The sequence below is a fragment of the Pyxicephalus adspersus genome, chromosome 11 (genome assembly GCF_032062135.1).
Source record: "Pyxicephalus adspersus chromosome 11, UCB_Pads_2.0, whole genome shotgun sequence".
Classification (NCBI taxonomy): Eukaryota; Metazoa; Chordata; class Amphibia; order Anura; family Pyxicephalidae; genus Pyxicephalus; species Pyxicephalus adspersus.
Genome location: NC_092868.1, coordinates 32121727 through 32181190, shown reverse-complemented (window position 1 = coordinate 32181190; position 59464 = coordinate 32121727). Strand labels below are relative to the sequence as shown.

Here is a 59464-nt window from a genome sequence, read left to right as displayed (position 1 = left end):
CCTTCTGATCACCCTGTGCCAATTTAAATTCCCCTCTGATCACCCTGTGCCAATTTAAATTCCCCTTCTGATCACGCTGTGCCAATTTAAATTCCCCTTCTGATCACCCTGTGCCAATTTAAATTCCCCTTCTGATCACACTGTGCCAATTTAAATTCCCCTTCTGATCCCCTTCTGATTACTTACCTTTTTCTCCGAACTCCGTTAGGGCAGGGATCAGCTTGCTTCCGGGTTCCGTGCTTTGCGGGGGCGCGTGTGCCGGCTTCTTCTCGCTGTGCTCTGCAGGAAGGAGGAGACAAGCGCTGCAGCCAGCATCGAGGAGAGAAGAGGAGACGTACGCAGGATCGGGGTATCGGGTGAGTATGTTGTTTTAATTATTTTTTAAAACAGCCTTTGCCGTATAAGACGCACCCACTTTTCCCCCCCAGTTTTGGGGGAGAAAAAGTGCGTCCTATACGGCGAAAAATACGGTAACTTTGACCCTCATATCCTTTTTTCCCCTAAAACTACATGATGTGATGAATGATAAAATGATGAAAACTACATTACGTGATAAATGATGTCCCATGATGCCATGACTATGTAATCAATAATGTTACATGATGCCATGATTATGTAATCAGTGATGTCACGACTATGTGATCAGTAATTACAAATGATGTCATGATTATGTGATCAGTCATTTCACATGATGTCATGAATATGTGATCAGTGATACCTTAGTTATGTATTCAGTGATGTCACATGATGTCATGACTGCATGATCAGCTTATGCAGGTTTCTAATACATACATAAGTACATTTCCCATGCATATCAATAGGACTAGCTTTTTGGAAGACAGTTTAAGCATTTCAGGATCACTTGCAAAAAGTGGGTATTATTAAAACTAAGAGGTTAGTTTTTATCTTTTTTATTACAGGTGTCTTCTAGTAGTTTTTCAGACACTCAGTGCAGCGTCCCAGCATAGGTTTGCTGTTTGACTGCTTTCATAGATTTAAACTGAACCCACTTGCAAGTGTCTTTTTATGCAAGGATTTTCTTGACACCTGGAAATTGTCCAGAAAAAAAGGCATGTGTACATGTCTGCAGAAGTATTTGCAAATGCTGGTAAAAGCATTTTTGCCTATAAATGCTCCCAAGTGCCTAGCTGTAGACAGTAGGTGGTAGTAGGTGCCCAGGAGCAGTAAATCAGCTCTGGTCTGAACCCAGAAGCAAAATAAACAGTGGTCAGCCTGCGTATAAGTGTTCCCCCTTCTATTCTCCCCCTGCTTTTCATCTCTATCCCTCATGCCTGATGATCCTGATAAAGACTTATGAATTTTCTGATCTACACTTGTTCCTAGCCAGTGATTCTGAATATCGGAGCAAGGTGGGCAACATGACAGCCAGACAATAAACATTTTCAACTACATTTAACAGAACCAATATCCTATTGACAGATGACCGTTAGAAGGGATAGAATCTGTAACAGAAGTGTTCTCTCCAGCACCTTTTAGCTGGGCTCACCACCTGGCTGTTTTTGGGTGGTTATTGAAGAGTTGGGTCACAATACAGGGGCTGACACCTGCCTACAATTTCTTCCCATCCAGCTTAAAACATTTCTGGGTTAAATATTGAACAGGGTGTTCTTTCTTCTTACTTCTATGGCCCCCATAAGTTTAATTTTATCTTCTGTATTATCAAGTTGAGTTGGGTAAAAAAACAACAACAAAAAAAGAGAGTTTATTTTATTAGCTGTCACCAGTGGCTGTGTGCCCAATGAGGTGGGAGCAGCAAATAAGCTCAACTGGGTACTGTTTCTCCTTTCCCTGTCTATTCATGAGGTGGGGTGGGAAATTGTAGGAATGTCAGGTCATCTATCTATCATGCTAGAAAGAGCTGTGCCATGTGACTTAGCTATACAAATCTCAGGAGTGGATGGACAGAAAAGCAAACCCTACGTCATGTAAACTGCCCTCATCTGTGTATCAACTGGTCTGTTAGCATCCATTAGTCTTGTGGTTCATTTTTCTTGTTGCCAGCATACACAAACAACAATAATATATATCTACCTACAGATAATAACTGCAAGTGTCTGCATCAGAGGTGGTCAGCTTTCATGATAAATAAAGTCCCACCGGGTCCCATCATCAACATAGGGCCATGCATAATGTTCAGTCAATGTTTTAGAAGACGGGGGACACATTGAGGCTGATTTACTAATAGAATTTCACATACCAAGGTGAATTATCACCTAGCATGGGATAACTCACTTAACTTAGTGAATGTGATGAAAACTCTGTGCAAAGAAATCCAAAAAAAGACAAGATTTCTCCTTCTACATATCAGGATGGTTGAAGTCAGCAAGAGCTTCATTTTATTTACTAGGCTAAATGAGATAATCCTCCCAGGAAATAATTCACTTTGCTATGTGAATGGTCTTTTATCAGCGGTCACCAACCTTTCGGACCTCACAGAATCACTAAGTTCATCATTTTAAATCCCACTGACCATTAATTTGATTTTTTTAAAAAGATTAATACATTTGAAAAATAATGGTCTTCCTAATGGTGCCTGACAAGGACTGTCAGGCTTTATATTGGATTTATATGGCGCCAACATATTAGGCAGCGCTGTACAAAGATAGGGGTAGCAAATGACAGACAGTTACAGACAGTGACACAGGCAGAGGAGTGGACCCTGCCCTGGCGAGCTTACAATCTAGGTGGTGGGGAAAGTCTCTCACAATTGGAGGGGAGATATGGAGTGATGGGTAGTGGTGAAAGTTTTAAGAGACAGAAGAAGATGGGTAGGCAAGTCTGAAAAAGTGTGTTTTGAGTCCTCTAATATGATTAGTTGCATTATATTTGGTATTACTAAAGAATGTAAAATATTAGCTTTCTTTTTCTCACTCATTATGGGTTTATTTGATCAAATCTAAGACCAAACAAGAAATTATAGTTATCAAAGTCAAACTATGTGATGCCAATAAATATAACAGGTAAAGAAAATACATAGCTAAGGTCTTACTTACCTAAAAGAACATCCGAGAAGTAAACAAATAAAATAAAACAATCAAATGAGAATCGGTATTTATGGAGCGGAGTAACTGTTGTAATGGTGGAAACAATATTGAAGCCTACGGCTCGGCAATGGTTGCCTCATACTACCTAATACTACACTGACGTCACGCTGCGCCTCTTTTTCTGTGTCTAGTATAGTTTGTGAATTTATTGCAATATAAAGGTGACAATTGTCATTCAGAATATAAGAATTTATTGGAATAATATCTTTGTATTATTAATAATTGCAAATAATGTCCAATTTTTTTCTGTGGACCACTGGTTGGCGCCCGCTGATCTATATTGCGCCCATTATGTAAGACTGCAGAAGATCACCCATCAATGTACATTGCTGTTCACTTAAAGCGGAATTATCATGAATTTTTTTTCATTATAGGAAGGCTAACCGTTTTATATAAATGTATTTATTGCAAGGGGATGACCCCTCCCCTCCATCGTCCACCTGAGATACAAACATCACATATCCCAGGAAGCTGTTCACAAAAAATGTGCTGCACCTACATGACGTCGGCACCTCTTTGTTTTACATTTACAGGAAGGCACATTACCTGATCACGTGCAAAAGAAGGAAAAAGAAAGAAGAATATGGCAACACCTCGGTGTCCAGTCCATGATGTCGTGGTGTGGGACCAAATGGACCAGGATAGTGTAAGGACTGCAGGAATTCCACCTGTAAATGTGTCACTTTTTTTTTTTTAAATAACAGTGAATGTGATGAAAATATAAAAACCCTCCTTTTTAGCTTTGACATGATTGGAGAGTCAATGTGTCACCTTGTTTACTAAGTAAAAGTTTTCACTTTGATATAACATTCTCTATTCCTTTAGTAAATCAACCCAATGCTTCTACGGCTTATTATCTGTACATTATCATATTCTCTCTCAGCAAGATCAATAGAAGATAAACATAAAGGGATGGACAGCGCAGGAAAAGGTGATCTGGTGTGTAAAATATACAGATCAGGTATAGAAAGGACAGCGGTGTGTGCACGGGCCCCAAGGGAGCATAAGGGCCCCAAGTGACCCCCCTTCCCCCGCCACAAGCTGGGTCTAATGATGACCCAATCTGGATGTGTTATCTATGGAATGTTTACAAACAATCGGGCAATAATGGAAAATAATAATTTGATTCACACATCAATATTCACCGACACCCAGCATCATTCATCGTGCTGCATATTGTTATGTTTCTCTGATTACATTCATATGGTTACCATTCCCCATACATATGGCTGCATTCAGCATACAATGATGACACATTACACATATGTCTGACCTCCACAACACACCACATGACATACAGAGCACACACATGTACACATGGACATACATGTAGCCTGATTTCACAGATCCGGGTATACACAGTGTGCAGTACTACACATACCTCCTCCGAGCCTGTGACTCAACGTTTCCGCCTCTTTGACACTTCCGCTTCTGTCCCCGGCAGCTGCGCGTACACCGGGCATGGAGCTATACAAAATGCTGGAGCTGCAAACCCTCCGCACACAACGTTCACTTCGCCAAATCTGAGATTGTTGTTCAGTGACACGTGATCTCAATGTTTACAAAATGCCAGTGAGGACAGCTGGCAGAAATAGCAGGCCCGGGCTCCGTTCTCTGCTCGAGCTCCAGGACAGGGCGTAGCTCCATGCGTGAGGAACCTCCACGCACTATGTTCTGATGACGTCAGCGGAGAGTTGACAGCACGCCGGTCACGTGATGGACGTGTTTACCTGTCAGTGGTTGGGTTGCAATTATTATTACAGGTTCACATTCAAAAACCTGGCAACCTCCAGACCTGAGGAGTGCAGGATTTTCCAAAATTCTGGATTTTTTACAGTTATATATGCTATATATAGTAAACAGAAAATGACTACCTGTACAGTCCTTTAAATGGATGCTGAATCTATAATGGGGCTATACAGCAGAACATAAATGGGAATGAGCAGGAAAACAATGCAAGCAAGACCCAACAGCTGATTCTGGAGTACAGCGCCATCAAAACATAAACCGCGCCTCTAGATTTTGAAAATGTGCTCCAAAATTCATGCCGGAAATCTGAAGGAACCGGATTATCAATGGACAGATTTTTGAATGTCAGCCTGTATAACTTTATTATTAAACAGGATTTTTTATAGCGCCAACAAATTACAGAGTGCTGTACAATTGGGGTTACAAATACAGTGACACAGGAGGAGGAGAGGACCCTGTCCCGAAGAGCTTACAATCTAGGCAATGTGGCTTTTGCTGCGCTCTTCCCAAACTTCATACTGATATAACGGACTGATTTATCAAAGTTACCAAGGCTGTTGTGATTGAATCTGGGTGATCTAGTAAACCTGAAATTGATAAGGTCCCAGATTGAAAACAATTGTCAAATATTAGCCAATAATTTTAAAGCAGAATCAGTGTGAAAATTAAAAAAATTACTCTTACCTTTACATGCGCAGATCCATCAATCCACCTTGTTCCATATGGTCCCGCATCGTTCTAGTTCCTTAGCTTTGTCCCAGGAAATGCTGGGTGCCACCATCTTCGTTCTTCATTCTTCTGCCTACCTCACCCGTTCTTGCAGTGCCCATGTGTGGGATCTGGGGTCGTATGCCGCTGTATTTGTAAAAAAAAAAGAAAATATGCATGCGCAGGACCGGCATCTTTCTTTTTTCAATGACAGAAAAGTCCCTTCTGCACATCCTCGATATCAAAGGAGTATCCCAAGCCTCCTGAGATTCGTGACGTGCATATCACAGGAGGCTTTACACTCCCACACAGCAGTAAAGACAGATAAAAAAAAAAAAAACATTTTTCCTTTATATAGAAGGGTTATCTACATAGGTCTGCTTTCAGAAATCTATTCCAGGTTTGCTGGATCACCCAGGTTCTCATGATACTCTCTCTTCTCTAGGCCTGGTGAGCTTTGATAAAGCAGGGGGGCTTCTGGAACCCAATCCCTCTCTTCCTTAAAGTTTAGCTTTGGTTAAAAATATTCAAAAATAAACTTACCTTTACCTAAAAAAGCCCTCTATAACACCTCAATTAGTTTCCAGTAAGTCCCACACCATCCTTATTCTTTCTGGCAAGGACAGGACAGTGGGCACGGCCATCTTCTTTTTTTCCTTCTAGCTTCTGCTCATGTGATTTCTCACTGTGCAGGCGTGAGCTCGGGTGGAGTGTCTTCTTGATAGTGTAAAAAAATGTAAATGTAATATGCTGAATTTTTTTAAAAAAGTGTTGATCTCACTTCGCAAAAGGGAATGTTTGAGGGAATGTCAGATTCCCCTTCTATTGTGTGTTACTTCCCCCACCTCCTAGATTGTAAGCTCTTCGGGGTAGGGTCCTCTCCTCCTGTGTCGCTGTCTGTATCTGTCATTTGCAACCCTTTTTTAATGTACAACGCTGCGTAATATGTTGGCGCTATGTAAATCCTGTTTAATATTATGAATATTATTATTATTATTATTATTAATAATAATAATAATAATAATATTTTTTTTTTAAATAGAGCCCTGAAAGTTCTTATAAGTTCATATGAGTAAAATGCATTACATATGTATTTTGCAGTTTTGGTTACTGATTCTGAAATGCATTGTGCAGTACTTCTTCTTTTGATGCACACTAGATATAAATCTGTAGTCATGAAAATGGCCCCATTTAGGCCATGCTTCCTATACAATTTGTACATACTGCTGCAGCACATGGCACTTTCCTATCACCCCATAAACTATTCTTCCAGGTTGACATCTCTGTAGTTCATCATGGTCACCATGATCGGGAGGTAGGGAGAAGGGTCAATGCCTAAATGATTTGTACTAAGCATTCTCCCACCTTCCAGTCTAATAATGTCTGGAGGTGTATGATCCTATAAGAGGGCAGACAGAGTGTTGGTCAGATGGTGGATATTTATAATTGAAGTTAATCTTTCTGATACATACATGGCAGCATAATCTTGGATCAATATTGCCTCTTCCATTCAGTATGACCGTCAGTTCTCTAAATATCTTTTAATTCTTTTCTTTGCACTCAAAGAAAAGAAGGTAGAGTTCAACCTGTTTAAGGTAGAGTTCGACCAACATTCTCAGGCTCATTTCCAAACACCTGCCATACCCTACATGTGGATAATACATTATGCGGAGGCATCTCCAACTCCTCACTCCTCAGAGAACATGTTTTTTTCCCATTAGGTCCATGGAGATCCATCTTTATGGCTAATCTAAACATTAGTTTCATGTTAATGATGAAGGAAGCATTTAAGCCAAAATGTTTGCATATTAAAATTATACCCCAAAAGAAAAATTAGTAATAGCAGCCTCCATATTTCCCTAACACATAAGGAAAGCTCTGTGATGGTTTTGTGGTATTATTAAAGTGTACTAATATTTGTTGCATATGTTATAATAGTTAAAAATCTACAAATGAAAAAAAACTGCTCCAATGATAATTTTTCCCTATAATCATATATATTTTCAGTGCATTTCTGATATATCATAAGGGTAAGGTTTAATCTGAAATTCCTCAGGGAGGGACATCAACAGATTGCATCAAAGGTAATATGTCCTGGGAGGTGTCAGCCAGTCTCTGTAAGATAGGAATCTGTTGTTTGGCTGGTGATACATAAATAATAATTCAGTAATGTAAGGGTAGGAAAGGATTTAGAACCCTCATCAGGTTGTTATTGTCCTAGCAAGGGGACAACAAAAAAAAGCAAAAAAGCCAGCACTCAACAAACGTTATCCAAAAAATGTGGATAAATGTTATTATAACATTCAAAAATACACAGTGCCATGTGGTATGTTATTTTTCTCTTTTTTTGTATATTTGGTTGACATGACATTGTGGCAACTTTTATTGCTGGGCTGGATTTTGTCTGGAGAGGGGCTGCTAAGTACCACACCAGGACCTACTGGATCACATATTGGGCTGGTTGAGCTGCACTATATTTTGTTTTTGAACTTTAGAGCAGAATAGAGAAAAGCTTTTTTCTCATTTGATTACATTTCATCACCTGTCTGTTGATCTGGAAAATGTCATCAGTAAGGGGAAACCCTCTCAATCAGAAAGCAATAACATCAGGGAGTTCCTAATTTTTATCACACTCAATCAAAACCTTAAAAAAAGACAATAGGGTTGATTTACTAAAGAAATAGCTGTGAGCCCATATTTAGAAAATGGAATTGGCACCTTGCAAGATATATTTCAATTAGCTTAGTGAACATGGTTATAATTCAGTTTGCAACAAATACCTGATCACTTGTAACAAAATGCAAGAACAGGAATTTGCTTGCACATAATTAGATTGAATTAGGCAAAGCTTACATCAGTCCAATGCAATATCCCTTGAAGAGTAACAATTCGTTTTGCTTAGTAAACTGCCTTTATTTATTTAGTAAATCCATGGTAATGTAACCTTGTCCACATAGAGCTAAGTGATTGTGTGTTTCTGAAGGGCTCCAAACCCTAGTTATATTAACCTTAAGCTGCGTACACACTTCCAATTTTTATCGTTGGTAAACGAACGACGAACGATCCTGCACGATATCTGCGAACGATCGTATGGCACTGATCCTGTACCTACAGATAACGACAGGATCGTTCAAAGATATTGTACACACGATAGATGCGATCGTTTGAACTATACAGGAAGTGACGCGCACCACAGGAAGTGAGCGAACGTTCGTTCACCGCGCATGCTCAGACCATGGACGATCACTGAACGACCGTACACACGATAGATGGTCAACGATCATCGTCCAATCCGATCCGCCGGTCCGGTCGTTCATTTCCAACGACTATCCTCGTTCGTCGGCGTCGTTGGTTACTTTTTTTACGAACGATTTTTGGCCAATCGGTCGTTCGTCGTTCGTTCGTCGTTCATTTCCAACGATAAAAATTGGAAGTGTGTACGCAGCTTTAGAGACAAAATATTTTATTTGTGTAATTACACATACCAAGGCTTTTAATTGGCAACAACTAAAGAACAATTTGGTGAAAACAAACAATAATATTCATTAAATATCAATATTAGGAAATGATAATAGCAATACATCTTAATCCTTAAAGTGAGCCTATCACCACATATAACATTATATAAAAGGGTGGCTATGTTTTTAATACTTTTTCGGAGGGGTTCCCTCCCCTTCTGTTGTTATTGCAATAACCTGAAAGGGAAAGCCACAGCCTCCCAGGATATTTGCGTCACATTTCCCAGGAGGCTGTGGGCTGCTCCTTGTGGCATGCGTCATCACGGATCTTCCTAAAATGTAAAAAAGTGTTTTTAACATGTGCAGTGAGATTGGCACTTTTTTATATTTGCAGGAAGATCTTGGTGATATTTTCCCTTGATCTTAGTGACATGAAGAAAAACACAGAAGAAAGAAGGTGGCTGCACGCATCGTTCCATCCAATGCTGGAAAGAACAGTAAAGTTGGAGAAAATACACTTTCATTAGTGAAGCTGGGTGATCCAGCAAACCTGGAATGTATTTCTTCAAAGTCATTTGTTATCTACTAGCAAAGGTGTTTGTTTGCTGGATCACCCAGCTTCCATAATGAAAGTGTATCCTCTCCAGCCTTGGGGAGCTTTATTAAATAAGGCCCATTGTGGGACGTGCTGTGCTCAGTTTGTGGAGGAATTGAGGGCTTTTCACAGTGATAATTGTTTTTCCTCAACGTTCCACTTTAAAACAAGACAAAGATAATAAAGATAAAAAATTGCTTGTCTGTAAATATAGTGAAGTCTCTAGTAAACTTCCAAATTCTAAATCCATATCCAAACTTCCCTAAATTTTACATTTCGGTTTTTCAAAAAATTGCTTCTTCAGGATTGTATATATATAATAATAAGTAATTAATTTAGTATGTATAAAAAATATACATATATATATATATATATATATATATATATATATAAATATATATATTACAATCAGAATAGTATATATATCTATCTATTACATATTTCTTGAATCGTATGTACACATTATATAATCCCCTATTTGTGTTGGCTTTCTTTGCCTTAATTGTCCTGATGCCCTCTTAAAAATTAAAAAAAACTTTGTGTTTAATAACATTTTAATAATACTGTATGTAGTACAACACATAAGGTATAAATGTGGCCAGTATTAAAAAAAAATGACTATAACTACTCATGCCTATAACTACCAATAGGTGTCTGGTTTGTCATTTCTTTTGGTGTGCAACTTTTGGTGTGCAACAACACAGGAAGAGTGTGGTTTGGTGCAGTGAAAAAAAAACACTGAACAAAAATAACACTGAACCATATACTCTGCAGTTAGGTTCTTTACATGCATATTATAAACACATTCTCCTAAAGACCTAAATACTCATCATTCAAAAATCATGGTACGCCATGTGACTACACTTTGTTGGATTATTTTCATCTGGGGATTTACAGACATTGACGCAAAAAGTAAGTATGCACATTACAATGAAATGCATTTTTAATACCTACAATATAAATTATTGTATGCTGATTTATTATAAGATACAGAAAAGATACAAGCCCCCTCACATAAGTCTAGCCTTGATGATAAAAATAAAAGGAATGTTGATATAATTAGGATAGAAAAATTCAAAAGCTATACTAACTGTGCAGATTTACCTATGAAGTGATCTGAATAGGTCAATATTAATAATTTTTTCTGCCGTTGAGACCTTTGTAACAATGTATTTTAAAGCTAATATAGCAGCTATAAAAACATTAAGACTAAGGAAGTGCAATAAAGTAGACACATTGACAAACAAGCTAATAGTTACACGGGGGAAAAATATTACAGAGTCTATCCATAATATAGTTTATGGGTAACAAGATAAAATAAAAATAATTTTAGTAAAAAACTTTTATATGTTTGGAGGTCACGTATATAACCCTGGAGGGATGTGATATGCCTTTTGGGTTTTCATTTGTGCACCAAACTGTTAGTATTAATACTTGTATTCCTTATAACAAAAGATTTGGTATTGTTCTAATGAAAACAAAAAGAGCTTTTACAATATTTTTTTCAACATCATGATAAAGCAAATGTTAAAAAAAATAAAATCTCCATTCCCCAGCCGACTGACGACATACATTGATAGCCACCGCATCTCGGAAATCTTACTAGTAAATGTGCATTCAAATAATATCTCGTTTTTTTTCTCTTCCTTGTTTGTCTTATTTGTTGTGCTTCTCTACTTCTGTCTCCACTTTTAAAGAAGAAATAACAGGTAAGTGATTAAGTCTAAGTAAGTCTATTATTCATTTATAAGTAACTGGCAAACTATTATTAGAAATGTCAGTGTGTATGTACTAGAATAGTATGTATTATGGTTACGTTAACAATCGCCTTTTACCCTTTTACTAAACTACTGCTTGCAGAATGTGAGCTGTCATTCATGTTATATAATATTAGTTTAGAACAGTGTTTCTAAACTAGGATTCCTCCAGAGGTTGCTAGGGGTTCCTTAAGCAATGAGCAGTTTGTGCTTCTAAGGGTATTTTCATCAATGATCTTATTGGCTATCTGAAAAGTGTGACTTTCTTCCTACAGGCCATCAATGAACTGTGGATACAGTAATTATAGGAGGGGTTCCTTGAGGAAGTGAAAGATATTTTAAAAGCTCCCCCATAATAAAAAGGTCAGGAAAGACTGGTCTAGAACAATAATTCTTAACTAGGGTTCCAATAGAGTTTTCTAGGTCTTCTGTGAGCTTTGGCTTTGTGATCTCCCATTTGATAGTGACCTCTTAGTTTGTGACCAATGCCACTTGATAGGGTCAGCTAAAAAATCCCAATGCCTTTTTAAAATTTGCCATCCGTAAGGGTGGCTCTGCCACTTGTCAGGACCAGAAGAATTATATTAATATTCCTTTAAGCTTTTTTTATCTGTAAGTGTGGCATTCTGACCACCCCTGTAAGGTGGAGGACATTCTTTCCACTGACTACAAATGTAACATGTTTTTTTTTCCATTGATTCCTTATGGTTTCTACAGGGGTTCCCCTAGACCTGGAGATTATTTCTGGGGTTCCTCAAGTGAAAAAAGTTGATATTAGTGATGTATGTAGGTAAAATTAGTAGGTAAAATGTACAAATTGACAAATTGTAAATGTGCAGGGTTAATAAGTTATTCAGAAAAAAATATTTAATTTAAAAACAGTGGTATTAGTATATAAGATATATCATCTTGCTTTTAGAATTTGATTGTGTCCCATAATTCCTGCTATGGAATATATTTTAGTCTAGGGCATTAGTAGAGTTTAGTACAAAGTGCCACAGGTCACCTGAGTAGTCATTTTTATTATCCTAAAATTTGGTTCTGATTTTTTTTTCTACAATTTCATAAAAAAAGTATTTCTTATTTCACAATATTTTAGAATTATTTTGAGTGACTATATTTGACATGGTCAACTAAAAAGAGCAATGGTGAATACTAATTACTTCAAACTCAAGTTAAATACCAATCTGGTAATTGCAATACCACAGAATCAGTGAGAAATTTAGCCAATGTCCTTATTCCATAAAAATCTTAACACCTTTATTATAGTTAATACTCCTCGAAAGGGTTTTGTAAAATATTTAATTACAAAATTATGTAAGCAAGTTCAACATTTGTATGGGGCTGGATTACACTGCTATGTTAATAGATTTATCTTAAATCTACTTTTGTTTCTTTGTTTTTTTTGTGCTTTGCTTGAGGTAATCTTTATTAACAAGGAAACTTGGCAAAAATGGCATACATTTTTGATGACGGGGATAATTTATGACTTTTTTGTTCTAGCAAAGCTAGAAAAAAATTGTGTCAGTTATATCTACTATATTGTCCTTTGGCTTTCATTATTGTTTATTGATAAGGAAGCTTAATATAACTTTTATTATAGTATGGAAAGAAGCTTAATATAACTTTTTTATAGTATGGGGGGTTATTGGACCCCAAACTTTAATATGCAAAAAATGGTTGGGATTACACCATTTATTTGACAAATCCTCTAGAAGTTGTAGTTTCTTGCCCGATTTTTAAATAGTGCTGTGTTGCAATTGAAATAAAAGTATGGTAAGAATACACAGTACCAATTATGTATTCCTAAATGTAAAGACAAGTATACTGCTATAAATCATTGATAGCAAGCGTTGGTTCACAGTATGTTTTGTATGATAATAATTAATGTTTATATGAAATATAAGGGATTATAATATAATCCAAGTAAAATAAAGTAATTTCCATTTGGTTTTTACATTTAGGTGCAATATGAATGTTAAAGACAGGGAAATTCATTGATCATTTTAAACATTCTATTATGTGCGGGAGTTCCATTCTCATATATATTCTCATATTTTACCAGCACAAGACCATAGATATAAGGTCCTCAAACCACTGCCCGTCCACTATGTACAGCAACCTTTCTCAACCTTTTTACCACAGGTTAACCCTTTAAGTAACTTTTAGGTGACTAAGAGGCACAAACTGCTCATTGCTCAAGGGACCCATAGCAACCTTTGGAGGGACTGTAGGGTTCTACCAAACCTCGGTTAAGAAACAATAATATAGAGGAGCAATTGATCAGGCAACTTAGAACACCCGTCCCATTTTGTGTTGTTCCCCCTGAAATAACAATTGCATTAGTCATTGCCTTCTTCCTCCACTCTACATTCACATTAAGATGTGAGTCAAAACAAGGTCAGGCCAAAGCCAAAGGTTGGGTGCCAGATAAAGAATCTGATGATTTTGCGGGAAATCTCCTGAGTTGCCTATTTCCTGTACTCTGTGTCTGTACTGACTATTATCAACTTTACCAAATCAGCAAATCTTTCCTGGGACTAAAGCTACGTACACACTTCCAATTATTATCGTTGGAAAACGAACGACGAACGTTCCTGCACGATATATACGACCGATCGTATAGCACCGATCCTGCACATAGAGTTAACGACGCGATCGTTCGTAGATATTGTACACACAATAGATACGATCGTTTGAGCGATAGAGGAACTATGTGCACGACAGGAAAGTGAACGGACGTTCGTTCATCACGCATGCTCTGACCATGGACGATCAACGAACGACCGTACACACGAACGATGTTCAACGATCGTCGCCCAATCCAATCCGCCGGTCCGGTCGTTCGTTTCCAGCGACTTTGCTCGTTCGTCGGCGTCGTTGGTCACTTTTTTACGAACGATTTTTTGCCCAATCGATCGTTCGTCGTTCGATTGGAACGATAAAAATTGGAAGTGTGTACGCACCTTAAGAGGCATGTATTGGCACAATCGCTAGTTAAAAATAAACAGTAAAAAGGTTATAAATAAATACAGCCACTATACCTTACCTGGTGAGCTGCAATGTATTACATTTTTGGATTAGGGTTTAAATATGCTTCAAGGAGAAATGACCATGTAAACATTATGAAGAAGTATCAGATTCCTGCCCCCCCCCATCCCGCTGTTTCTTAGTGGTTGATCTGCTGATCTTTATGTTAGTATTGTGGAATTTGATGACATAGGGTTAGAAGTATTTGTTTCTAAATATATGTATATATTTGTATTTCTAAATACTTTTTATATTATTTTTGTGCAGCAAGGTTTGGGGCCATTTCCATTGGTAAATTGTACATCAATGAGCATTATTCCAATACTTGCCTTTCTCTTCCCAAGTAGTTGCAATATAGATGTATCATCTTTATTTTGTCTTCACTAGCTAGAGAAAAAAACGATAACCTGATCTTGATTTGTCCATTTGAGAAGTGTGAATGGAACCTTGACGGCATAGCTCTAGAAAATACAAGCAAGGAGCTGGACATAGGCTCTGTGTGGAATGATCCCCGTGGAATCTATTCGTGCAAAAGTAAAGGGACTGAGGATGAGGAAGTGTTCATTGATGTGTTTGTGAGAAGTAAGTATTTTCTATGCTACAGCTTTTATCTGAATAAGTGCAAAAGTTCAGTTATTAGTTCATGTCTTCAAAAAATATACATATGCATATGTGTAATATACATATGTGTAATCTAGTAAGGGAGTTAGAGGGTTTCTGCTGTAATAATGATGGGTGTCCAAGTAGCCAAACAAGTCCAAAATATGTCAACTGCAGGCCAAAACCCCTGTCATAAATAAAACTGCTGTGGTGCCACAAACCGGTGCCATTGACACAGGCCGCAAGCCCGTCTACACAGGCCCTTATACTGTTTTTCTTTTTGTGTCTGTGCTCTTTGTAAGCCGTGTACCGGGGGCTTTCTAGGATACAGCGAAGTCACAAACAAGGAAAAGCAGCCCACTGACACCAATTTATATAAAACAGGAAGTACTTTACTGCATACTATCACAATAAACAAAATTCCAAACAATAACCCAAAGAAAACCTAACAATATACAAATACTGGCCACTTGTTTAGCTGTGCTCAGAAACAGCGGCATCTTGTGGCTAAAATGCAGAACGACAGTAGTCCTATATTTTATTACAAACATTGAACACATGTGCTGTTTTCTCAATCTCACATCTTCACTCCTAGATGTCTTTCCTTCTGTTGGTCCACATTCATTGATACACAAAGGGGACAGAAGGCTGACCCAACATAAAGGCTAAATTCCCCTAATCGTTCATTCACAGCAGTGGGCACAGATGGCACTTCCATCGTTAAAATGTAAAATTTACTAAATGAAAAAAAATATTTGTAGGTTGTGAATGATTGATTAGATCATTTTTATTGAAAGTCTTTTGAGATAGAGGTTTGTATGCATTTTATTTCTTAGCATTTTCTTCTCTCTCTTCTTAGGGATCTGGAATCATGGATAATATAAGTTTTGAAAAGTGTTCTTTTTTTTTTCTTTAGGAAATTCGTGAATATTGATTATGAATTTTATGTTTCCAGCAAACAGGAGGTGCTCCAGGCTCCTTTTCACATTTTCCTCTGTCTTCTTCATTGTAAATTTACACACACACAGATGAATAGGTCAGGGGATGTCTCTTATTAAATGGATACATTTAAAGTTGTAATTAGGCAAAGTAAACCTCATGGCATCTTTTTCTGTACCAGCTTGGCAGATACCTCATGGTGATTTGCGGATCCTTTGTCATGTATTAAATGTAAATCTGTAAAAAATATCTATTTTATGACAGATTCATAAATTACATCGGGCTGCCACTGTACACTCGTGATTCTTGCCCAAGATGATCATGACCGGTCGTCTCAGGCGATAATCATCTGATGTGTGTACATAGTCTAAGCCAGGCATGTCCAAAGTCCGGCCCGAGGCCAATTGCGGCCAGTGTTCAGATTTCCACCGGCCCACAACCTGTCATAAAATCAATATTTTGCGGCCCACCAGCACTGTTGACCACAGTATAAAATATACGCGTACAAAAAAAGCTATTTCATTAGAGTTGATCAACAGCCTTGCAATTATCGGCCTGCTACTCGGCGGGCATAATTGGCAGGACGGAAGTCCCCATGTGTGCACAGAGAATCATGGGCGTAAGCTGTGTGGGACCTGCACTGGTCACACCCACTTTGATTCCATGAATGTGCTTTGCACAGAGCCCGCACTGACACCGGACTCCGTGAACAGTGAATCCCTCACGTCACCCTGGTGAGGGTGTGCTGTGGGGGACCCGCACAGACCACGCCTACACTAACCCTGAGTACATGCTGAATGGTTGGCTCCAACATTTTCACCTCACCAAATCTGAACCTCTTTGCAAAAAGTTTGAACACCCCTGGTCTAAGCAATGAATAGCTGATTGGGATACTGTACTTTGTGGAGAAGTAGCTGCTTATTGTTTCTGATTTGGAAAACAGAATACCCCCTTCCCCACAACTCCATACCATAGTTAGGTTATGTTCTGTAGTTCACGCTGGGGAACTTGATAGGACTGATAAGTGATAGAAATTCCAGTGCAGCATAAACAGAGTGCAAAGGAAGTTGCAGCATTACTGAATTTAAAAACAGATGTAACAAACCACTTTCAATTATATATTTAACAAATCAAAAAGGACCTAATAAGGAACGTTCATTGTTAGGATTTGTCTATGATTTTTTTCACTTTCTGAGTGCGTGAACCTCAAGACAGAAAATTAGTATAAATCTCCCTGATAAAGCACTAAACGATGAAAAGGAATTTTAACCATTCCTTGCTTCATCCAATTCATCCACTGACTGGATATTCACGATAAATATCACATCCTATAGAAATTATAATATTAGTCACTTTTTCTTTTTTTTTTCATTTGCATTTCTCATCTTGATAAAAATAATTCTCTTCTTCTAATTTCCTCTTTTTTTGGTTAGAGTGTCAGAACTGCATAGAATTGGATGCTGGAACAGTCACTGGATTTATTATCGCAGATATAATCATGATCGGCCTTATTTCCATGGCTGTGTATTTTGTTTCTGGCTCGGAGACCCGAAGACCTAACAGAGGTTAGTTGATTGGTATTTGCTTCAAGTATTGTGCTATGAAGGATGTGTGTTATTTAGATACCGTATATACTATGACATCTCTGAAGGGTTCTTTCTATCTTTTTAGTCGTTCATTCCATTTCTATGTTTTTTGCAGCTTCTGACAAAATGAATTTGATTGAAACAGAACAATATGAGGTAAGTGTGATTAAAGACAACGCCATACCATTACATAAAAGGAGACAGGTTTTCATGGCAAATTCTTTACTTATACCTAACTTTATAACATCTGCCTTTTTTAACTGTTTGGCCACTTCCTGCACATTTCACCAGAAAGCAATGCGATGGAAGCATTGTTATTTTTCCTGGAGCGTTGTCTCTGCTTCTTACACTGCATGCATGCAGGCACCAGGTGTCTCCTCAGAAGATGGTAGTATGCATTTTCGTAGTGTTTATATACATGCTTTTTCAATTCAGTATTCAATTACATCTTTTCATTTTATGTGATAGTATTCCTATTAATGTTGTGCACTTTATGATAAAAAATTTTGAGAGTATTGAGAATGAATTTATATAAATTCACATGTTCTAGTAAAGACACCATACCCATTATTTAGATCCCCAGTGTGTCTTAAATTTATATCATGCTTAAAAAAAAGATTGTGCACAAGCAGGTGGTTTATTGCTGAAGGGATAGGTGATGTCCTTTCTGTATTTGAACATACTTACCTGCCTGTTTGCAGCAGTTATGTGCAGCTCAGTGTACAATGCTGGGTGACCCAGCATACCCCAGGCTGTCTGGAATGAATAAAAACCTTTACACATGGAGTTAGGTCATTTCAGCCTGGCCAATCATGTCCAAACACCTGAACCTAGAAGACCAGGTGAAAATCGCAGCATCCATGACAGAGCAAGGACCGGTGTATGTAATTAGGAAGTGTGACCAGCTAAGTTTATTTTATAGCAGACGTGACTTCACTTGTTCCTTCTGCAATAAACAATCTGTTATTTTGCAATTTTTCTAATTTTGGTTTTATATCTGTTTAATAAATATTCATATTTTACAAAGACAAAACACAATACAATAACAAGGGGAAAAGTACACATGGGTTAGATGCCACTATCATCATACTTATGTATCAACAATATAACTTTCATCTATAAAAAAAAATCTCCATATTCTACATATTTTAAAGGCAAAGGCCTTATAGCCCACTGATACCCATTTGGGAAAAAGGGGGGGGGGGGGGGGTAGAGGTTTGTTTAGTGCTTCTACCTTAAACTGATATAACCAATCTCAGCTAACAATATTACCAACATTCAGTCCAAATAGGCCCAGAACCCAGGAGAATCCTCCTAAAAAAAAGTCCATCCACAGGACCGTTTACAATTAATTTCAAAGAAAAAAAATGTTTAAGCTTTAAATATACTTTAAAGTATGTATATAGTGAATAAATGAAAATATACAAAAAAGGCTTAATTGATGTTTATTGTCTTATTTGAAACTATTTTTGTCTTCACAGACCCTAAGGAAGCATCAAAGTGAAACATACAATCAGCTAGCACCACGTACAAAAAGAAATGCTGTTTGACCAAGTAACAATGGAAAAAAAACATTCTGAGTGACATTTAAGATGGAAAATCTATTTGAAATAATGTCAACAATGGAAATATTGTGCTCTGCAAATTTTAAAGTTATACTCAAGGAACATTTTTTTTATTTGTCTCTGTGTTCTAATTAAATTGTTGAAAAAGCTAATTTTTAGTAGTTTGATTTCTCAAACCGAGAGTAGAGGGGGTTCCAACTAATGATCATCACAAGATGATTTGGCATAGAAATAAAGATAAACATATTAGTTTATAGTTCATATACTGAAGAGTCAGAGATAAAAATGGCATGGAAGGTAGGATTGAAATGTAAAACTTCTAAATATAAAATGCCGCTTTACATAATTGCTAAATCTTGGTGGTACCCTCTGATCTCTTAAAACTAAACTGTCCACTGAGTCAAAACTGTTATCTCTAATATGCTCCTATATGTATTGTAATATGCTCCTATATGTATTGTTACATGTTATCCTTCTCTTGTAATTAAAAGTAAAAAAAAGCAACATGCTCAAACCTTTGTGTAACAACACCAAAAAGCAAATAAAAATTCTGCTCATTTCACAGTTTTTGTGGATTTTCATTTTGTTACATTTTACTAACTTCTAAAGCCACACATTTTTTCTCTTTTAGATAATATTATTATTATTATTATTATTATTATTAATAATACCAGAAGAGCCTACATTCTAGATAGAACAGGAAAGTGTTAAAAAACTGGCACTTTTTTCAATGTTTAAATCACTGGGAGATTAAACAATTTTTTTTTTGTCCCAGTGACAAGGATCACCTTAGCTTGGCAAAAATCTTTTTTTTTTTGTAGTCCCTTTAATAGTTATAGGGAAACATGACAAATGGTGATAACTATTTGGGGAATAACATTTTCCTATGGAACATAGGCATCTACAAGAATAAAAAATTGTTTTAAAATATGCTTTAAACTTAAATTGACCTTGCTACCCTGCCTAAAGCTACGTACACACGTCCAATGCTTCTCGTCTGGTAATCGGCTCAGGGCTGATATCGGACGAGAATCTGGCGTGTGTACAGCGCCCGTCGTCCATCGTCCGAACGACCGTAATGGAAGTGAAGGGGGAGAGCGTGCAGCGGGGTGCCACTTCGTCGTTCTCCCCCTCACCTCCCCATAGAGCAGAACAGTGCTGTATGTACAGCACTCACTCATGCATCATGCAGTCCTTATTCGTTGGAAAGGATCGTGAAAGATCCTTTCCAACAAAAATTATTGCACGTGTGTACCCAGCCAAAGGTTTCATGATTGTTTTCAGCAACAGAGATTGAATGTAAGAGTGTTCTGTTCTATGGAGGGGGGAGGGGGGGACCAATAGGTGGCACCCTGCTGTGATCTCCTCCCTTAACTTGTATAGCATTTGTTCCCCACAGATGTACACGTCAGATTCCCACCCAAGACAAGCACGACCATTAGTCTCTGGTGATCTTATGTGTGTGTTTATAGCCAAAGACCCTTGGCTGCCTTCTGTTACTTTGAAACCTAACTGCATTGATCTTTGCTTATGTTATGACTTGCCTAAGATGTGCCTGCTTTACAGTTCCACCTGGATGCAACCCATGCTAAGCTCAGCTTGTATTTGGTCTAGGCACTTTGCTGAGAATGTTAGTTGTTGCCAGTGGACAAGCCAGTGGCTTTGGGGTACTTATAAGCCTTGTACAGACGTCTAATAGACTTCATCTGATTGTCTCTGGAAATGACCATTCATGATCGTTTCCAATGAGCGATGAATGAACATGCACTGTACACATAGCAATGGGGTCAGATAAGCGAACAGCACTCCACTGTGTTCTCCTCCATATGATTGCACATTTCCTATCATTTCTGATCAGTCATTCATCAATCTGGTATGAAATATTGATGAACCAAGTCAAGGGGCTGCTGTACAGATGTTACATTTTCGCTAGGAGGAACACAACTGTTTGTTTTAGGAAGAAACATCTGCCGTTTGTATGTAGCTTTAGTATTGTCTCTCCAGGACCCCCCTCTGCAGCTATTGTTCTATGTATATATGCTCATAAGCTTATAAATGAAGGGCCAGGGGGAACATGTGTGAAAAAATACAAACTGATGATTATATTCTGATTGGATAATGGTCCTATAAAGGGCATTAGAACTATAGTCTGCTTGTGCAAATTTTAGTTTACCTGCAAAGAAAGTTTTAGTTTGCTGCTACCATGGTGTCACAGATCCCTGCAGGTCCAGGGGATCCGTGCCTCATTCAGTGTCCAGGTCATGTGACTCCCAGTCAGCTGCTCCACTACCACAGAGGACTAGAGTGTTTCGCCAACGTGCTCCCCTGCTGGTGGAGTTGTGAACATCACCAACCTCTAGTCTCCTGGACTCCCTCTGTTGGTAGAGTAGGATGCAGCAGGTCACATGGCTCCATTCATCACAGGCCCTGCCTTTAAAAGGAAGTGAAGGGCAACAGGAAGTCGCCTGAACAAGGAGTTCCTTTGGCTCTGCTTCCAGGTTCCTGTTGTTTGTTTCTCCTGCTCCAGATTCTTTGTGTTCTTCGTACGCTTGTTTGCTGCCCATCCTGACCAACCTTGATTGCTGCCTGCCCTGACCTTTTGGCTCGTCTGACTACTCTCTTGGATTTCCCTTTGGCACTACGTTTTTGTTCCAGCTTGCAGTTAGCAGTCACCTGCCTTTGCGTGCACAGGGGCTGCAACCTGGCAGTTGCCCGCAGCACAACACCCTCACCTCTAGAGGCTCTGGTGAAGACTGGGCAACTGCTTAGATTCTGCGCCCTGTGCACGTATCCACTTACCGAGCTGGTGACACAGAGGGTCCTGTATCCTGCCTTGCGGCTACCGTGACACATGGGTATCTTTGCCCTTTGGTAAGCTGCGTAATGTAGGATGGAAACAAGTCACCATGATTAGTATTTTGCTTATTTTGGCATAAGCACACCTACCACAAAGCTAAACACAGCTTCCAATTTTGTTTGATGATGCTTTGCTTATTAGCCCTTCAAATGGATTGAATTGAAGTTCCCCACCATATCTACCTGACTTGTATTGGCCTCAGCAGAACACTGCAATCCCTGACCCCTTCATATTCCACACTTTGCTGTAATTTTTTTGTATTTACTGGTTAAGCTGATAACCCTGGCACATATATTTCCTGAGAAAAAATCAAGAGGCAAGCATTGCTGATTTCCTTCTGAAACACTATCTGTCTGTCTCTGCCATTCATACTTTATATACCAATGATTCAAAACAAGTGTGAAGATCAGAAAATGCATGATAAGACGGAAGCTTTAACCTGAATATTCTTTCTAAATGACTCACAATTCTTAGGTTGTTGGAAAAGAAATAAGGCCAGGGAAACAGTATTAACCCTAAAATGTTTTACCAAGTTAGTCTTACATCCCTACCACTGTTGGGGAACATAATCCCTGTTAAAGCTTTATAATCGACATACCCAAAGGGTATCTACATATTACATTAAATTTATAGCCCAATCTGCAAATCTATAGCAAACCTTGAATGGATTTCTTAAAAATTTGCATTTATATATTTGTACTAGCTGATAACCCGGTTGCCCGGGTATTTATTTATTGCAATTTTTTATTATACAGGAAAAGGAATCAAATAAAGCTATAGTGATTTTCTTGTCTACGGTATTGTTTCATTTTTTTTGCCTTTGATTGCACTCGGTCAATTGCCTTACGCTTTCACAAAGGCATTATAACAGGCCAGAAATTTGTAAAAGAGTCCAAAAGAAAGTATGTAAAAATATAAGCAAAAGGCACACTGTCACTGGGCAATACATATATACATACATGCAAATATACTTCTGACATATAGCACAGCGCTGTACAAAGATCAGCAGTGTACTCACATGAGTCTCAGTCATATGTCCTGCAAGTTTGGTTGAAATGTCTCCATGCATTTCCTAGTGATCACATACACACATACATACATCCAAATATAGCTCTGACATATAGCACAGCACTGTACAAAGATGACTGGTGCACTCACATGAGTTTCAGTCATATATATGGCAAGTTTGGTTGAAATGTCTTCATGCGTTTTCGAGTGATGGTTGAATATACATACATACATCCAATTTTATGTATATATAGATTTATATAGCTCTGACATATACCAGAGTGTTGTACAATGAAACACTGAGCTGGACCCATCAGTCTCTGTACAGAGGAGCTGACACTCTAATCTCCCCCCACAGTCACACAATATTATTATACATTTATATACCTCTGACATATACCACAGCGCTGTACAAAGATCAGTGGTGTCATATGTCTAGCAAGTTTGGTTGAATTGTCTCCATGTGTTTCCTAGTGATCACCAAATATAGCTCTGACATATAGCACAGCGCTGTACAAAGATGACTGGTGTACTCACATGAGTCTCTGTCATATGAATGGCAAGTTTGGTTGAAATGTCTTTATGTGTTTTTGAGTGATGGTGGAACATACATAAACACGCACACATAAATATACAGGCATACACACATACATCCAGTTTTATATATATAGATTTATATACATTGCTGGATCACCCAGGTTTACCCGTGATAGTTTATCTACTTAATGTCCTTAATCAATAAATATTGCATTCATTTTTAAACATATGACCACTTAATAATTTTTTACTTTCTCCCCCCAGTCATTTTTTTCTAGGTGTAATTGCTTTTGAAGGTTGATATTAGCGTAGCTTAGTTTAACTATCAATTAGACAAAAAAATCAATTTTATCAAAAGAGTGCTTTTCATTCGATTATTTTCAATAAAAAAAAAGTTGCACTTTTATCATTGGCTTCCCATTAACTTTTATGGGACCTTCCCCTGAGCATTTCCCTGTGGGAAGCTACTGCAAAGGCAAGGACATCACACTGAAGATCTGCCAGTGGGATAATAAATGATGGATGCTGCTGACATAAAGTATGACTGTATCTGGGGATAAGTATGGTAATGCAGTTTTAGTATATTAGCTCAGACATGCTCAGTATATGACAAAGTGCTCATGGAACATGTGGCCCCCACTATAATAATTGTGTGCTTGGCCCTGACCCAATCTCAGATAGAAGCTACAGTAGGGGGCAAGTATGTGCAGGTAAAAAAAAAATGTTTACAGCTGGTCTAGAAAATACATTCTGATTGATTGTATATGTATTCAAAGAGAAATATAGTTTTGTCATGAAAGGTTTATTACTATTTTTAGGTATATTAGTGGAGGACAAGTATTTAAAAGCCAGTATTTATTTTTAAATACATCTTATTAAAACTTTTTTAGAAGCATGTTACAAATACTATATATATATATATATATATATATATATATTTATATATATATATAATCAACAATAAAATAATAAAAGAGAAGCAGCGTGGCATTACAGAGAAATATTAACTGCTGGCCCAATGTTAAAGAAAAATTAGCATTTAACCAGCGTACACTCTGTTTGGGCTTGAAGGACAAGAACCTTCGAGAAATTCAGCGGGCTGCGGTCTGTAGGTGACCCCTACCTAAGATAGATGGAACCTGGGAGTAATACCTGCATTACCTGTACCCCATCTTCTCTTCTCTAGTAAGCAAAACACTATTTTTCATTGTTTTTATTGGTGTGTTATTTCACTGGTACAATGTTAGGTTTAAATTTTATACATTTTTCTTGAGGTCATTGTAAATTGAACTTGCGATGAAGATTGCATGGAGAACTCATTGCATGGAGAGATCATTAAAATTTGAGATAAAGCACCCTAGCATTACAAGCATACAGTTTGAGTTTTCGCTAAATAGATCATATCTGAAGTTGGTCAACATATATTATAGAAAACGTCATTCTTTTCCTCAACTAATATGGCTGTATAATTATGCATGAAATATGGTAATGTGATTGGTCCCCCTAGGTCAGCGGTCCCCAACCCCTAGTCCGCGGCTGTCTGACAGCTGGGCCGTGGGAGCACGGAGACCAGCGGTCCTCAACCTGTTGTACGCAGACCCCACTTGGGGGGGGGGCGCACCGGCCAGAGCCCTGTATGTCCCCTGTATGCATCGCAGGCTCAGGGAGGTGGGCAGGCTGTGTCTGGACGAAACCCACCCACTCCCCCATCGCAGGCTCACACCTGCCATTATGGCATCACCCTGGGGGAACTTTCTTCCCCTTTGAGTGACCCACCGCATGCGCTGTCTGGAGTCTGTAAATGTAGTGGTCCGTAATGTCCAAAAGGTTGGGGACCAGTGTCTTCGATGGCTGATATGCCATCCAATTGTATGGTGGCCATTTGGTACAGTCCCTGCAGGCTGTACTGCAACTGATCAGCAAATGATACAATATCTGCCATAGATTAAAGATGTTTTCATGCCTATTCAAGCAAAGAGTGACTAAGATGTGTAAATACAAAGCAATTACATAATAATAGAATGTAATAATATATACAGGAATACTTCATTGCTGAGGATGTTGGGAAAAGGGGAAATTTGGGGAAAGTTGGCAGAAAGTACAGTGTGCAAGTCGACCAGGTATGGGGTGACACAGCTGCATTTAAATGAAAATATAGAAGAAAAAATATACGTGCAGAAAAGTGTATTGGTTATATGTTTATAACGCAAGCATTTTTTTTTTTCACTTTTTTTCTGAATACATATACTTGTTTTAAAGCAGGTACATATAAACTTATTATAAACATTAGAAGACCCTGTTTCTTAGGAATATTACACTTGGTAATGATATTCCTTCCGGGACTGTCAGGACTTGGTAATGCAGTACAGGTATTAGTAATTTTTGTTAAGTCCATCATATACCACTTGTCTTCCTTTTTGTAAAGGCTGAAAAAACAAAAACAAAAAAACAATCAATATGGTAATGTACTTTAAAGTGCTTGAGTAGCAAAAATAATGACTATAACATTTGTCAGGTTTTTATTTACAGAAGAAAATTCTAGCAGGATTTAGAATTCTCAACTTTCTTAGAAGTCAGCTGTGGGGCCTAGGAATGTGAGCAGAAAACAGGGTCCAAGGTATCTATTTTTTCCTTTTTAATCATTTTACATTTTTAATTCAGGTGGTGGGAAATAAATATAACTTGCATTTGCTTCAAAATCCACTTTAAACAAATTCAGAATGACATGTGTGCACTTTTTATTTTATATTTTTTTTGGAAAATGAAGAATTTATATAAAGCATAAAAATATATCAAACATTTAAATTGTTTAGATAATGTCGCTTTAAAAATGTTGACATAAAGCCGACCCACATCAGTTAAAGTTTCCCTTAATGTATGTAATTAGTGGTTAGACCTGGAGTGGGTACATTGCCGAATATTCACAGTATGCTTTTTTTATTATTATTTAGGGGGAGATAAATGGGCATCACCTGTCCCTTCTGCAATAAAAGACCTGCCTACTTGCAAATATTTTTTTCACTTTAGTCTACTTTAACCATGACCATACTACTACTTTACTATGGAAAGCACCTCTGGAACATTTATAAAATTCTGCTGTGTGTTAAAAGGAGTGCTGATCTGACTGAGCATGCGTGAGATCCTTATCACATTAAAGAAAAGGCATGCGCAGAAGGAGCAGCCAGGAGCCTCCCAGGATACGTGACGCTGTTGCGATCAAAACAGAAAGGGTAGGTGCTGCACCCTTTTTCCTTTTTTTTTTTTTTTTAAATGGATGTTGCATTTAAAAAAGGCAGTTTTTACTTTATATAAAAGGGTTATCTACCCTTTTATGTAAAGTAAAAATTTTAAATCCACTTTAGGTAATTATGCTTTGTGCTTCACTTGCTACGGAACTCTTTAGTAGGTGAAGCCCAATTCATTCTATTAAAAAGAGAAAAAAAAGATGGTAGGAAAAGAAAAACCTAAAATCATGGGGGTCTCTTTATAAAGCAATGACTTAACATGCATAAAATCTCCAGTGGAATCAATATCAGAATCAATAACTTCAATTGCAAAAATGGACTTGAAAGATTCCACACCAAAGAATTATTCCCTCCTTTATAAATATACCCCCATGATGTTTTTGAATTGATGTCCTATGACATCCCTATGACCTATACGAAGTGATAATTGAAGTTCAATTTTCTGAATACGTGTTTATACTGACAAATGCAAATATCATCATTCATGCCTGCAAACAATTGTAAAAAATCTCCAAAATGACTTACCTCATAGTCAGGGTGAGGGACAGGTGGGGGGCGCTCTTTATTCCCTAATGAACAAGAAAAAGAAACAAAGCTGTATTATATACAATGTATGACCTGATGTGTCAGAAACTCTGTGGGTACTATTTATAAAACGGAATCTGACACTCCCTCAAACATTCCCCGGTGGGAATTAATTACTGCTAAACAAATAGACCTGGATGATTCTAATAAAGGAATGTTTAAGGAACGTCTGATTCTCTGTTTCATAAATAAAACCTTGTATCGTTCTAGTGTCCTTTACTTTATATAATAGTGGATTTTAATACATTGAATTTTATATATGTGTATACTGGTAGTCCTCGAGTTACATACGATATACTTTAGGTTTGTTCTTAAGTTGAATATGTATGTAAGTCGGAACAGGTAAATTATTTTATTAAATGCAATTGGGACAGATGTTTGTCCTAACATATTATTAGACAGTGTGGTGTCAGTTACTGTATAAAATCCTCACTGTGAGTTAATCACAAAGCAAAAAAAAACCTTTATAGAGTCTTGACATTCATTAACTTCTGGAGTAAGCTGTGCTTTGATATGCAAAAAGAAACAACTGTAGAGTTTGTCTTGTCATTAAAGAGTTACAAGAGCTTGCAAAAAAGATCACCCACAACCTCAGGTGTGTTTAGCAAAAGATTTCTTCTGCAAGTCATGCAAATCCCAACCCTGTCCCCTGCCCCCCATCAAGCCTCTGTCCTGCATACGAGCAAGCAGGGAAGCCTGTTCATATCTAGGAGTCATCTGTATGTCGGATGTCTTGGGGACTACCTGTATATACTTTGTTACATAAAATCTTTATAATTTACAATGCTCAAAAATAAACACATTTAAAAAAATGGTAAATTCACAAGTGAAGAACGAGCGTCTTCACATAAAGAAGGAAACAATCAACTCTTCAGCGATAAATTGATGATACAAAGTCAGCCTATTGGTATATTTTACCTCGGTTTCGTCCTCCTGGTGTGATCTCGTTGCTTCTTGCAGGTTTTCTTTTGCATCCAAAGTAAACCAGAAGAGACACCCCAAGTGTTACCAAGCAATCAGCTATCAGGATACCAATTACCATAACAAGGGAAACCTCTGTGCATGATTTACATACTGCAAGGGATGGGATAAAGTTAGTTTAGGACAATATACACTGCCAAGTCTTCAGCAATAAATTGGAATTCCAGTTAAAACAAAACATCATAAATAGGATGTTTTTGAAAGTGGACATCTTAAGCTTCCAAAACAGTTCCCTTTAAACAATACTTATATATCTTTCATTTTACAACTTGTGGTTAAGTAATGTTGTAATTTTCAGCATAAACCTAATGTAATAAATATAATAGTAAAAAATAATAAATACAAATGTACTGTAGCATTTTGCACCTGGCCTGGCTTAGCTTTGTGCAACTGGTAAGTGAGTCCGAAATCTTCTCAATAATAAGTAAACCTAAGCTGAATGTGTTTAAAAACATACTGACAAAATACAAAGCTCAATTTTGACCCTGCTGTTGCTTCCCAGTCAGCCCGCCAGGTGTACTTTATGCTTTTTTTTAATATAAATACCATTTATAAATCTCTTTAGGTAGGTCATGTGACTTGCACGTTTTGTTTCACCCCTTCTCCTGTGCTTCTGTGTTAGTGCATGGGGGCATGGAGATACCCTCATAGGGCATCATTTAACAACGGAACTCTTATGATAATTACTGGTGGAAAGGACATAATGCAGGGGACAGCATCAGTGGGGAGGTGAGTATTGCGGCCAAACTTGTTTTTTTTAAATTTTTGCTTATTACCTTCTAGGGAATCATTGCCCAGTTCTGGGAGTTGAAGACAGCTCTGGAGTTTTTGAAAATAGACCAAAAAGCATGTATTGACAATAAAACATGGACAACCTTGATATACTTACCATATGCATGTAAGTAGAGAAATGTATCGTCACATTGATACAGCCCATTATCATCTGATGAAAATCCATAGTTTGTATATTTTCCGTCTTTAGAAAGTTCTCTGTTGTTTTTTGTAAGTTTATTTGAACCCACAGGACAAACAATCTTGACTGAAAGACCATTAATATCAACAGTGTATTTGTTTTTTTTTAGTGTATCTGTATTGTAAATAAAACAGATTTGCAAAAAGGAATTATTACAGACTGATAAAAATATGTATAGTACATATAAAACAATATGAGTTAAAACAAATGGTATGCTATGCACATTGGGTTTTAGTGACTATTCCAGGTCACATACACATTTGTAATCTGTTTAATAAAGTTATTTGTCTTTCCCTTAAAAAAAAAAAAAAAAAAAAAAAAAAAAGTGTCTTTATCCTGTTTTAATGATAAATGACTATGGTAGGAACATTAGATTGTGAGCTTCTTTGGGGGACAGCTAGTGATATTACTATGGACTTTGTCCTGCATTATATGTCGGCACTATTTAAATACAAGTGAATATACATAAATTATGTTATATCTAATTCAATTTATTTGGAGATTATAATCTGCTTGAAACCCGCTGTTGAAATGTATTGTATTATGGTAATTATGTATAGTCAACACATGTACCATTCTGTATATACATTTTTATTTAATGTTATATATTTATTTATTTATATCTTTCTCTACATTTATATGAGGATCAAAATCAATCTGTCCAGCCACTGAGACAGGAATTCTGTCAAATCAAAAAACACTTCCAGGTTACTTACTGTCAGCACCTATTCATATGATTTGCCTTCCTATACATTGTTTATTGCTCACCTTGAGTCAGCCTGAAACTACATATTTAAATATCATTTTCTAAAATTACTCTGGGCCCAGGGGATAAAACTGTGATTTTAATGCAAATAGAATAGTGTTGTCATGACTGATGACTGTGGCAAGCCATAGCCGTGCAGATGCGCCTTACAAACTTGCCCTTCCCCCTTTTTCCAATCTCACACCCCCACCCCCTTAAATACCCCCACATCCAAATCCCCCACCAATGAATTACCACTCCAAGCATTGCTTAAATGGCCCGTAGGCGTTTTATTAACAGAATTATAACCAAAATAACCCTAATATCCAATAAAATATAAATAACAATATAACAATAAAACAGTATAAATATACGCATACATAAAATAACCAATATAACTTAATAACACCATAATTAAAGAATAAGTACCAGATAAACAATAACACATCCTAACCATATTGCCTCCCCAACTTTCTTACTGGTTGCAGGTCCTCGAAGGCCACCACTTTACACCATTTGGGGTCTGCACCTTAAAGACAGTTGCTCCCAGCCGCCCATACTCCCAGCTCGGGAACGAATATATCCTTTTCTTGTGCAGACCCTCCCCAAAACACTTTACCAGACCATTAACCCAAACCAAGGATCCCATACCAAAGATGGAACCCTAACCAAAATATTGCCACCAGCACACTCCCCCCGAGGACCTCAACCGCCCACCCTTCTAGCCAAACCAGCAATCAAAAACCCAAACTGCCAACCACATAAGCACTAAAAGGGGAGGGAGGGTGAGACAAACTTTTCCTGAATGCTGTCTCGCTCTGAAAGGAGGGGGTCCCTCTTCCTCCTCCCCATTTTAACTACTCTTGTCCCTCCTTAAACCTCCTCCCCCTCCTTCCCCCCTCCCTTTCCTCTCGCTCACTCTCGTCCAAAACTTTTAACCCTAAGCTATCTGCCCCCTGACTTGCCCAGTCATGACGGCCTTCCCCTATGCTCCTTCCTCGCTCATTACAGGCCTCACATTCTGATAACTAAAGTAGATCTAATTGCAGGTGGAAAACCGTATCAGACACTTAGTAAACTATGACACATGTTGTGTTAATGCTAATGGCTGCATAATTTGTATCATTTTTGCTATTGACCATAATTCTACTTTAAACCCCAACTAAAGACAAATTCTCACAACAATTATATTAATAAGGGTAATTTACCAATTCACAAACTCATTGTATAGCTGTGCTTGGATGTAACATCAGCTGCTATGATATAAAGGTATCACAAAACTCTATCTTACCTCCATCTGCATCTTCTGCAACTGATTTATCTGAAACATGAACAAAAATAGATTCAATTAATTTTTTTTTGTAATTTTATTGATATTGAGGTAATTTATTATCTTATAAGATATTGCATCCTTTTTTATTTTACTGAGCTGAGTTGGTTGGTTGTCAGTACAAAAATGCATTTTCAGAGTTTGCCAACATAGAATAGACAATCCAAGACAACACAGAATATTGCAATATGCTCTGATAAATGTTAAGTACAGCAGTACCCTGCATACTATATACATATATATATATATATATATATATAAATATATAAATACTATATATGTGTATGTTACTAAAAATAGCAAGAAACTTCCTGGTAGCACCCCTCATAGCTGCAGTATATTTTAGGGCCTTTTCAGACCTGTCATGTGAAACTTTGAGAGCCAAACTGCTTGTAGAGGCAACTGCATCATGGATAAACAGATTTGCACATGGCTGCACCCTTGACCCTGGAGCGCATCTACAAGGAACAACCATGCTGCATAAAAAGTCATGCTGCTTTTGAAAACCACTCCGTGATCTGCCACAGCCAAGGCTGCAGCTATAACTGCATGCAGAACTATTCAATGGCAATGGTTCCCGACCTCTCCAATTGCCGGTACCTTAAGCGGGAGAGGTTGGGACCAAAGCTGAGCAATGCAGGTTTAAAATAGCCTCGGACTACAGGATTCAGGAGATTTGGAGTGAGATTTGGTGATATCACTAAGATGAAGAAGGGCCATAAAATATTGGTGAATGGAGTTTTGCCTCTGCTTGCATTATTTTAGGCCTGGTTTTCAGAAACATATCCTCATACCAATAGATGTAAAAAAAACAACTTTAAGCTAACACCGAGGCATTGTTCACACTTTTGCAGTGCAGTGCAGTAAAAAAAAACAGGGTGCTGAGCAAATTTGAAGTTAGGGGCCCAAATGCATAGCATTTCAACTTAGGATCTGGAAGTAATTTCAAGGGTTTCCCAATGTTCAAAAGGTTAAGAGAGGCTGCTGTATATGGTTATTTTGCTAGAACAAAGTTTTCACCAATATTCTGGAGAGAAAAGCAGATATAGGCCTTGCCAAGTGGGCGTCATGATCTTTGGAAGAGGTAATAAATATAAGCGCTACACTCCTATACATGGTGTCCATGTGACATGAAATATGTGTGTGCATGAAACATGAAATATATATCTGATACTAGGTCCACTTTAACATCTAAATAAGAAACAGCCTTATTTGTAAGGGTTTGTCTTTTTTTTGCTGTCCATGTTTTTCCCTATGTTTTATCGCAGTGATACCAGAACATGAAATAAAGGGGACAGTTGTCATCAGGGCAGAAACAGACAGTAATGTTCACACTGGCCATGAGGTTCTTCATGCCAGGGAACTGCTGGAGAGACACTACCTGCAGCTTCTATCGGCAGCACCCACATAGGGAATAAATAGGGGAGGCAGCTGACTAATATGCAGACACTGGTTCTTTAACAACAAGATATTATCACTAAGACAACCAAAACTGTTTCTCCAGATAATAGTGGAAAATATATTTCAATATAAATTCAAGGTAAACATTTTAGCGTGTGCTAAATTTCCACTGCTAGGATTTCTTTAAAATTCATAAATTAAAGCTGAGTTACTAAAGGAGTTGGTAGTCTTTACTGAATAAACTAGTCATCGGTAAATGATCTAACTGATGTGAAATTCCTGATTAGGTATTCATGTTAAGCAGGAAATTGCTTTTCACATGTTTAAGCAAGTGAGGTAAAAATTAACTTATTTTCTTTTTAAGAGAAGATGGTTGGGTAAAGAAGATGGTTCCTCTTATCCCCAGCTAATGTCATCTAAGTCAATTATTGTTCCCCATAATGAATATTAGACACTGGGTTATAATTAAGTGAACACTGCAGTGTAAAAAAAATAAATAAATAAAAATCACAAAAAGGAATGCTGGGGATACATTCTGTATATTCAGAAGGTGTTCTGAAAATATAATCTGCAACTTGTATCCCAGGCCATAGAGGTCTTGTAGCACTGGAACCCAACAAACATTTGATATCCGGGGGCCATTTTTGAGGAATTCAAAGATAACCTTGGTTTTAACTATGTCAAAAAAATTCTTTATGCAGAGCTGCTGGGTGTAATTATCTTTAAAGAATAATATCCTGTGTGATAACATCTGTGTGATATATCATCAATACCATGGTGGAGAACAAAGCCATTAACCACTATATCAGCACTGATATGGTGATCTGTGTCTTACTTAACAGCTGTTTTTGTAGTTTTAAGTGTATTTGTGAATACCTAAAAACGAATGCTTTTCTTAAAAACAATTGTTTTCTCAAGGAGCTTACCTAGCCATGGGGAGTGTTTTGAACCATTACACTCAGACAAAATCATAAAAAGATATAACCTTTATGGAATAAACCATTAGAATAGTAGTTTTGTCAAAGATTTAGACACACATGTCATTTTATAAGGCATCTCAGGGTACTACCTTGTCTTCTGTAAAAAAAATACTGAAAGACCAGTCCATGTCAAACTTTAACCTTTGCCTAAATATTTGAACAGATATCTTATATAAGTCTTAGGCTGGGTACACACATGCAATAATTGTCATTGGAAAGGATCTTATCACGATCCTTTTCCGCGACTAAGGACTGCACGATGCATGAACGAGTGGTGTACATACAGCACTGTTCTGCTCTATGGAGAGGGAAGGGGCGAGAACGACGGAGCGACACCCTGCTGTGCACTCTCCCCCATTGCTTTCATTAAGATTGTTTGTCGTCCATTGTCTGTAGATCTGCCACGATAGTTGTTAGGACGATGGACGACGGGCGCTGTACACACGCCAGTTTCTCATCCGATATCGGCCCTGAGACGATTATCGGATGAGAACCATTGGACGTGTGTATGTACCTAAGGAATCTTTATTTCCTTATGTTGTCCAAACTGAATGTCATCAGACTTGTTTCAAAACTAACAAAGGGAAGCAGGGTTAAGACTCCTCCTTAGGTTAAATAATGCATTTCTGCCAACTCCTAAACTTAATTCATATTCATAAAAGAGTATCAAATAAGAAAAGAGGGGTATTGGCAATCAAAATCTGTTTACTATTGCATAGGATTTTTTATTAAAGGTAGAAGCAAAAACAGGAAGTTTTCTATACATAGTTCATCTGCTGCACCATCAAATAATTACATAAAACATAGATCCCTAATTTTTGGGAGAAAGGATGTAGTCTATATTAGGTAGCAAAGAGAAGTCCTGGTTCCCAATGCATTTCCCAACCTCCCCTGAAGAAGCCATACAGTGAAATGTGTCAGAAACCAAGACTTCTCTTTATTACTTGATAATAATTTTATAATTTCTATGTTATTAATTATTTTTCTCCAAGGGCATAGACACCCTGTTACATTCTTATTGCTGTTTTTGCACCCACTAGGAGTCCAATCTCTTTGTATGTTGTATGGTGGTTATCTGGACCAAGCTGGGAAAAATACAATATTCTGAGCTGTCATCAGAACAATAATAGTTTGGAGATAGTTTTTAAAATCTGGGCACTAGTTCTGGTGACAACTGTTTAAGAGGGCAGTTTTGTTCTCTCACTTCCTGGTATGCCTAAAAGGCAGAATTTAAAGTGAAAGCTTTATAAATAGACACAGTTGGCAAAAAAACAAACATAAGAATGTAACAAATGTCTTTTTATATACTATGCTTTTTATATACTTTAAGCATAGGTTAGCATTCAATAGGCAATGGAAAATTAAGGTTTAAAATTATTGTAATACTTTATGTATCCCTAACTTGATGGCTAAGGTAAGGTCATAATACATTAATTTTGGCTGGTAATAAAAAAAATAAAATTTATCAATCAAGGGTGTCAGATTTGTTTTCCTGTAACGTGAAAACATACCAGCAGTGTGTGTGCATTTGTAGGCATTTGTGTGATCCTTTAGGGAAATGTATGCAGATCACTATAGTATGTAGTTTAGAAAGTCTTATAATATATCTGTAAACTGATCATACAATACAGGAGATAACATATATGTTGTATGAGCGATAACATGTTGTAAGAATGTTTGCTTTGCTTAGGGCTGTGACCATAACTGCCTTTCTGTACTTTGTATATGTGCTATTAAAAAACAAAAAATAAACTCCAATACATATATATATTTTTATATACATAACGTGAATAATTCATCAAAGTGTTGGGACGAATGCAAAAAAAATCAATAGTCTAATCTGCATGCATCAATCATCAATATAATGTGTTAGAGACTGTGAAATATGTTGGCATTACATACATTAATTATATATATATAATATATATATATATATATATATATATATATAAATGTATGTATAAATGTATAAATAATATGTATTTTTTATTAAATATTTTATTAAATTAATTTTTTTATTAATTTGAAATTCCCTCCTTTTTCTTTTGACAGACCAAAAAATAAATTATATATATATATATATATATATATATTATTTATATATAATATTAATATATATATAACATTTATTTTTGCAATCTGTCAAAACAAACGAGGGAATTTCAAAATATTAAAAAAAATATGTTTTTTTCAACTCCTCACCACAAAAACACATTTTATTCCATATAGGAAAGCAGATTTGAGTGTTGTATATTTACATAAAGTCAGATTTAGCAGTCTTTGTGTATCTTTTGTTCTTCGAGCACATTAATAAGTTCTGTATACATTAATATACCTGAAGAAAATTTTATTTTTTAAAGAACATCTGAGAATTTGATTTTCTAAATTATTTATATAGTAGTCTGGATCTAAAAAAATGCAACTTTAACTCAACAACTACTGTTAATCATCCGAAAAAGTCCATGTATATATTAGCAGTATATATATTATCCAAGTTTAGTATATGCTGAATAAATTATAGACATGAAAAATATCCTAATCTTGCTGTGTAATGAAAAATAAACAAACTTTTTTTTTTACCTGCACATCACAATAAATGTCACCTCAATAATCGATTAATCTCAAATACTCTTAGAGTTCCATTTTGTGTCTGAATTATGGCTGGTAAAGACAATAGACATAGAACAAAACATTTTTACTTACCAACATATAGCCAAAAAAGCAGAAAATACAGAAGGATCTTCATTGCCACCTTGTAAGAATATCTGGTTAAATAATTTTCTTTTTTACGTATGTTTATTTTTTCTAAATATTTTTTGACTTTGCTATTTTTTTACATTCTCTCTCCTATTTTCTGTTTAACTGAATTTGTTTGATCTGTGTCTTCATGTCTATGTATTTCCTTTACAATTTTTTTTTCTTCTCTCAACCCCTTACGCCTTCAAATGTCGTATTGTCATACATTGTCACCTGCATTTCTCAGAGTTACCAAACACATTGAAAATGAATAAACCCACAGATACAACCACATAGATTTTCCGATCTGATGTTCAAAAAAGTAGGTCTTTCCGGAGCAGATAAATGTCTGCAAAACAAAGCAGCGTAAATGGATTCTGTCACCATGTTGCAGAATTGTGCTTTAATGCCTGTTTAGGGTTTTTATTTTGAAGTAATGGTTTATAAATTTTTAAGGTCAGATACCTATTACTTTTTTAAAATGTATTCATCTAGAGACTCACGGTGGTTTGACATCATGTGTAATGAATACCCTAGATAAGCCATACTCAGTCAGGGTTCCTCATAACCTTTGGGTTTCTCAAGACAATGTTAGGGCTTCCTTGAGCTGTAGCTGATTGAACCCCAATTTGAAAGTGCCTGCATAGCACTTGACTTACATATTCTTGGCATTCCAGCAGCATAACACTAATGACTGAGGAATTGGCTAAAGGCCTAAAAAACATTTTAGGGGTTCCTTTAGGAGTAAATAAATAGGTTGAGAAAGGTTACCTTTGATGATAAAAGTATCCTAGTTAGTAAAAGGAAATTTTTAACTGGTAGTCTTGTGAAAGTTTCATGACTTAACAGTCTATGTGCTGGTTAGTATATAGTTTTCCAAGCTCAGGGTATTGTTTCATAATAGGTTTATCATGGTGTGGCTTAAATACTATCCATACTCCATTACATCAAATTTTGAGTTAATATCACCCACTCACTCGGTACACATCTTGTCGGTACACAATCTTTTGTTTAGATTTTTTTCTTTTATCCCAACTCCTGCTAGTGCTTTTTTAGAGTAGAGAGTACATAGCTAAAAAGTTTTGATTCATGTCTGTGAACCCACTGATAAGACTTTGCTTTACTACCTATCCCTGTGATGTTGATATGGGAAATGGTGGGAGTTCTCGTCACTGTACATCCTGCTCTGCGTTAATCTTTGTAGGTCACATACAGTCATAGCAGTGCTAATTTTTTTTCTTACTGTAAACTTTCTGATTCTATGAGTTCATATACTTTTCCATCAACAACACTGAAAACTGAAGGCATACATATGTGTCTAAAGCCCAAAATGAAAGAGCCTGTCTCCAGTTCCAAGTACAACAGCCCCTTACCCAAGCTAGGAACACTTCAATGAAAAAAAAACTCATCCTTGCTAACTCTCCCGTCTCCTTGATGTAACCCCTTCATCCTGACTGATGCTTCCACCATGACAGTGACTAATTAATTTTGCCTGACTCATTCACTCTGATATCTCATATTATTTTAGCATATTATAAAAATGATTGTGCTCTTGTATCTTTTTTTGGAGGGATTATAACTGATTGTACGAAGAGGGGGGACAGAACCCCGCTATATGTAGATGGGGTGAGCAGTAAGAATAGAAGGGGAGGAAGAGGGGGTGGGCAAGACCACATTCCACATTGGGGCCCATAGGTGTGTAGGATGTAGATCAAGTCACTAAAGTCACTATTTAGAGTTTTTTTTCATGCGGATGTCTAAAAAATCCTATTTACACACATTTTCTAACTGTTAAAAAAGATAGGTGTGGATTCTTGGATAAGTGAACTGTTTAGCTGGGTTTAGATTCAATGCTATGAATGGGCTGCTTCTTAACAAGGAATATGTAGTTTGTTTGGGGGGAAGGATGCTTAGAAAGTTGAAAGAGATTAACATAACAGTAAAGATGCTGAAAAAGATATAGAAAATGTATTCAAGACAGAGAAACTAGAGGCTTAACGAGGAAGTAAACTGAAAAATGCCAAAAACAATAAAAAATGCACTTACGCAGTTGATCGGTCCGGAGGTGTTTTCCATCGAGTCCTGCATTGTCCCGACATCTGTCTTTGAGCCGGCACACCGGGCGCCATCATGTTCGCCTCTTCTTCCGGGTTCTTCTTCCTACGTCACCCGACCCAGGCACAAGATCAGGTGATGTAGGTTGGAAAGAAATACTGCGCATGTGTGAGACCAGCAATTTTCCCTTTTCACAAAAAGCAGCACCCAAGAGCCTCCCACGATGTGTGACATAGGTATCCCGGGAGGCTTTGCGCTCCCATTAATTCTCAATCGCCTAGGCGATCAAGAATTAGGGGGCAGTGCTGCACTTAAAAAAAAAACAAACAATCAGAATTTTTACCTTACATAAAATGGTTGTCTGTCCTTTTATGTAAAGAGAAATTTCTGAGTTTAGGTATGCTTTAAGGTATGTAAAAAAGGAATATAGTAAGAGGTGGGGCTGGCAAGAACGTGCAACTGGATGTTGGATGTGCTATTGGATGTGCAACTGGAATGAAACAAGGAGCAAAAAATATAAAATGCTAGCAAACGCAAAAAAATAAAATTTGAACATTTTCACGAATTGGAATGGGATTTTTAGGTTACAGTGTGTTTAAAAGATATAAATGACATAATAAGGTTGGGTTTGCCTGTTTGCAGATATTAAAAATCAGCAGCGAAAGTACTGTGGACTACTGTGACAGCGTCAAATCTGAAAGGAGTCAACATAGTCAAAGCTTTACCAAGAGAAACCGTCTGGTTTTATTGCTTTGTAGGAACCATTACTGGTATATAGAAAAATCATATATAGTATTGGACAGCCATCAATACTCATTATGACTCTTATTTGGTCTTATACATGGGTACTGAAGCTGAGCATCCTAATACACAGACAGATGGGTTCAATGGGATCTTGGGATGAATTAGCCTTTAAAGTTGACCAATATCTGTACATTCAGTAATGCTTGTTTGCATCAATTACATCTTCAGTCCTAATACTAGAAGTATGATAAAGTCTTTGTCCTGTGTAATAGAAAGGACATTTGTAATGACAGGACAATGACCTTACACAAATGGTAATCAGACCATCTATTGTGTTAATGGGATAATAATTATACTAAGGGCTATACATATTTAAAAGGAAAACAATTGTAAATCTCTCCATTGTTACAGCAGGTTTTATCTTTGTTTTACTTTTGTGCTATTTATAAAGAACAACCCCCCATTTATCTTGTTTTTTTTTGCAAATTCCCAAAGGCAAAGCTACATACACATGTCAGGTGATTCTTGCCTGAGATAAATGGTCAGTCATGCTTGTCTTGGGTGAAGATCTGATATGTGTACAGTGGTCCACTGATATAATTCATCATTTTGATAAATGACATATCAAGTTTGACAGCTATTTACCCCCATGGAGGGAATCACCCTGCCCCCTTCCTTATAATAGATTGGCACCGTGTGTACACCAATCGTTTGTCTGTCATTGGAAACAATCACAAAAGATCTCTTCCTCTGACAACCCTCTGGCGTTCATCGGATGTCTATGTGAGGCTTTTAGCTGAACCAAACCCATGCTGCTCACCTATCCCCATTCCATTGCAGGACGCTGCCATCTTCCTCCTTACAATCTACGGCCTTCTTTATTGGCCATGCTAGATTGGCATATATCTTGCTTGCATGTGAGAGTTTATTCTTCCCTGACATATGCAATATGCAAGGGAAGCCAGAATTGTCGGGTTTCCATTGCAACCTCAGTTGAGCTGCACATGCTCAGCTTTTTTTGACAGTTCCTCAGTGTGATCAGGCAGATAAGACGAATTATTGAAGAAAGGACATCGCCCGTTTCTTTCTGCAACAATGACCTGCCGAATCATGTATTTGTCAGAGTAGGACTTCACCTTTACCGCTCTACAAATGTTAAATGATCCTTCCACAGAAGCTCACTGTTATAGGGTGACAACTCTTTGTACTTGTACAACTGTTGCTTGAAAATATACTAGAAATGTCTGAAAAAAAGCAGCAGATCAGCAGCACAGAGAGTTTACAAATTATGAAAGTAGGTAACACTCTTTTTTATGTAAAGTATAGCAAGTGCCTATAAATCACAAGACTTTAGAAAATGAAATGTCAATCAGTCAACTATTTTAAGTATGCATAAGGAAGCCAGCTGGCAGCAATAAAATGGCAATTTGTTACGCAATTGGAAAAAGATGAATCCTATAAAATCAAACTTGATGATTCCCTGGATCTAAATCACCTATTTGTTTAGTGGAATAGATATCTGCAGCAAACAGTGAATGTGACCTAAAAACTAAGGTGATAATTTCAGTTTTGGGGTTAACAGACAGGTTGCGTACACATGCTAAATTATCATTTCCAGCGAAAAAAGACTGACATATGAACGAATGAGCGTTGTACACACATTGCCATTCTAATATTTGGAAGGGGAGAATGAGTGAACGGCACCCCGCTGTGCCCTTTTCTCTTCACTTGTTTGTGGTTGTTCACCCTCGGTCGTTTATGGATCCATCAGGACCTCTGTACACATGTCGAATTCTCATCCAAGATGAGCCTGACCGTTCGTATCAGGCTAGGATCATCTTATGGTATGGAAAATAGATAGGTAAAGCAGAACTAAACTAAAAACAAAAAAATTACACTTACCTTTAATCCCGCAAGTCCCTCGATGACGCTGGTCCTTCCCACGATCCGGTCCCGTGCAATCCTGGAATTGTCGGGCGCCACCATCTTCAATCTTCACTTCCGTCTTCTTCTTCGGTCCTAATTCTTGGTCACCTGATCTCACATTGCACAGGTGCGAGATTGGGTGATGTATATGCTGTGAAAGGGAAAAAAAAGAAAGAAAATCTCACTGCGCATGCGTGAGATCTGCATCTCCTTCCCCTAGAAGTAAAAATGCCCCTTCTGCTCATGTCCTTTTATTGTCTATCCTTCTATGTAAAGTAAAAATATTGAGTTTAGGTACGCTTTAGGTGTCATGACCAGGTTCGGTATTAGGGTTACTTTTAGGTGATGTTAGGCTCTTTTTTGGCGTTATTGGTGTTCACGTTAAAGGAATTCTTTATTAGCTTTAGTTCAGTTTAGTTGTAAAATTATTTCAGAAGTTTATAAGTTATAGAGCTCCACCTATTGACTGAAAAAAAGCATATTCATAAAAAGTATATTTGTAATCAAAATATCAATTTTTTTTGTTAAAGACAAACCTCAAACATAATAAAGGATTTGTATGTAAAACCATTGTAGGTTTTCCTTAAGGGTTCAGTTTGAGCTTTAATATTTACAAAATGTGTTGTTTATGAATTGGAGATTTTTTACAATTTTTAGGAAGTTCTGAGAATATGTTGTTTGTATGCATGCTAGTAATAATAATTATAAATATTTAATAATTCAGGTAATTCTTGGAACATCATTTGACAAACACATTAGTTCCATCATCTGGGATGGCAGTTCCGCTCAGTAACAAAGGTTACACAAAACCTGTTATGAGGATAATATAAAAGCCACTATTGTTGACCCCAACTCCTGAAAATGCTAGCATCCTGTAATAATAATATAATGAAGATAATAATAATGGAATCAGGCATCTGACATGAATGTGCACTGGACGCAGAAGATTCTTCATGTGCTATAGTTCTTCAATAATATTAATAATTTTATTATTACACATTATTTATATAGCACCATCATATTATACAGCGCCGTACAAAGTCCATAGTCGTGTCACTGTAGCAAAGATCAAAGCCATCCTCACAGACAGATATTCTTTTACAGATTACATTTTAGCAAAGAAAACAAATTCTGGCAGCAACAGTTTCTAACACCAAGGGTGTAACTATAAGTATTAGAAGATGAAGATCAACATTTGTCATTGAGATAAAGAGATGCATATAATACATCAAGCATCTTATAAATGAGGACTGGCAGCATACCATTGATGTTATTACACTTCCTAATCATTCATCTCAGAAAAAAGTCCAAAAAACAAGGCAATTGTTTAAAATAAATGTTAAGTGTCCAAAGTTTTTTTTACACCAGTAACACCCACTACATATTTTCTCCTTCCCCCACATGATTCTGTATTTTCTAGTTATTTTGTTCCTGATCTGTGTTCAATGAATCAGGAGAGAACTATGCAGAATGGTAGATTACATGGAAGGTGACCGTCTCATTGCACATTAGAATGAAGTCTACCTGGCTGTAACTCCTCCCTGAGTAACAAGAGCTGCCAGTACAGGTGGGGTCACCACTCCTCCATTAGACCTGTACAGTCATTCCCGCACACACAAGCTGAAGTCATGACAGATATCAGCGCCTTCACCCTCCTGCTGGCCCTGGCAGCTTCAGGTAGGTCATTGTGGGTAAACTATTGTCTAAAGTTCTCCTGAGACCCAGGGGAAGGGGTAGTAGTGGAATCCTAAACAGGGCACAGTTTTGGAGGCTGTCAGACACATTGTGCTGCTTGTTTACTGCAACTTTACAGTCAGGTTCCCACTCATTCAGCACACTTACTGCAACTGGGGCACTAATGGGAAATGCCAGGGCTGCCCAGCACCCAACCAGTCCATATTCATAAGTCACTGATCACCCACAAAGGGTCTGGGAGGGGGTTTAGTAGTTGAAGGGTTAATTATGTGACTCAGTCCTGGGGAAATTCAAATTAACTCAGTGTGGAGTCACTTCTACCTGAATCTCACTTTACTTGTTTTCTCAGGGCTCTTACTGACATTTTAGATCTGCAATCTATTAACATTATCTGCTTAGATGGAAGCTGGAATTATCGGGGGTCTTTTTTTATTTTTAAGTGTCACTTTAAAAAATAATAAATTCTATCTATCTATCTAGGCAAAGGGACTGGTGTTAATAGCATCCCCTCCTGTCCTGTGCCATTTGTTCACCATATCCCCCCTTCGCTCAGGGCCATCTTGTGAACTGGTGCATGGAATAAGATCCTAAGACTGCTTATTTTGTCTTAGAATAAGTGATAAATTTAGATTAAGCCCTAATAAATACCTAGTACTTCTGGGAATGGGACAGCATGTGACCCTTTCCTATTCCCTCCAGAATGAAGCTTTTGGGCTGACTTTCAATGTTGAACATTTGTAAGGGAGGCTAAAAACCCTGTAAACCCTGTACCCTGTAAACCCTGTAGCAATATCATAGACCAAAATTGAGCTTACACAGAGAAAATGGGGATCACAGCAATATTAAACATTATCAGGTGAGCTATCAGGACAACCTGTCACTTCGACCTGAATGGGCATAGTAACTAATCCTTTATAAATAAAAAGCACAGCACTGACTGCCCACCTGGTGCTAATTAGGGGATGGGTCATTCAGTTCTGTATAAATTATTTAGGACTTTTTATTAACCCATTAGCAGGGCTGTGTTTACACAACATGCTACCCATAAACAGGGCCACCCTTGCGTATCGGCACTGGACCTGGCACTAGCAGCCCTCATTAGTTAATTTTCAGGACTTAGCTAGAAATGTCCAGAAAAGAGAAGCTACGTGTAAAAAATAAAATCATGATTTGTATGTTTTGGAGCGGTCCCATGTAATTCTGCTACCTTAGACAATAAACATAAGTACCATAATAAACACAGCACGCTGACACATGTAGCTCCTCAGAGATACTCGCTGCCTCTCTCTCTCTCTTTTTATATATATATATATATATATGAGAGAGAGAGGCAGTGAGTGTCCCTGAGGAGCTACATGTGTTAGCATGCTTTTATTACTAGTTTTACATAGCAAGTTTTGTGAGGATAAGTATTTACATGCATTTGTGTTGCCAAACTGGAAATTTGGTTTAAAGCTGCTAATTATGATAATGACTACAGTAAATTAGTGTGTCATTGGGAGAACAATAATGGGCAGTATCATACAAAGGGATACTGTATGTCTGTTTTAACACACAAGTTGTCAAGGACTGTCTTTCCTTATTATGCAAGTTGACACTCTTTTATAAGGCTTTACACAGTTGTGCTGTACACATCCCTGTTCAGTTTTAGGGAGAGGGGAGAGAGGAGGACAAGCAATTGGAACTCCTTTTATCCTCCTCCAAAAATAACAGAACAGTACAGTGGTCATCCCCATTGGTTTGTTTCTTGATCCACCAGGACAGATCAGTGAGTACCATTGGGGGACAGCTGTAAACTCGCTAGTATTTTGCCCTTAGGGTTCCATGGAATTCCGTTTGAGAAACACTGGCCGAAAAGTTCATACAGTCATCAGATGGACATCAGAGAATTGTTACTGAAAAAAAGTATTTTGTGATCATTTTTAGTAACAGATGTATGATGGACAGATCAATCATGGTGCATTGATAAATGATGTCGGGGGACTGCTGTACACACATCAGATTTTGCTGCCAGTAACCCACTTCTAAACCTAGTCTGATAATACTCACTCATCCTTTTTTATCCAGACAATAAAAACAAGGCAGGGTAACAAAATCTTATTTCTTCTTCTTAAATATCCTAGAAGAGGCATTGTTAAGACCTCTTCAGATGGTTACCAGAAAGGAGCATTATTAGAATGCCCTTTCAGTAATTAGTCATTAGTTATTGATGGAGTGAAGGGGAAAGATCAGAAAGGTGTTTGGTATTCATAAGAATGTAGGTTAGAAAACTGTTGGTTGTACAGTTTTCATGACCTTTACTCAGGCATCATAGGAGATATCAACAAGAGCAGCCTCCGAATGCCGAGTGCAAGTTTACCATTCTGATATTTGTAGGAGGACCAGATGAAAAAAAAATCACCCACAGCACCCAACAATGACCATTTTAAACATTTTAACATGCATCGGAGCATAACCTGGGCTAACAAGTACTTTAAGAATGAGCCTTTGTATCGTGTCTATATAGGGAACAGAAAGAAAATAAGGCTTCAATAATACTGTTTCAAGTGAAATAAAAGCTTTTAGTAATGAACTATTTGATATATTTACTTTACCACACCCATACACCATTGTGGTACCTAAAATGAATGTTTCCAGCGTAGAATAATGTGTGTGAAAGTAATTCAAGCACCTTGACCCTGATCAAATGAATTGTCTCCATTGTAGAACCTGCAGAAAAAGAACAGAGCTGAGTGTTATATGATCTATCTGTTGGGACTTTTAACACAATCCTTGTACCTTCTACCACCCACTTCTACAGCTAGATTAACCCAAAAGTATACAGAGGCAAACAAAAAAAAATGTAACAAAGCTGTAGGAAAAATCAAAGGGGGGATCGGGTTGTCCAACCAGTCGGATTATACCCCCAATATCATTATCACCAGCAATTCATGTCCATACCACACTTTTCCTACCATAACTTTTTTTACATTCACATAAAAGGCAAATGCAACTTGGCTTTACTGATCACGCACAGCCAACCACCTTCTCCTGTTTATCAGTGTATATATGGATAGATTATTCTTTATGAGGGTCACATTCTTTCTCCCTTTTTTATTGTACAGCAGGAATCACTCAACTTGGTGCAGACTTTAACAGTATCTGATTTATTTATTTATTTCTATTGTATGTGCAGATGTATTGTACAGGGGTAATGCTATAAACAGGCCTATACATCCTACATCTGAATATTACCAACATAGGCAGAACTCCTCTTCTTTTTGAAACATTGGAAGGAGTGACTTCACATAGTTTATGTCATAACCTTGAGCACCCTAGGAGTTTCCAGAAACCAAGGACTGTCTGTAAATTTTAATTTCCACCTCCATAGTAGGAGCTTTACTGTATATGCCCTGCAATGTACCAAACCTTTGTATTGGTCAAATAGTTCTTTTAAAAAATGATGTCTGAATTAGTTATTTGGAGAAATAATTTGCTTTATGCACAGAATGACTGAAAATGTAACTGTTCTATGTGTTTATGATTTTTATAAATAAAGCTTCCAATGGGATGGATAAACTGTCGCCGGATATAAAGGAGACCTTGCCATTGGAAGACCATTGTTTATCCATACATTATTATTAAAAATGTGGGCTTATTAACATGGAGCATTTTACAGCAAAATCATAATTCTTTATAATCAGCTTTATTTGCATGAGGTTATAAAAATTTCCTAATGTTTACAGCCTGAAAGAAAGTTTGGAAAAGGTGGCTTTTTCTGTTAATTTCAGGGGAAACTTATCACTGACTACTAGTTTAAAGTATCACTGGCTTATACACTGGAATCACAAGCTCCTGAATTCTATAGTATTGCTGGCCAATGTGTTCAGGAAGAAATGGGTCGTTTAGGCGTACCTGTTCATATTTTGCACAGATGTCAGAACCATTTTTTACTACTCATGGGGTCATTTTTTATGATCTCCATGTAGCCCGACCCATTTTACCTCCTATCAAATAAAAAGACACAGAATCTAGGAGACCACCACTTTTTCGGCAAAGCAAAATTCCTCTTAAATTTCACTTGTGTGTTTCAAATCCATGGTGCCTTTTTCTGTAAACTGAATTGCTGTCATCTTTTTCCTCTAGTATCATCAGTGGAAGTGTTCACCTCGAAGGAAGTCCAGGCAGTCAATGGAACAGATGTCCGTCTAAAATGTAAATTCAGTTCCTCTTCATCTATAAGTGATGATGTTACTGTCACCTGGACATTCCGTCCTTTAGCGGGGGGCAGCGAAGAGTTTGTAAGTATCAGAACTTATTTTGACTCAGAACCTACGATAACTTCTTTAATGGTGTGGTAGCAAAAAGCCATATTGTTTTATTTCTTTTGTACAGCCACAAAGTTCCTATCTAACTGTCTGTTTAAATAAATACAAAAAAAAGAAGTATACAAAGGTATAAAGTGTGGACACTTGTAGTACATATACACAGTGCACTAAATAGCAGCCTGCAATCCTTGCTCACAGGAGGGTCTTGCCACATGTAATTCCTATTGGCCAGTAAGAAAGTCTATCAAAGTGAATGGCCAATAGGAGAATGTGGCTGGCGGATTGGCGGGTGCAAGCATTAAAACATCTGGAGATTCGCCTAAAATTGGGCAGTAGCAGCAGTGACTCAAGGTAGGAATGTACTAAATATACACAATATAAAATATTTATCTTTGTTTTGTAATCTATTATTCTTGTCCTGTATTGTAAAATACACTAATACCCTTAAAGTCTGGTGGTTACAGGTAATGTGGAAACTTGATGCTACTTCTCAGTATCACTAAACAGAAAGGGTGGATAAGCTTCGGCACTAGGATGTACCCAAGCTTTTCTTTAACAATAGCTGGGCATTTTGCCACAGAAGCACAGTAAAAGTTTACTGGAGGCCAGCATGCACAGGCAGCTCTAGGCTCTTGAACATTACACCTGCAGCTGATTTTTTCTAAGCATTATAAATACTATTTATGTACTCAGCAAGGAGGAGCTGCTGTTAGCGATAATTTAAAGGAAGTAAAATTTGTAATATTTAGTTATCTACCCTTCTAGTACTGTTCTCTACCTTTACTTATCCAAGTATATATAAAACTATTATTACACAACTGTATTTATGTAAGACAAAATATCTACCTCTGCTTTTCCATGAATTGCTTTATCATTGCAGTTTTTTTCATAATTCTTCTTTATATTTCAATATTTTTATTAAAGTTTTAAGTTTTTCACAAACAACAAAAAATACATTAAGAACCATGCTAGAGCAGAAAACAGAAACACATTGTGTATGCTCAGACAATTAAACAATATATATTGCAAACAATGCCTAAACAAAATTATTTGCCACATCCAGGTATACATTAAATGGAAAACAACCTAGAAAACAGATACATATATACCAGAGAAACAGAAAGACATTAATGAACCATGTTTGAACAGTGTGAGAACAAATCTCGTGTCCTGTCTATACAACAGGTGAAAAAGAAAAAAAAACAACACAAAAAACAAAACAAAAATAAAAACCACTTGGGAGGGGGAAAGGGAAGGTAGAGGAAGTTTAAAAGGCGAACTTGACTAATGCACCATACCCAAAAGTAAATTAACATGGGCCAATGGCTATATACTATTAAACGAAATCCAAGGCTCCCATATATCATCAAATTTGTCTAAAGAGTTCTTTAGGGTATGAGTTAGTCTATCATTGACCATAATCCAATTTAATTTGGTGAAAATAGGATCCAGAGATATCAAGGGTGACTTCCAAGCTTTGGCCAATGAAATTCTGCCCGCCAGTAAGATCAATCTGATCAGTTTCATCGTGGGTCTAGGAAGGGACACCGCAAGCTTGCTAAACAGGGCAGCCTCCACAGTACTACAGATCTCCTGCTGTAAAATTCTTGAAATCAAACTAAATACCTAGTCCCAAAATGCCCTGGCAATCGGACATGACCACCAGATATGCAGCATAATTCTTCTTTAACAAAAGCTTTATTATTCATAGGAAGCATTTTTAGTCTCTGGATTATTGTATGAACATTGTCCTCAATGACAGTTATCAATGTAATTGTCCACACAGTGTCCAAGTTTTTCCTTTTTTATCATGTTTAGTAAATCATTCTGTTAATGGCTACAGTAGCACAAAGTTCAGGTTTTGGAAATTTTAGTTTTTTGGAAAACACTTGTAAAAGTAGTTAGTCTGGCAATAAGTGGCCACTTTTGTTTGTACATAAATGCAGAATTAAATCCTCCAGAAAGCCACAAATAAATGATTTGCATTGGCATGACCTACATTTATCTCAACCCCCCACCACACACACACACAACATTTCAACGGCATGTTCCAGCATTTTTTTTGTACCTTGAACCTGCAGATGAGAAACAGATTTTTTTTACTCACTGACTCACAAGGTTAGTAAAACACTTGCAAAGTGAGTTTCTGAAATCTTGGTGTTTATTGAAGTAGATCCCCAGAAATACAACTTACAAGAATATTTTCCTTTACGATAGAGAAGGCTTCTGGGGGTCAGAGTAGAAACCTTGTTTTTTGGGAAAGTAATCAATGTATGCATGTAGAATGGACAGAGAAAGGTGAAAGAGTTCTTTAGTCTAGCAGGCAGGGCTGAACACACTGCTTGGGATTTCTTTTGCAATATTCAACTCATTGTTAAACCCATGTTAATTTGCATGTTAACTTGGAACAAACAGGATATATAAGAATGTAGTCACAAAAAAAAAGTCTGAAGCAAGGTTTGGAAACTTACAGCTCAATTCAAGTATCTTATGGCAATGGTATTGCCACATATTAGATGAGTGCTCTGATTCAATATCTCTTACTCCATTTAGGGGTGACAAAGTATTAATAGTAATTTCCAGGAGCTAAGTGCCAGTTAGTTATGATAATAAGGATAGTATTGGTGTAAATTGAGGTAATGAAGTAAATGGGTGTACAACCATGTGAATGTTCAATATCTTCCTGATATTGATTGTTTTAATGGATTACTACTATACAGTATAAGTACATCCTGCATTTACTCAGGAGCCAAACAACCACCAGCCAACTTCTCCCTGTTGTTTGCTAAAAGAACAAGTAGTCAGGTCATCATAAACATCTTGGAAGTTCTCTCATTGGTGGGTTGCCGTTGGGGTGCGCTCCTTTTCAAATGTATATCTTACAGAGAATGTGGGTTCCTTATCAACATTCATATCAAACATGGAGAATGCCCTTTTTGTTGTAGATTCAACTTTAGATTTGTTGTTTTTATTTATGAATATAGCACGTGGCCATCTTGAGATCAAATTGAGATGTAAGCAAAAATCATCTTTTTATTTTTTCAGAGCAGACTCTTAACCTTGTCACGCTGCTTTTCATTAGGTGTTATATTATCATAGGGAACCATTCCCAACACATGAAGGACGTTTTTTAGGACGTGCAGTCTGGGATGGAAATATACATCGCAGTGATGGATCTATAATAATTAGGAATATTCAGCAATCATATAATGGAACTTACCTTTGCCAAGTAACAAACCCTCCTGATGTGCATGGAGAAGTGGGAGAAATTACGCTCAAGGTGGTTGATAAAGGCAAGTACGTAAAATACTGGTAACAAGCAATTCAGAACTGTGTGCTATTGCCTAAATATTAATGAGAACTTAAAATGCTTAACATTTTCTTCTTGTCCTCACAGTGCACTTTTCTGAAATTATGGTGCTGCTATTGGTGATTGGAGTTGGCAGTCTCGTTATCATTCTTATAGTCATGGCAGTAGTTTTTTTCCGATACTATCGCAAACAGAAGACCCAAAGTACAGCGGTATCAGTAATGGAATGGTGAGTATCCAGATACTCAATGTCATACCTCTCCATGCCCAAAACAAAAAATACACATTTTGCTGCTTCATTGTTGTCTTATATGCACACTTTTAGCATGGTTTACCCATTCCCTGTCTGGAAATTTGTACTACTTCCACTCCCTGTCCTGTATCTATATTGACATAACTATCCCTTTTCCTCTGTGCCCAATATCCACCCCAGAGGTCAAGTGCAGTGTGCCAACAGTGTCATGTGATTTATTTCCCTATAGAAAAAACTGATATGTCACCCAGTCTTGGCTAGAGCTCAAATCTAAACTGGGAGACTATGGACGACTCCAGTGAGCACAGAGTAAAGCTGTTTTATGGCCTCTGGTGGTTCTTCCAATGTTTCTGTTTACATCCCCTAAAACCATTAGCCCTGGTGGGTGCCAGATTAACCAACCTCTAGGCACATCTGCTCTTACAGGATACCGGGGGAATTTGTGGTTAAAGTGAGCAGGTCAACACAGGGTAACTTGTATACAGAACAAACCTTCTAAAATAAGACTTCTTTATTCTAGTTTTCTGACATCTCTTTTCTTCAAAACCTCTACCAGGTGTGTGAATTCCTGAAAGGGTATTATAATAAGTATTCTTTTTGCAGGTATTTCATACATATGAATTACCCTGTGCTGACATGTCACTAAAAGGAGCTGGTGGTTTCTGCTTAAGAAAAATGTTTAGCTAGCAAGTATCATGCTTTTAATTTTTCTTTTCTTTTATCAGTGAAAAGCCACTCAATGACAGATGTTAGTGCAAGGTTCCAAGAAGATTCATCATGGAGGTCAGTAACTCTCATGGTTATTAATTGTTTAAAATTTACTATTCCAGTCATCTACATTTAGTTTAATAAATCATTGTCTATCATAATAAATTAAACACTTGCTTTTACATTTGTTTCATCGTTTGTTCTGCTGCTCATATTTGTACTGCTTATCTCCTAGCATTTTAGCAGCCACTTTCTGTCTATAGGTATGCATTCCAGAAAAAGCTGTATGGTATTTCTTAGGGCAGATTTCCTAATGTTGTTAGCAGCAGACCATACCATGAAATGCTTACTCTTAAGCTACGTACACACGTCAGATTTTTATCGCCCGATAATCGGCCAATTATCGGGCGAAAATCTGCCGTGTGTACAGTCGGTATCGTCTGGACGACCGACCTGCCGGATCCACGGACGATGGACGACAGCCGATCCTAATGAAAGGGAAGGGGAGAGCGCGCAGCAGGGTGCCGCTCCGTCGCTCTCCCCCTCCCCTCTCCCTTAGAGCAGGAACAGTGCTGTATGTACAGCATTCGTTCATGCATCTTGCAGCCCCTTGTCGTTGGAAAGGATCGTGAAAGATCCTTTCCAACGACAAAAATTGGAAGTGTGTACGCAGCTTTAGTTGTGCTGCTATAATGTTGCCCTGTCTCTGAGGAAGTAAGGAAGGAATGAGTAGGACAGGTTGACACTGTTACATAGTTGCATAGTTAGTCAGGCTGAAAAAACACAAGTCCATCAAGTTCAATCCCTGGGAAAATAAGCCACAAAAAACATACTCCATATAGAAACATATATGCACAGTTGATCCATTGTTCAACTTATGTCAACGGGGAAAAATTCTATTCCTGATTCTGTAAGGCAATCAGATATTCCCTGGTTTGTCAATCTCTAATGTCATTCCTTTTAAACTTTAATACACAGTTAAATTCTGTACTTCTAGAAAAGCATCCACATTCTTTAAAGCAATCTATGGAACTCTGCATACTCTAGTATGCAGAGTTTAAACTTCTTCTCCTCCAGAAGCAAGAAGGGCCCCCCTTAATGTAGGAGCACAACTGCTGGTTGGCGACTGCTGTACTAGTAGGTCTAATACGTACTAGTGGCCAAGGAGAAGCACAGCAGTGACGTTTGAATAAATAGGCCTCTGAAAACATAATTATAGAGTTGGAGTTATGAGTTAACACTTGAGTTATGAGAAGAGTTTTGTAGCTTCTCTATCATAGATCATACAGCTGCCCACCAATTTTTTTTTTAGGGCAACCATCCAAGAGCCAGCGCAGTATTGCATTATTTTCTGAGGGCTTTAGGAAGTAGAATGGCAGGGCAGCCTAAGTCAGGTGATAGACACATGGGGCACCCAACTACCCCTTTCACAGACTGGCACTGCTGTGGGAACGTTGATGGCATTACAAGGTGAATACAGATACACCTCACCTAAAAACCAGGTTCCATTCCCACAACCTGGTCATTATGCGAATTGGTTGGTAAGTGAGGAGCATAGTAAAGAGCCAGCTCTGCAAGCATGTGTCTGTGCCAGGATCACTGAAAGCCGGCAGACCTGGACTGAGGAAGAACTGAAGGTTGGAGGATTGCTAATCGCACTGGGAATGGAGAGATGCTGTGCCCTGTCGGTGTGCTATTCCTTCATCACATCCAATTGAATGGAAAACTTGCTTTCACGGAGCAGAAGTTATCATAATCCAAAAATTAGTTTTCTGCCCTGAGTTGGTGCTGCATTATAGAGCTGATCCAGCAATATGGATATCTAAATATGCTTGTTTGAGATATTGCAATATTAGTAATTCGGTACTATTATTACTTACTATACCTTTTATTTTCTGTTGCAGGCTGTTGTAGAAATGATTGATTTGACTTCCCGTCAGGTTATTCTGTAGCGCACAAATCTACTGGAGACAGCAATGACAAGCAGATGATCTCTTCACTGATGGAGAGCAAAAGCACCTTTTGTTAGACTTACTACAGTCTTATTTTTTTTTTTACTAAACCAAATCTACTGTATGAATTAATATTCCATTAGAAGCATAGATTTGTAACATATAGGTGATTAGATTTATGTCAATCACAAATTTTGAGAAATGAAACTCAACATGTGTTATAAAAACTTTTATGGACCAATAGGAAGGCTGGAGAGGTGGAAAAATGCATATAACATTAGCTGCCTATTTCTCGGAATCTCTGAAGTGCCATTTACAGGAATCTCTGAGTGTCTGCATGTTGTATCCATTTTTTATTGTGCTTTGATACATCAAAGCTCAATAGGTAAAGGGTCTGACCCCATTCCACTCTCTAAGCTACACTATTTGCCAGTGAGGGTTTACATCAATTAATTTGACAATAATGAGGCTAAAGATTTAGAAGTGGGTTGGCCGAGTTCTTTGGCTACTGATGTTAGAAGTTTCTGCATTTTAAGGCACATTAAAAATTAAGGGTGTATTACCTGAAAAGGACTTAATGTAGACTCAGAGGTGCCTTCCGTGTACTAACTGCACTGGGCTGGTATTTTGCTTTTCCCACTGCTTACATGCCTTTGAAGGTTCATATTATGGGGCTGTCAATTCCTATTCTACCTTTACTGCTTAGAGAATCACTAACATAAAACAAGCAGTTTTATGCCCTATGTTTGGATAGGAAGATGCTTGTCTTGAGTCAGTAGTTCATGGAGTAGTGAAAGCGTATCTAAATGTAAAATATTAGTAAATGAAATAATACTTTTTTCCTTATTGCACTACCTGCAAACCTTCCTGTTTTTTATGACACTTTCTCCTATTTTGATGTGGTGATCCTGCAAGTATCAGTCTATATAGTCACCTTCTCCTCTAAGATAACAACACTCCTTGAGCAGCATGTTTTCACCCAAGGGGTGAACGCTTCCACTTGGTGCTAAAAGTTGACATGCTAACATGTGTCTATGGAGTCCTCTTGTCCCTATGTGCCTAAGCTTGTAGTCCGATGCTAACCATCTTTAGCAAATTTTAGAGGCAAAAGTATTTTTTTTTTTAATCATAAATGACAGCCCTGGAATTTGCACCTTCAACAACAGCTTTGGTGTTTGGCTTTAAAAGGAAACCATAGTGATATTAGGTGAAGTTTACTTTTTATGAAAGTTCCTAAACTGATATTTTATATCATTTTTAATATTTTTATAAAATAAATATTTTTTTTCAAATAAACATTTAGTATTCAGGGTTTTTGCCAGGCCTCCATGTGGGCAATACATGCTGAGCTGCTGAAACAGAAATTCTCAGCATTAGATCTGCCCAACACACTGATCACACTGCCATTACTTTCTTTGTATGTTTGTACATTTGAAGATATGTGTTGCTTTGATGCTATGACATGTATGGTAATAGTTTTCCTCCCACATTCAGACAATCCTAACAAAACCCATTACTTTTATAGGTATTATACTTTTATTAGGTATAAATCTTACCTTGAAACCACTTTTAGGATATGGATGGACTTGCACTGTGTACATTTCTTCTATGAGTTATTTTACTGTCCAAGAATTTATGACAAACAAGGCTTTTTGGTGATATTGTCTTTCAAAAATGATTTTATTTTTTATGCAATACAAAGAAAAAGATATATAAGAAAACTAAAAAAACAATCAAGATTTTTTTCTACTTTGACCAGTGTTTGTTTTAAAAAATGATACTGTAAATAAAAAAATATACATTTTATTTTATAATTTGATTTTTTTTAAATTACTTGTCAGGTTGCTTTTCTAAAATCATTTTTAGATTGCAGATCTGTGTTGTGTTATTAGTAACATTTCCTCTCACTCTGTCCTGTTGACAGGAATTGAAATTATTTATTTTTTTTCTCAAATGAAACCCCTTCTTAGACTTATTTTACTTGTCATACAATTAGGAAAAGCGCCAAGAAAGGGAGTTTTTTGTATAACAAGATGCTACATCACACAGCTATATGGTGGGTTCCACACAGGGAAAAAAATGGAAGCTTGGTGACGAGGTGCAGTGATGTGAATATACAGTGCCTTGTGGTGTGCTGTGTTGCCCAAAAATAGTGCAGGCAAATTCTTTTCTTTTGCTGGGGAACAGGCAAAGCAGTTTAAAGAGGATTGTTAAGTTACCCAACATTTATCAAAAACTTACCAAATCTTGCCTTTTCACAAAGGTATCAATTACTCCTAGGCATAAACAAGATAACTCAACTACTTTACCTAACCTTCCTATATACCTTATTTTATTTCATGTAAACGGGACAAAGCAATCCTGGTTAAAATGTCTACAACAAATAGGTGCCCCAATGTTATATATGTTTAACTAAACACAAACAAAACAAACGATTTTTATCTTCTAGTTAAAGGTTACTGATAATGGAAAATTAGTATAGGGATAATATATATTAGGTGGTATTTACCCATGGTCAGGTGATTGGTTTGTCTCTTTTGTTCATGTTGTCAGTTATAAAGGACATGTAGGTTGTTGTCCTTGATCTCCTGGACAGGGTTCTTCCCGGTAAGAATGAGTTGTAATAGGTTGTGAAATACAACCAGCTAGGTTAAAAAAAAAAAGAAAAAAGAAAAGCTAATGAGAATTAAAGGGAAGAAATTTAAATAATTGGCCCTGGAGACAGTTTCTGATGACCAGCTCAAATTAAGATCAAGATTTTTGAAGGAAAGGTGGAATATTCATGTTTGGTGATGAGTTTGTTCTAAAGACATAAATTTTAGAACCCAGTTTTTTGGTGGGCAAAACAAAGATATTGGTTTGTATTGAGTCTTAGGGCCTTTTGTTTTCTGGATCACCCAGCTTCACCGATGAAAGTGCATCTTTTCCAGCCTTGGGGAGCTTTAATAATTCAATCCCTTAGTGGGGAGTAGAAATATAAAAAAGAGAAGCGCCATTTGGGTTTTTGGAGATGTGAATTTTAGGGTGAGGACCACCATTTGTGCAGTACATCTTCTACGTTACAGTTTCTGGAACATTTATTTGAGTAATAAGGGTGAAGGTCTTCGAGTCTAGGTAGTACTACACAGCAATGGGCTACAACATATATACATATAATACGTACATACATATAATACAGATTGAAGTTCTTTTTTGTTTTGTTGCCGAAAAGCCACCTTCTTTTTTCCTTTCTTATAATGGGCTACAACAGTTATAGTAATGGTGATTGAACATGGTAATGTTGAATTAGATTTGTTATCATTTATTTCCAACTAATATTTATGAAGGTGAAGTTTAAGAATGGTAGCCTATTTTTTTTTACATTACAGGTTTACTTTTACATGCATCTATATTATTTTTAGCCCAATGTAAATATGACCACCTAATAGCATACCTTTATTCAAAGATCTATCTATCTATCTCAAAGATAGTTATTATATATATATATATATATATATATATATATATATATGTAAACGGGTTTTTCATACGTTATATATTACTGCTTTACATTTAAAAAAAAATTTCAAATAGTCCATTACTTTTGTAAGAAGACCCCCTCCAATGTTTTCCCACCACTCTATTTGAGTTTTTGGTAAATATTAATTCCTTTTGGCAATGGAGGTGCATGTGACTGCTACCAATGCCCCTAAACCACCAACCATTAGGACTGAACACTGTAAAGTAAGGAGAATTCTATTTGAGTTTTTGGTAAATACTAATTGCTTCTGGCAATGGAGGTGCATGCGATTGCTACCGATGCCCCTGAACCACCAACTACTGGGACTGAATACTGTAAAGTAAGGAGAAGAAAGAAGTTAAACCCCTGAAAGCACTGACACCGGTATGGAGCTTACATAGACAATAAATACAATGGAGTGGGAAGAAAGAGAAATATGAAAATCATTGGGTATAGAGTTTTTACCATAGGATAACCTGTTACTTTGACCAAGGAATATAGTAAGTAAAATTGCTAATAACAGAAACCTTAGGCAAAAACAAACCCATGATGTACCAAGGCTAGCCACTGCAAGGATATTGTTTACACTGGCTTTCAGCTTTAGTGTAAAAAAAACAAACACAAAAAAAGTCAGGAAAGCATTTATGTAAATGGCTTGATATCCCTGTAAAACACAGTTTAATATGTTAGCGCTATAAAAATGGATGTAATACCTTTACTATTCTGTTTCATGAAGCAGAACTTTAAAACCCACCGTCATAAAGTGACTTAATGGAAACCTTCCATGTATAGAAGTCATTTTTTTTTAAGTATGCAAAAGGTGTGACACACCTACTATAAGCAAATAAAATATCTCACATTCAGCAAGAGTCACACTGCTCCCTGTAAATGAAGGTGGAGTAAAGATATGAGCCCATCTGCACCCTAAGTATTAATATTTAAGTTAAGAGGTAAAAATGGAAAGTCGTGGCTTGGATTACCATATAACCTATATAAATTGTTTTACATGTACTCAATGCATTTCTAAAAATGACAAAATGCATTATTTTTATTTTTTACCAACGAAAATACAGTTTTCTATTTACATGGCCCATACAAGCCCAGAAAAATGTATATATAACTGTGGAAGTGTTTGCACTGTAAAAGTAGCTACAGATCACACCTATACTAACTTTAGGTGAATTCCAGCCTTACCCCATTTGAAATATTCTGCCTCCATAAACATTGTGGAGGGACAACCAGCGTCATTCTTCTCTGTCTACAGACTGTCCCAAGAAACTTTTGCCAGTCTTACATGTCAGTTAGAACACCAATAACTTCATTGCCATGGAACAATATAATATTCATTGCCACAGGAACTTGGAATTAAACAGACTAGAACTTAATAAGATGTAAGATATTTTATCCTAATTGCATTACCCTGAAACTGAGCCAATCAAAAACTATTCTTGCAGACTTTGGCTCAGTTTAATCAGTGCAAATTTCATCTCATTGACAAATTCCAATGCAAAATATAGATCTGGCAGTGATGTTATTAATATTATAATGTAAGATTTACTAAAGATAAGAACAATATTAAATATAGATTTTACCAAAAGAGGAGTATAGGGAGGTGGGGTGAAGGTGCAGATTAAAGAGGAAGTCTACTTAGGAAGAATGCAGACAGACAGGCTGAGACTGTAGTCTCTTTTGTCAAACTTCCTTCTCCTGGCCTGTGAACATTTCTATTTCTGTAACCAAAGGTGTTTATGAGGACACAGATATCATCATTCAGAAAATTTATATACTTATGCTTCTGGTAAAGTCAAAATCTATTCTGGTATTTAGGGTACAACCAACCAAATATATCCTTTGTAGCTTTGGATCGAGTGGGCAAGTGAAGCACTGTCATTGTGTTATTGCTGTTTTTCAGTTGTTGAGTTCATTGTGTCTTATTTTCTATGTAGATGCTGAGTGAGAAAATCAGGAAACCACTCCAATAGGAAGATATGTTAACAACAGGTGACCATTACGTGCAACAATTTAAAGACAAAGACTACACACCGTCTTACTGATTTCCTTAAGACAAATTGTTCTATTATGTCTGTAGCATCCACAGTTCAGAATGCAACAGGGCACATAGGGCAGGCCTCATCCAGCAGAACATGCTGAGACTTGTAGTCCAACAGCCTCATCATCATAATGCCACCCTCCTGAACTAGATTGTAAGTGTATATGATGTCCCCCTAACATATGCATGATACCTATCAGTGTGGTGCACAGCTGTAGTCACTGTTCCCCTGCATATTCATGGCCCCATGCCTATATAAAACTTTTCTCATTCATTGTCATGATCTTCCCTGTGTACCCTTAGTTCTTCTTCCTTAGGCAGCACATAGTACTTACAGTAAAAGTCTTTCTGGTGACTGGTTACCTCTTTACTCTCCTTCTCCAGTTTCACTGCCCAATACTAAATTGAAAACAAAAAGAGAAATTTGAATAGTGAACTCCTAGCATTACATTGATTTCATTTGGAGTAATATAGTGAAGGTGCAGTATATATTTATGCACTCCAAACATCCAGCTAGGTACAAGTGGGTTTGGAA

At 37.2% G+C, this 59464-nt stretch overlaps 4 protein-coding genes across 4 annotated transcripts in view; 2 read left to right on the top strand and 2 right to left on the bottom strand.

Annotated features, from left to right (window-relative positions):
• Positions 1-4724, bottom strand: part of UBE4A (ubiquitination factor E4A) — a 26126-nt gene extending 21402 nt beyond the window's left edge. The window contains exon 1 of the mRNA XM_072427291.1: positions 4447-4724. The gene's annotated coding sequence lies outside the window, so the exon portion shown is untranslated. The remainder of the gene's footprint in view (positions 1-4446) is intronic.
• A 5693-nt stretch (positions 4725-10417) lies between these two features.
• LOC140340227 (T-cell surface glycoprotein CD3 gamma chain-like) lies at positions 10418-19616 on the top strand. Its single transcript, XM_072425283.1, has 6 exons — positions 10418-10487; positions 11273-11284; positions 14750-14944; positions 17335-17466; positions 17603-17643; positions 18969-19616. Exons 1-6 carry the CDS (start codon positions 10418-10420, stop codon positions 19035-19037), a joined length of 519 nt encoding a protein of 172 aa, XP_072281384.1. The 3' UTR covers positions 19038-19616.
• Positions 19617-25624: 6008 nt separating this feature from the next.
• On the bottom strand, positions 25625-36660 carry CD3E (CD3 epsilon subunit of T-cell receptor complex). Its single transcript, XM_072426029.1, has 6 exons — positions 36398-36660; positions 31275-31304; positions 29155-29352; positions 28203-28358; positions 27225-27268; positions 25625-25880 (listed from the first exon to the last, which is right to left on the bottom strand). The coding sequence occupies exons 1-6, from the start codon at positions 36438-36440 to the stop codon at positions 25827-25829; spliced, it is 525 nt and encodes a 174-aa protein (XP_072282130.1). The 5' UTR covers positions 36441-36660; the 3' UTR covers positions 25625-25826.
• A 6051-nt stretch (positions 36661-42711) lies between these two features.
• On the top strand, positions 42712-55186 carry LOC140340848 (myelin protein zero-like protein 2). The gene is made up of 6 exons (XM_072426265.1): positions 42712-42832; positions 46976-47130; positions 50240-50450; positions 50555-50696; positions 51446-51503; positions 53333-55186. The coding sequence occupies exons 1-5, from the start codon at positions 42784-42786 to the stop codon at positions 51471-51473; spliced, it is 585 nt and encodes a 194-aa protein (XP_072282366.1). The 5' UTR covers positions 42712-42783; the 3' UTR covers positions 51474-51503; positions 53333-55186.
• The last annotated feature ends 4278 nt before the right edge of the window (positions 55187-59464 follow it).

Coding starts and splice junctions, on each gene's coding strand:
- LOC140340227 (XM_072425283.1), top strand. CDS start 10,418: ATGGTACGCCATGTGACTACACTTTGTTGGATTATTTTCATCTGGGGA. Junction 17,467..17,602: donor GACCCGAAGACCTAACAGAG/GTTAGTTGATTG, acceptor TGTTTTTTGCAG/CTTCTGACAAAATGAATTTG. Junction 17,644..18,968: donor TTGAAACAGAACAATATGAG/GTAAGTGTGATT, acceptor TTGTCTTCACAG/ACCCTAAGGAAGCATCAAAG.
- CD3E (XM_072426029.1), bottom strand. CDS start 36,440: ATGAAGATCCTTCTGTATTTTCTGCTTTTTTGGCTATATGTTG. Junction 29,353..31,274: donor TGCAGAAGATGCAGATGGAG/GTAAGATAGAGT, acceptor TTTACAATACAG/ATACACTAAAAAAAAACAAA. Junction 25,881..27,224: donor TCCCTCACCCTGACTATGAG/GTAAGTCATTTT, acceptor TTGTTTTTTCAG/CCTTTACAAAAAGGAAGACA.
- LOC140340848 (XM_072426265.1), top strand. CDS start 42,784: ATGACAGATATCAGCGCCTTCACCCTCCTGCTGGCCCTGGCAGCTTCA. Junction 42,833..46,975: donor GCTGGCCCTGGCAGCTTCAG/GTAGGTCATTGT, acceptor TTTTTCCTCTAG/TATCATCAGTGGAAGTGTTC. Junction 47,131..50,239: donor CGGGGGGCAGCGAAGAGTTT/GTAAGTATCAGA, acceptor GCTTTTCATTAG/GTGTTATATTATCATAGGGA.